At 54.2% G+C, this 70191-nt stretch overlaps 1 protein-coding gene across 8 annotated transcripts; it reads left to right on the forward strand.

The window, feature by feature from the left end:
* The first annotated feature begins 10642 nt into the window (after positions 1-10642).
* TLE3 (TLE family member 3, transcriptional corepressor) lies at positions 10643-30401 on the forward strand. Of its 8 annotated transcripts, none has more exons than XM_085514919.1 (20): positions 10643-11027; positions 11108-11208; positions 11334-11397; positions 12156-12200; positions 17318-17380; positions 17501-17605; positions 21793-21997; positions 22667-22683; positions 24549-24668; positions 24806-24856; positions 24941-25096; positions 25206-25338; positions 25465-25661; positions 26274-26350; positions 26503-26752; positions 27326-27573; positions 27819-27966; positions 28739-28889; positions 29088-29164; positions 29299-30401. In XM_085514919.1, exons 1-20 carry the CDS (start codon positions 11004-11006, stop codon positions 29404-29406), a joined length of 2340 nt encoding a protein of 779 aa, XP_085371045.1. In that variant the 5' UTR covers positions 10643-11003; the 3' UTR covers positions 29407-30401. The 8 variants fall into 8 exon arrangements, with proteins under 8 accessions (XP_085371045.1, XP_085371047.1, XP_085371046.1 ...); XM_085514921.1 differs by having other exon boundaries at positions 25465-25646; XM_085514920.1 differs by having other exon boundaries at positions 21796-21997.
* The last annotated feature ends 39790 nt before the right edge of the window (positions 30402-70191 follow it).

A 70191-nucleotide genomic window follows, 5' to 3' on the forward strand; every position in this document is an offset into this window, starting at 1 on the left:
GGTGGTAATGAGGACATGAGCACTGTTGTGGTACCCACAGGTCACCAGGAATTGAGGATGGCCCTGGGGACATGGAGGTGCTGGAGCTGGGCATGGGGACAGGAGGGCATCCATGTGGGATGTCACCAGGGCTGCACAAGGAGCTGCCACCATCACTGCCCCAGCAGCAAGGAGCCAGCAGCTGCTGTGCCTGCGGGAGCTGCTGAGCACTGAGCTCTGCACAGGGCATGCAGCAGTGGGCACATGGACACAGCACAAAGCAGGGAGAGCAGATGGAGAGCGCTGCTCTGCCACCAAGGTTTGCAAGGAAGCACTTTCATCTCTCAACTAGTGCGTTTTAATTTGCATGAGGGTTAAACTACCCTGTCTGCTTCAAAGTAGTTTAAGGAGCAGACATTGAAGTGGTAACGCAGGCATCCTCGGAGCGGCTCCTAGCCAGTCCTCCTTGTTTGGTAAACGGCATCGGTATCTGAGCTGCTTATTTAAACCTTTAAAAGGTACCCGACTTCCTTGAAGTCATTAAAGCCTAACCTTTAAACTGCAGGAGTCTAATGGTTCAGGCCAAGCATAATGTTGAGGCACATCTGTGATAAATCTGCTTTTAATCTCCACAAAGTGCTTTTCATAGATTCCAGCTCTAACGTATGAGGTGTTAGAAGAACACACTGAGTGCTAGTAAAACACACCCGATTGTAATCTATTACCTTTTACACAAAGCAGCATTTAGTTTTATTAACTATTGAAATATACTGAAAACTGCTTAAAAAGCACCGTGTAAATCTTTAAGATTCATGCTGTTTGATTTTATAGAGGCCTAATTCCTTGCTAAAGGAGCGGGAGAGCTCTTTGGCCAACAGCTTAATAGTTTGTAGCTGATTAACAGAAACCTCCCATCCGGCTTCAGGGGAGTGCTGGGCAATGGGTGGCACTGCCATGGGGATGGGGGAGCAGCATCCCATTGTGGTTCAGGACCCCAAAATGATACATGGTGTGGGATCCCCTCCCTGTTGCAGACGTTTCCCCCCATTTACATGCACACAGCAGTGAGAGCCCTGGGTTTTTCCAGCAGGCACCACTCAGAGTGCCCTGAGTCAGAACAAGAAGCAGCGAGTGGGGCTGGGGAAGTGATGGGGGAACCCTGGGGTTCCACCCCTGTGCTCCTGCTGGGCGGAGGGGAAGCAGACCCACGCAGAGCTGGGTCCTGCCTTGCCTGGGTCCCATACTGGGGATTGGGCTGACCCAGGGTCTGTGCTTTAGTGACCAGGTTCACCTCCGTTGCAGAGCTAATGCAGTTAAAACTAGCTTTGGCTCTCCCAGACATGGTGCAGCTGGGACTCCCTTTTTGGTTAACCCCTGCCTTGTTCTCCTCCTTGCTCCTGCAGCTCCGCGAAGACATGGAGAGGGCACATCTCATGCCAAAGGCTCTTCCCAGCAGGAGATGGGAGGCTTGGATTGGCACATCTCTTGTGGCTCTGGGCACTGGTCCTCAGTGATGGTGTTTTGCAGCACTGCTCCATTGCCCAGTGCTGGGCTTTGCTCCGCAGCCTCCCTGCTGGGATTTCCCATGGCTTGGAGCTGCTGAGCTGGGTGCTGGCCTTGGCAAACTGCCGGAGCTGGGAGTGCAGCCGGCTCACCCTGCCTGCAGAGCAACCCACCGTGACAGTGCCTGCAGGCCTGGCCTGCCTGCAAACAGCTGCAGGGTGCTGTGGGGTCACCGGGGCTCGGTGTGACACGAGGACAGGGTGCTCGCTCCCAGTACAGTCAGCCAGCTGGGAAATCCCTGTCCTGGTGTGGAGCTGCCCATGCTCAGCCCTTGTTGCCATTTGCTTGGGCAGCACCCAGCATGTGGCTGAGGTGCTTTTTCATCCCCATTATCCCATCTTCCATCCCCAGATCCCCTCTCCTGCCCCAGTTTCCTTGTTATGATGCATGCAGCGCCCATCCATGGGAGGCACGTGGGGAAGTGCAGCACTGCAGCCATTCCCTGTAACCTCTCCTCTCACTTTTCACTCGTTTCCTCTTTTTTCCCCCATTCCCAGGTCTCTGCTAATAGCATTCATTACACCCAGCCCATCCAAAGGCACATTCTCCCCTTTCCGAGTCCACGACCATAGAACTCTTGGCCTCATTTTCACAGTACAAGCTGTTCCAGCGATGATTACCTCTAAATAACACTGTTTAACAATTAACAGCTTGTTCCAACAGCATTTGCATTTTCCTGCCGCTAAGCAGGAGACTTTAATCCCCGCACACAGCACCTTGTTGGGATGCTGCAGGATGCGGCTGGCTCCATCCCATAGTGACAAGGGGCCGTGGCTGTGGGTCAGCTCCACGCTCAGCTCCCTTTAGGCTGCTTGGAGCGCTGGCTGCAGTCATCTCTAATGATACACGGGGTATCAAGGCAGAGTGCTTTGAGCCTGGCAGAGGATCTGTGCTGTTTCCAGGTGCAGCTCAGCCACATGAAAGGTGGATGTTGTGGAGCTATTGGAGCAGTGTCTTGTAATGATTTAATGAGACAGACAGCGGAGCAAAAAGGTCCCCTGTGATGTCCAACCCCTGCTCAACCCATCACTCTGTCAGCGCTCCTGCCAGCAGCACGGAGCTCTGTGGGATGCCAGCAGTGGTGGAGATGCAGGACAGAGAATAGCCCCATCCCATGCACTCAGCATCATCCCCAGCCCTCACCACTGATATCGCATGGGATGTTTGGAGACAGCACACACCTGGATGCAGGGGAGCAAGGGGAGCATCCCAATCATCTCGGTGACCTTTCATAGCTTGTGTAGATAAGTGCTGGGTCAACAGCGCTGTTCTCTGCTAACGCAAGAAATAAAAGCATTCATCATCCAACCAGCCATTTATCATGGTTTGGGGGCATTCATTTGATGGTATGTCATTTCCCATTGGGTTTGTGTGTTGTGGAGGCTGCATTCAAAACACCTTCAATTAGATGTAACTAATGATACGGAGCTATTTTCAGGAGCAGATCCCTTCCAGCACAACGCTGCTGTGATGGCAGCCACCAGAGCAGCCACCTCTGCCACACACAGGGGGTAACACAGCCAGGGAGGAAGCCAGAGTGGGGCTGGAATCTCCTCCTGCTTTGGGATTCACCCCAAGCTTGGGAAAACAGGGACCCCATGGAGCCCAGGGGCTGCTGTCCTTCCTTCTGAGCAGGGACACGGAACTCAGGGCTGCATCCCCATGGTCTGGTGAGGGCTGCCTGGGATGGGGAAGGGGGAGAGGAGGCACAGGGAGCTCCAGCTCCAGGCACCTCCTTCCCCATTGGAACACATTTTGGAGGTGTTGTTGTTTGGGGCCAAACAGGTGCTTGGAGTGGGGTGGGAGGGAGTTGGGTCTGGAGCAGGCAGGCAGGGCTGACCCTCTTTGCCCCTGCAGCAGTGATGCTCATCAGAGTGGCTCCCAAAGAGCTGTGAAAGGCAGTTATTGCCCTTGGAGAGAGGGGCTGATTTACTGCACCACTGGCAGCGATTCGTTTGGAGCACTCTGGTCATTTCAATCTGGGCCGTTTTGCAGGCTCAGGGCTCTGCTTCTGCTGCACCATCACGGCTGCCTGGATGTGCCAAGGCTCTGGGTTTCTCCCAATGGATGTGTGTGGTCCTGCATCCCACAGCCAAGCCCTGGGATGGGGCTGAGCACTGCCCTGCCTCAGTGTCCCTGGTCCAGAAGGAGAGTGATCCCCAGCCCGAGTGACATCCCTGTCCCGGGGCATTGCCAGCACTGATCCCTGTGAGAGATGCTGCAGGGGCAGCTGCCGGCTGTGCGGGGTGGAGGAACCCCAGCAGTGCACAGATGGGAGAGCCCTTAGAAACCAAACCAAAGCCACTTGTACACGTGTGGCTTGTGTGCTCGCCTCCAGCTTTAGCACAGGAAATGTGGCCGAGGGGACGTCTTTAAATAGAGGCTTTTGGCCACCAGTGAGGCTGGATCTTCCTCAGAGTTCGTGCCAATGGCATGGGGGGGGGGGGGGGGGGGGGTGTCTCTTTGCTCCCCAGCACTGATCCCTGTGTGCTCCCCAGCACAGTGCTCTGTCAGCTCCCAGTGAGGGCAGTGACGGCAGCAGGGGGGTTGAGCCATGTGCTGCCACAGGGCTGGCACAGAGGGGCTTCTGTTTGTCTCAACCCCACGCTGTGCCTCTGCCCGGCCCCAGGCAGTGCCCGGCTGTCCTCATGCAGTGTGAAGTCCTTCTCAAACTTCCCGGCGAGCTGACAAAGCTCTCCACGATGCTGCAGTCCCGACTATTTGCTTGATCTGCTGTTGCCACACATTCTTCCGAGAACAAACACGCACAGCGACGCGCGCACGTCATTCTCCTCCGGAGAGCTGGCTGCTTTTCTCCGGTTATAAACCGAAGCTGACAAGTGTCAGCCCTCCTGCCAAAGCCGCGCTGACTGGCATTCTCATGAGTGTTGGTCAAACAGTGAAATCCATTCATTTGTCTCAAAGCAAACCAACAGCATTCTCCTTGTCTCGGGCTGGAACAAAGCCTGTGCCTGTCTGCTCCCAGCACCCTTCCCTGCACTGGGGCACCCGCTGCTGCCCTTGTCCCTCCAGTGCTAATGGGTGGGGGCTTAATTGAGACCCCAAAGCAAAGCCTCAAAGCTGAAGGTTGGGCAGATTTTGAGGCAGGAGGGCAGAAGGTGATGAGGCTGAAGGTCAGAGAGGCTCTGTGGGATCTCTGCACCCCCCTCCATCACTCCATACAATGTCCCCATGCCCAGGACCTCCTCTCAGCCCCCAGGGTTCTGTGTCCCTATGGCTGTGGTCGGTGGCAGGCTGCCCCAATCTGCCTTTGCTGGGCTGTGTGTCTGACTGAGTGCTTCTCCAGAGTGAGATGCTTCATTTCCAGACTGGCAACAGCTTGAGCAACAGAAGCACCTCTCTGCTGTGAAGCCATCAGGAAGATGAGGGGTTGTTGTTGTTGTTGTTGCTGGTCAGGCACTGGGATGAAAGCAGGAAACAGGGTGAGTAGAGCAGCACACATTCAGCTGGGAGAGGCGATGGTTTGTAGGGCAAAGGGAGCTGCTGCCCCTTCACCGTATGGATTTGTGTCCCTTCGCTTGCTTTGGGGTGAGCCACCTGTGTGTGCCAGTGCTGTGGTCCCACGGTCTCCATCTCCCCCTTCCCTCCTGTTTGGCCGCCAGTTCTGACAACTGCCTGTGGGCAGCACGGAGCTCTTTGTGCTGAGTGCCCGGCGCTGTGGGTTGCCAGGGCCTGGCGCACCCTTTGTCTCAGCCTCACACTGCAGCTGGTGCTCACATGGGGCACAGACAATGCTGGGGCACTGCCAGTGCGCTGGGGCATCCCAACCCCATCACTGCTCCCCATACACTGCAGGGCTGGGCAGTGCTGAGTGGGATGGGGGTCCTGTGGGCGGCCCTCCCATGGGGCTCTGATCTCTGTACACCACAGACCGGGGTGTGCACTGGTGCCCACTGTCTGCTCTGCTGTTTTGGTGATCAAAAGGTGGTTTTGTGGTTGCTGGGCAGTGCCGGCAGCCCTACCCAGAGTGCAGCCACAGCCACCGTGAGGGACAGCCCTGTTCCTGCTGCTCACCTGGGACATGGGTTGCTCTTCTCTGATAATGGAGGAGAGAAGGAAATGAACCATTCTTAGCATCACAGAGCTGCTCGGGGCAGGGATTGCGTGACAAACACCCCCATTTCCCCACAGCCCACATATCTGTGTCCCCATACCCCATGTCCCTACAGCAGCAGCAGCAGTGCTGGCTTTGGGATTGTTGCCATCATCTTAAATAGCCATTATTGCTCCAAAGAGAGACCACAGAGCAGTTCCCACCCTGCGCATCACCTCCACAGCTGCATCCAGAGCCTCTATCGCTGCAACCCGTCCTGGGCTCGGCCCCAGACAACGCGCGCAGCTCTCATGTATCAGTGGTAAATGTCTTCCTGTTTAAAAGCTCTCCAAATCACAGGGGCAGCTTGTTTTGACATTTGATTAGCCACAGAGAACAACTTGAGAGTGCTCGAGTGAGTGAGTGAGCAAACTCAGCGCCGGTGCTGAGCGCTCGGGGCTCGGCGATAGGGGCGTATTGGGGCCGAGGAGGTGGGCAGCGCTCCAGGGGAAGATAAGTGGGCTGCCAGCAGAGCCGAGCAGCGGGGAGGAAGTGGTGAGTGAAGTCAGCTGAAAACAGTTTCTTTCGCTCGCTCTGACTCATAAATTTCATTAATACCCCAATCGCTCCGAGCTGCGCTGGGCCCCTGCAGAGCTGCAGCGGTGCTGGGATCCTGCAGGCACAGACCCCATTGGCAGCATCACTTTGGTTGCACACGGGTTCTCTGCCCCCAGCAGAGTGACCACAAGTAAAGGTGCTGCAGTGCTGCTGAGACAGCTATGCACAGCAGTTTCTTCCAGTGCAGGGAGGGTGACCCGCTCCCTGTGTATCCCCACAGCTGCCTTCCTGAGATCAACAAGGCTGGAGGTTTGCTGGGAGCATCCCAGGAGGATGAAGGGGCTGGGGACATCCTGGGGTGTGGGGCTGTCCTGGGGTCTGAGGATGGTGTCCCCAAGGATGCACCAATATGAGCAACCCCGGGCCTGGGAGCTGCATCCTGCCCTGCTGCAATGGGGGTTGCGGAGCAGGGCTGCAAAATAGGGGTGCAAAACAGGGATGCAGAGCAAGACTGCAGAGCAAGGCTGTGGAACAGGGATGCAGAGTGAAGCTGTAAAACAGGGATGTGGAACAGGGCTGTGGAGCAAGGTTGCACGACAGGGGTTGCAAAGAAAGGCTGCAGAGTAAGGCATTGGAACAGGGCTTCAGAGAAGGGCTGCAGAACAGGACTCCAGAACAAGACTGTGAAGCAAGGTTGCAAAGAAGGGCTGTACAGTGTGACTTCAAAGCAAAGCTGAGGAGCAAAGCTGTGGAACAGGGATGCAGAGCGAGGCTGCGGAGCACAGCTATGGCACAGGGATGGGGGATGCAGAGCAAGGCTGCAGGACAAGGTTGTAAATCAAGGCTGTAAAGCAAGGATGTGGAACCATGCTCCAGAACAGGGCAGCAAAATAGGGCTGAGGAGCAAGTTTGCACAACTGGGTTGCAAAGCAAGGCTGCAGAGCAGAGCAGAGCACAGAGCTGGGCAGCCCCGGGCCCCCCGCCCCAGGCCACAGCAGCAACCGCGTGTCTGCAGCCCTCTTGGCAGCAGAGATGAAGAGTAATCTCATCCCTGAGCGAAACTGCCGGGTTTCTGCTGAGTCACAGTCATCAGGGAACGGGGAGAGCAATTACAGAAGAAAACTGGGAAGGCATCCCAAACAAATTGGTTATAATTAACAAGTAGAAGAATAACACCAGTAATACCATTAGCAGGCCCAAAAGCCATTTGCGATATAATATCTATAATTAGACAGGATCCAACAAAAGCCGGGGCTGAGCTGCTCACCCCAGGAGGGGAGGGCAGGTGGGGGGCTGGGGGTGCTGAGAGCCCGTGGGCACTGCTCTGGGGGGGCTCAATTGGCCCAGTAGCACCCAGCAGCGCCCAGCAGTAACATCCATCCCCTCCTGGTGCTGGTCCTGACCCATGGGAACCTGTCCAGAACCTCCCCATCAAAGCCAACACTGGCCCTACCAATGGCCAAACCCTTTGCTCCCCACACCACTCCAGTGCTGAGGGTGGGGAAATGGGGAGGAAGGCCCTGTGGGGCAGCACTGGCACTGCCCAAAGGCATCCTGAGGAGCATGCTGAGGTCTATGGAAGTTCTTATGGTGGAAGCAACACCACAGCCCATGCGCTGCTGCTGTGAGGCCGTGGTTCATTGCCATGCACAGGGCTGCACCAGGCCCAAAACTTCCCTTGGCTCTTGGTGCTGGGACTGCACATGGAGACACGGGGATGCGTGGCCTCTGCAGGGCAGAATGCACAGCTCTGCTCACACTCCTGCATGCAAGAACCCCACGTTCTTCCCTTGCTGCTTCTTTTAGTCTTGATTGCTGTGGAGCAGAGAAAAGTCACACCTAAAAGGATTTGCTTCGATTTGCTGTGGTGCTGCTGTGTGGCTCTGCTCAGCACACCCCAATGGGAAGGGCTGAAGTGTTATGGCTTCCACATGGCACTGATTTCCCCACCCCCACGCCATGGATGTGACCCTCTGGCTGCTGGAAGATGCAGGCACAGGATGGAGCCCGTCCTGCAGAACCTCCCTGCCAAGAGCAGATAAAGCCAAGCATCCCCCCAAGCAAAACAAACCTGCTGATAGCCCCCCCCTCCCCCCGGCTCTCCTCCTTGTTAGCATGCATCTCACTGCCTTCCCTGCTCTGAAATCCTTGTTTAGATAAACTTGAAAGCTAAAGGAAATTTGGTAGCAGGGTCCAGCCCGGCACGGAGGGCAGAGTGTGACCCACAGTGCAAACACACTGTGCTGCAGCGACAAAGCAGCTCATTGCCTTCGTGTTGGTGGGCCCATCTGCTCCATAAGAGAGAGAAATGGGAGGGGGATGAAGGCAGTGCTGCTGGGCTGCGCGTGGGCACCTTGCTCCTTTTCCTTGCTGCTGTCCCTGCATCCTAATGGCAAATTGCTGTGGGTGGGTGGATCTGTATTGAAGCCTTTGGCATTGTCCTGCACGATTAATGGGGTGTACAGAAATGGAGAGGGATGCAGAAAGTATGGAAACCCCCGTGCATGTTGTGTTGTGTTGGGACCCATTTCCCCATAGGGCTGTGATGTGTTTCCCTGCAGGGAGGTGGGGGAAGGTGGGATGGCACAGCCTGGTTTTCCACAGTGTTTTCCTTCATGCCCCCATTTCTCATGTCCCCAGCAGTGTGTGCAGTCAAGAGCTTTTGGGTCTTTGGGGGGAGGGTTTCCATCCTGTATTGCCCCATAGGGCACAAAGTTCCACACGTGTCTTAGGGCTGGCTGCTCAGCCCCTATGGTCTCCACTGCTGCACTCCATAGGGAGCTGTGTGGTGTCAGTGCTGTTTATGGGGCAAAAGAGGCTGTGGATGCCCCATCCCTGCAGGCATTCAAGGCCAGGCTGGATGTGGCTCTGGGCACATAATAACGAGTATGCTGATAATAACAATAATAACAAGAAACAAAACAAGATCATCAGAGCCCAAACAAAACGAAAAGGGCTGGAAGACAATTCTAAAACGGAAGGGATAGAGATTAACCCCCCCCTCCAATCTCAGCCCCCCACTCGCCACATTGGGGCCGCCCCATTCACATCGCAGCGCGTCCAGCTCCGCGTTTTCCCACCTCCCACCCCGGCCTGTCCCCACGTGGGGCTCGTACGGTGCAGACCAATAGAAGAGCGGCTCTCTGCTGTATGTCAATGGGGCGGAGCGCGGTCGATGGGGGCGGTTCGGACCCCCCACCCCCCCCCAGCTATTAGCGCCGGTCCGGATTGCTGGGGGGGGGGGGGTCCGAACCGCCCCGTGCTTCATGGAGGGGCGGCACCCCCCGCGTCTATAGACAGGCCATGGGGGGGGTCAGGGGGGGCTGTTTGTGATCAGCGTCGCTCGAAATTCTTCATTTAATCGTTCTTTCGTCCCCGCCGTTATTTCAATCGCTGCGCCTCATTAACGCGGAGAGGAAAAAAAAAATCCCTAAAATTGCCCTTTTTCACCCCAAATCAACCCCCCCCCCCCCCCCCCGTAGACACCGCCCGGCTGATGCACCCACGTGGATTTGATCGACGGCGCGCCACTCGGAACCAATGGGGAGGCGGGAGGGCGCGCTCATTGGTTAGAGGAGGTGGGGTGGGAGGGTCCGGACCCCACGTGGGGCGGAGGGAAGGGGGGGGCGGGAGCCATTTTGTTGCCCCCCCACGGCCCCAACCATTACAGAGCGGGGGGGGGGGGGAGGAAGCGGCGAAAAGGGTCGAACGAGGCGATGGATTAAAGCGAACCGAGCGGGAGAAACGCGCGCCAAACATTTCGCGGCGGCGCGGAACCGGGGCGCGCCAACCACGCGGGGTTTCGCGCCACCTCATTGGGCCGCTCCAATGGTCGCTCCGGCGGCGCGCCGCGCGTCCCGCGCTCCCAGACACAAGCCGCCATTGTGACGTCACTGTGGCGGGCTCCCAATCCCCGCGCGCGCCATCTCTCCCCCACGTGGGTTCCACGCGCGGCCATTGGACGACGGCCGCGTTGCCGCGCGCGGCTCCGCCCGGTTTCGCGGGAAGGCGGGGCGGGAGGGCGGGAGTTGCGGGGGGCGGCGTGGGGGGGGCGCGGGATCGCTGTGGCGGCGGCGCGGGGCCGCGTGCTCCGGGCGCACAGTGCGCGTCAGCCGCGGACACGAGGCGGGGAGCAGCGCCCGGCACCGCACGGCACCGCATCGCAGCGCACGGAGCCCGCAGCGCCCCGCCCCGCCCCGCCATGCCCCGCGTCGCTCCTCCGGGACGCGCCTGAGCCGGGGGCGGCCGCCGGGGCCGCATCGCATGGACGCGGCCGCCCCCCCCGCGCCGCGCTCCGCACTCAGGAGCCCCCCCCGGCGCGGGGCAGCGAGCGGCGCTTTGTTGGGAGCGGCCGCGGCGCCGTAACGGAGCTGCTGGGAGCGGCGCTCGGGCGGCTGCGCTTTGTCGTTCCGTGCTGCTCCCCGACGCGTTTCCCTGCGATTCTCGGGGCCGAGTCGGATTTTTTTCGGAATTAATTTTTTTTTTATCTTTTTTTTTTTTTTTTCCGGACGGATTTTGGGATTTTTTTATTATTATTTTTTTATTTTTTTCCTTTTTTATTTTCCCCCCCTTTCTTTTGTCTCTCCCGTTCCTCCCCTCTCGCACTTCCCGTTGCCGTCCTTTCGTTCCCCCCAGCCGTTCCTTTTCCTTTCCCCTTCCTGCTCTTTCTGCTCTATTTTCTCGGTATTCCTTCCTTTCTTTCTTTCTTTTTACCTCCCCCCGTCTCCGCTCCTCCCGTCCCGAACTCCTTCCGGGTGGGCGGGGGGGGGCGACGCACCGTCCTCTTTCCCCCCCCCCTCCCCGGACCCCCCCCCGCCGCTCTTTGTTCCGCCGCCGGCCCCCCCCGGCCATGTACCCGCAGGGTCGGCACCCGGTGAGTCCCAGCCCCCCCCTCCCCCCATACTCCTCCCCCCCCTTTGTGCCCCCCCCGCTGAGCGCTGTGCCCCCCCCCAGGCCCCCCACCAGCCGGGCCAACCGGGCTTCAAATTCACCGTGGCCGAGTCGTGCGATCGGATCAAGGACGAGTTTCAGTTCCTGCAGGCGCAGTACCACAGGTACGGCGGGGGGGACACGCAAAAAAAACCCGGGGGGGGGACATCGGGGTTTGGACCTTCTTCTACCCCTCCCCCTCAGCTCCCCCCCCCCCCCCCTCAGCCTCTCATCGCTCTGCGTTTCGCAGCCTGAAAGTGGAGTACGACAAGCTGGCCAACGAGAAGACCGAGATGCAGCGCCATTACGTGATGGTGAGCGGGGGGGGGGGGGGGCCGAGGGGGGTGGGAGTGGGGATGGGGCTGGTGGGAGCTCCGGGGGAATACGTGATGTGGGATGGGGGGTTGGCAGCGGGACGCGGTGCTGTGTGCCTCCCCCCCGGCTGTGCTTTCCTTTTGGGGGGGAGGAAGGACGGCTCTGAGGTTGATCCTTCAGCCATAAAAGCGCAAAGCTGTGGCTGTGGTCCCGCTGGGGACACCCCCCGCCCCTCCCTCCCCCCCTCGGATCCGTTTGGGGACCCCCCCCCACTCCATCTCAGAGTGATTTGGGGACTCTTCCACTTCAAACAGTTGGGGCATTCCCTCAGCTCGGGGACTCCTCCCTCTAAGCAATTGCCCCTTCAGCAGCTCGGATACCTCCCCCCATTTAGCAGTGGGACCCCCCCGAAATGGATGGGACCCCCAATAACTCTGGCATCCATCCCCCACTAAGCGATATGGGGACCACCACCCCCCCCCAAGCAATTGGGACCCTCCCGTAATTGTATCCCCCCCCCGCAGCCATTCGGGACCTCACCCCCTGCAGTAATTACCCCCCCCAACACTTGGATCCTCCCCCCATCCCCACTTTGTTTCCTGGGGGCAGAGCCGGGTGGGGGGCAGAAGGAAGCACCCCCCATTAATGGGGCTGAAGCCCCCCCCAGGTGCACACCCCGTGCAACCAGCCGCTGTGTCCGGGCAGCCCCAATTCACAACGCTTTTGTTGCTTTCCCTTTCTTTTCCCCTCCTGCCAGTACTACGAAATGTCCTACGGGCTGAACATCGAGATGCACAAACAGGTGAGCGCCGGGGAGGCGTGGAGGGGGGGGGGGGTTCATTGGGCTGCTTGTAGGAGACAGAACGGGCCCTGATGGCAGCAGTGGGTCGGCTGTGCTGCGAGGTTACATTGGGGCGATGGCAACCGCGTGGGGATCTGCGTGCATTGGGAATCAGGCGTTTTGCAAGGAGCCTTGAGGGGAAGAGGAGATGTGTGCAGTCAGGGCTCTGCGTGCACATCCCGGTGCTGCTGCTGCTCCGTGTTTGCAGCCTTGCTCTGAGCTGCAGGGCGCACCCGGGGCGGTGCATCGCTCAGTGCCCAGCGTTGTTCGGTGCAGTGTCGGTGGTTTTGGGGTTCAACTCTTGTGCCGTTTGCCCCACGGGGAAAGCAGCGCATTGTGCTGCCTTGATAAGATTACAGCTAAAGAGCCTCGGAGCCGTGGGCACATGACGGTAAAACTTAAAGGAATAAAGTTATTATTGCGATGAGAGCCGATTACCGGCGCTGCCGCTGGCGGGCGGACGCGGTTGTGTTGATGCACTGATGGCAGCGGTGCAGCTCCGCACAGCTCTGCTGTCACCGGAGCAGCGTTGGCAAAGGGCGAGCTGTGCACGGCTGCGCTCCCTGCTGCAAAGGGCATCGGCTGCAGCCGCCGCTCCGGTGCAGTTTTTTTGGTTAATTAATCTATTTGTTTGGCGTTTGTGTTTTGCTTTGTGATTAAATATTGCCATCCCCGAGGCCGAGCCCTGCAGGTGTGTGCCCAGCCCCTGCCGTGCTGTGTTGGGTTGCTCGCTCTCCCCTGGCTGCGTTGGCTTCGCCCTGTGCGAGCGCACGGAGGTGTTGAAATAGAGCACGAAATAACGCAGGAAAGCACGGAGCTTTTCTGCCGGTGGAAGCGCTGGAAACGCTTGTTATTTTGTTATTTCCCGGATGTTTTGCATCGGGGGGGTGGTTGGTTGCATGCGAGAGCTGATTGGGGTGGGGGGGGTTGCACGGGCCGGGTTGGGCTGCTCCGCTGCGCTCCGTGCTGCAGCATCGCTGTGTGCTGCCTCCCCCGATGGTGCCGTGGGGAACCCAGTGGTAAAGTGGGGTGGGCTCAGCACCAGAGCACCCCCAGCTCCCTCCCCCCCCCCCCCATTGCGGGGACCCCCAGCAGCCCCCACGGCTGCGCCGCCCCCAGCCCCGGCTGACCCGCTTAGCGGTTGACTTGTGTTTATCTGCACACAATCAAGTAGACTGAAGTGCCTGAATTATTCATGCGGTGTCCTGCCCTCCAGACTTGACTGCGTGTGATTACATCTGCTCGAGACAAACATTGATGGATACTTCATCTTTAAGCAAAAGGGGATTGTCTGGCTGGGGGCTTATATAACAGATTATCTCTTCGGCGCTGAATATTAAGCGCTGCGTTTGCGCCCCGGCTGCGGTGGCGGCTTTTTTTTTTCCCCCCCTTTCTGCTCCGTTTCGTGTCTTTCGAAGGGGGAAAACAATAAAAATAATAATAATGATGGGGCTTCCATCAGCAGCTCCGTGTGTGGGGAATAGTGACGGCGCTGCTGGGGGCTGTGCTCGGTGCTCTCGGAGCTGCAGGGCTCGGTTTGGGTTCCTCGATGCCCCCGAGGGGTCCCCTCGTTCCGGAGCCGTGTAGATCGCTGCGATCAGGGGGTGCGGTGCTTCCTAAAGAGAAGCGTGTGCTGGGAAGGGGACCCGCTTCATGGTGCTGTGTTTTGTGGCTTTGAGCATCCCTGAGCCACGCTCTCCCAAAAGCAGAAGCCTTGCTTTCTCCTATGGAATATTCCAAGAGCCCCGTGCACCCTGCGTTGGGAGCAGTGCGTGGAGCTGGTAGGGTGGGCCGCGGTGCTGGGGGGGGCTGTGCCCTCCGCTCCCCCTCCCCGAATTTAATTCTCATCAGCGCTGCCCTCCACTTTGCTAATAACGATAGCAGCCACAAATAGCTTTCAACATGCCATTGACAGCCCGGTTGGAGAGAGCACTTGAAATAGTGGTAGACAGCTGAAAGTGCCCATAATTGTGTGCCGGAGTGAGAACCACGCTGCTCAAGGGCCTGATTTCCATGTGCTTACGGAGACAATCTCCCGGCTTCAACAGACGCTGCTGGTGCCGTGCGGGGGGTGGGGCTGAGCCCCGTCCTAATGCGCTGTGTGGGGCAGGGCATCTTCCTGGGGGGCTGCGTGGGTTTGGGGTGAGGGTGATGCTGGGCTCCCCCGGGAGCATCGGTGGGTGGTGGTTCTTTGCCTGGGAGCTTGTAGGGGGGGACTTGGGGAGCTGCCTGTCCTGCTGTGCCAGGGTTCGGGGTGGCAGTGAAAAACCCGAATCGTGCTTTTAAAGAGCACATCGGTGCTGCCTTCAAGGGAAGAGGGGCTGAGAGCTGTGCCATACTCTCAGCATCGTGGCTCTGCTGTTGTCCCACCTGTTTCCATCGATACGCTGGGACCGGTGGGGATTTAGTCGGACGTGACCCCAAAATCTGTTCTCAGATGGCACAGGGGGTTGCTCGCTCCTTAATGTGTCCCATTTCCACTCGGGCCTTCGGGCAGCTCCTCTCAGCCCCTCTCCCTGCACCCTGCGGCGTTATTTAACCTCCCTCTGCCCTGCCCCAGGTGTGGGGGGGGCCGGAGGGGCACAGCTATTTAGCACCGTGCCTGCAGCCGGCGCCTGTCCGCTCTCTGCCCTCAGGGCATGGGGTCGGTGCTTGATTTACAGCCGGCAGCCGTGTGTGCTCTGTTGTGCCAGCAGAGCCGACCTCCCTGCAGCGAGGCACAGCCCTGGCAGGGATGGGATGGGGATTAGTCGGGATTTGGGTCCGACACCTCACCCTTGCCTGGGGCTGCGTCCCAGCCCGCTTACATCCCTGAGCTCCTGGCAGCATCCTGCTGAGCGCCCCTGCCCTGCCCCCTCCTTGCATAGGGTCCCGGCTCTCCCCCATGGCTGTGTGTGCTGCCGAGGCAGGGATGCGGGATGCGGTGCCTGCAGTCTCCATAGCAACTCCGTGCTGGGAATGGGGAATTTTCATGGCTGGAGCTGCCTGGCAGTGAATGGGCCCCGGCTCAGGGCAGTGCTGGGGGTGAAGCCCTCCCCAGCTCCGGGTCTGCCCTTAGTGCCACCAATTAAACGTCTCATGGGGATAAGTGCTGCTTCACGTGCACAGAGCGGGTATTTGGAGGCTGTTGGATCTCACGTGAACAGGGAAATCCATGGCTGTAAGCATCATATCATAGGCTTCACTTGCTTCTTGGATCCCATGTGGGAAGTGTCTTTGCTAAAGGTGAAGCTTTGCTCTAAATCTTGGCTGGAAATTGGGGTAAAAGGGGCAGAGAGGGCTCCTGTGTGGCGGTTTGCTGGAGTGGGGGTGCGTTGGTGGTACCCAGAGAGCACCCAGCGTCTCCTCCCTGACCTCTGCATCATGCTGAGCGTGGGGTTCTTCCATTTACACCCAAATGGTGGTGGCTAAAGGTTGGGTTTGTTCTGGAGCTCACCAGCACGAAGCCCTCAGCAGCTGCTCGCTGGGAGTGGTGCTGGAGGAGCTGTGCAGCACTGAGTGCTCACTGCATCCCGACCCACCGGGTTTGGCAGAAGGAGTAAATATTTAATGGAGGCACAGTTTGTATGATCCGATCGATGTATCGAAGCCAAAGCAGCTATTAAGGTGTCCCTATGGCAGAGCAGCAGGCAGTGCAGGCACCGGTGGGTCTCTGGTGCACTGAAGGGCTTAGAGGGGTTTTGCAATGTTACTTTATGGATGGAGCTCTTCTGTGCTGGGAGCATCCTAAGTGCGGTGCACACTGTGTGCATTCAGGTCCATTATGGCCCCGGCTGCAGCTAATGCACCTGGAGCAAATGGAACAGCTCGGAGATGCCTCTGCCTCGAAGCAGAGTGCCAGCAAATTCCCTTGACCTCCTCGAGGGCTAAGAAAAGCAGCAGGAGAAACCCGAGCAGAGATGCTTTCTGCAAAGCTGGTGGCCAGAAATGCTGTGGCTGCTTTGAAACCCAAACAGGCATTGCCCACGTGTTGGCTATAGGGGCCTGGGGCTGTCTGTGCTGCACTGGTCATCCCCTGCTTCTGCCTGGTTCTTCAAAACAACGTTGAGCTGTTGGGTTGGCTGTTTTTCCCTCCTCCCAAAGTGCAATATTAGGGTTTTCCCCTCTGAAATCTAAAGGAGGACACGCTGCAGTGGGAGAGATGTGCCGCTGCTGCTGCTGGTGGGAGGGATTTGCAGCCGTGTGATGGTGCTGCTGCCGTGGGCTGAATCCTTACAGCTGCTCAGGAATTGCTTGGGTTGGGGTAGAGGGTGTTGTAACAGCAGCAACAGGGCTGGGATGGGGGGACTGCCATGGGTCTGGGGGAGCTGCCCCCCATAGGGCTCTGCCTGGAGATGCTCTGTAGGGCATCAGCTGTGATCTGGGCACCCTGACCCTGCAGGAGGAGCATCCCTAGGGCTGAAGCACATGATGCTGCCTCACCCCAAAGCCTGCGCCTGGGTTTTCACCAGAGGAAAATGTTATTCTGGGTTAATGGAGACGTTGCAGAAACCACAGTTTGACAGCACGGGCTGTTATTATTAAACTCCTAAATAGTGTGGTCAGGCTGACAGGTGTAAATGGTTACGGGTTAAATTTCTGGAGGGTGATGTAAGGAGGGCAAAAGCAACTCTCTGGCTTTGGTCTGGGCTGGAGAAGGATCCTGATGAGATCAGAGCAAACCAGAGGCTCCACATGGCTCTGGCTGGGGCTCAGTGCTGGCCAGGCACTCAGTGCATGGTGCTTTGTGTGCACAGGGCCTTCTCATGCAGCAGTTCCCTGCAGAGCAGTGCTGGGGATGATGGAGCTTTGCAAGTGCCCAGCATCTGCACTCTGCCAGTCCATCCTGACCTTCATCATCCTCGTTGCCAAACTCAGGCTGGTGTGAGGCTGCAGGGGGCACTTGGTCCCGTGATAGGAAAGGAACCAAAGAGTGAAAGAGCAGCCCCTGCCCTGTGTACGTGGGTGTGCTTTCACTGCCTCTTTTGGGAGCTGCAGTTTCCCTTGGTGTCGATGGTGTTATGGGGGGTGCTCATGGCTGCTTATTGCAGCAGGCTGCTTTCTGCTAACCGTTGTTTTTTCTTCTTCCCTTTTTTCAGACAGAAATTGCTAAAAGGCTGAATACCATTTTAGCACAGATTATGCCTTTTCTGTCACAAGAGGTAAGATGTCCCTGGGCTCAGTTCCCATCAGCAAAATCCACAAGGGTGTTGGGAGTTGGGGGGGGGTCCTGGCTGGGTGCCCGCATGCCCTGACCCACGTGCCTGCCTCTGTCCCCGCAGCACCAACAGCAAGTTGCACAGGCTGTTGAACGTGCCAAGCAAGTGACAATGACGGAGTTGAATGCTATCATCGGGGTACGTGGACTTCCCAATCTGCCTCTCACCGTGTGTATACCCCTTTTATTCCTATCATTTACCATAACCAGAGGCAACCCTGCGTTCGGGCGGCATCAGGGATGGGCAGCACCCTGAATCCGACCGTCCCCAGATCCCTGATTCGGCGCTGAGCGATGCGCTGGCACTGCTCCCCAATTATCCCCAGCACCAAACAAACACCCACATCCCCAGGCTGGGACTGTGCCGGGTTCCCATTCCCCACAGCCCCCCAGCCCAGGTTTGCCTCTGCTGTACTGTTGATGTGAAATGTGGTGCACGCGTAGCAGAGCTGTTCCATGCATTGACCTTTACCCGCTTGAGCGTTACGTGGATCTCGAGGGGTTTTAAGACTAACGGGTCTGAATATCTCTGTAAGTGATGTAACCTTGTCCTCAGTCCTGCAGGAAGCCCACTCCATGCTGGATCTCCTTACCATGGATAGCAGATCCCTGATGGGCATCCCTGCCTTGGGAGCTCTTTGGCATTGGGTGTCTGCTTTCAAAATCACTTGATATTTTTGTTTTTGCAGCAATGATTTGCGCTTCTTTCTCCCTCTGCAAGGAGCTTTCTTCACCCTGTTTGCATTTACCCCACGCTGTTGTGGAGGCAGAGCCTGGCTCCTTGCTGCTGCAGTGGTGGGAGCTCAGCTCTGCGCATCCCGCAGAACCTGGGGTCTGTGGGCATTATTCCATTTTAATGGGTGCTCTGAGAGGCTTTGGGTGGGAGGCTCTGCTTTGGTTCACCGCTCGAAGCCGTAGCGTGGAGTCAAGGCAGCTAGAGGCAGATATTGGAATTCAATTAAGGTAAATGAGCGGGGCTCGTGACCCCCATTTTCAAGGTAATTGCTTCCTTGGATCAGCGCTAACACGAGTGTCACCCCGTTGTTAAGCAGCCAGCCATGTAATCGTTTTGCCTGACGGAGCTTCACGAGGCAGGAATTGGGGACAGTGAGGAGAGTGTTGCAGCTGAGCCCAGCCCTGCGTGCCCAGAGCATCCCACAGCAAAGGGCACCCCAGCCCATGGGATTGGGCATGGCAGCGGGCATTGCCATGGGCACCCCAATGGGCATCCCCATGCTGTCCTGGTGGGCACGGGCATCCCACCCCACACAGTTGGGTTCTGCTGGTGTAAGGGTGCTCCTGTTGATGTGAATGCCCAGGCAGGGCTATGGGGAGCACAGTGCTGGGGATGCTGCAGGTGCATTGCTGATGTGCACCAGTGCCTTGGAGCAGGTGCCAAAAACCAAATTGACTCATGCAAGAAAAAAAGAACAAGGCACCAAATCATTCAAACCTTTTTTTTTTCTGCCCCTTTTGAGGTCAAGAACTGTTAATTTTATGCATCTAGGCCATTGTCTCACAGTTCCTCCGCTTCAGGCTTCTGTGAAATTGAGCCCTTGATTTGGTTATAGCTCTGGAAATGATTAGACTACTTTACTAAATTTAACGCAAGTGGTGAACTTAAGTGGTGAACCATTAAATCGGTTAACAAAGGCATGAAGCATGATGTACATAATCCAATTAAAAACACTCTACGTAGGAGATACTCCTTGCCAGCCTTTCTCATCAACCGTAACCTCTTCATATCTTACCCATATTTGCCTGGTGCACACCGAGAGACCCTGCGAGGGAAACGCAGCCTTCGTGGCTCCTGGTGTGGGCTGGGATCTGATCCCCAGGTGCTCTGGGAGCAGGATTTTGCTATTTACCTGTGTTGGGGTTGCAGCACTTTGTTGCAGGGTGCTGCCTCAGGATTTAAAGGCGACGTTGAGTGCTGGCTGCAGGTGGAATGTCCCAGCGCAGAGCGCTGCTCTGGATCTGCCCTTTGTGTTGGGGCAGTGCTGGAAGATGCAGCTTTGACCTGGAAGCAACGGGACCACTACTGCATCCCTGTGATTCCTGTGGTGCTTTAAGCAGAGCTGGGGCTTGCAGCCCTTCACCCCTGGCATCGGGCACCGTTGTGCATTGCAGCTCCAGCTCTGGGGCTGCGGCTGTGGGGCTGGTTTTTGGTGCTGGAGCTCTGGTTGTACCTGTGGGGCTATTGGGAAATTCCCATGGATGTGAGGTTTGAAAACCATCTTTTTTGAGGCTGAAACTGGAGAGGGATGGTGTTTCTCAGCTGAGGAGCATCGCCAAGGCCTGCTGCATCCCACTGCTGTGCTGTGCAGGATTTCCACTACTCTGCGTCCTCCAGGAGGGACCTGAGCCACAGCTCCGTGCTGCTCCTGCCTCTGCAGGGGAGGAAAGTGCCCCCTCCTTGTTCTTTGGATCCATCGCGGGACGTCGTGCCTTGGTGCTCATTTCCACACCTCTGCCGATCCCACGCTGCTTAATGAGCCACAGGATGGATGTGTTTGCCACCAGCTTAAATAAAAAGCAAGAACCGCTGCTTTTCTGCTCTGTTGGAGGGAGAGGCTCAGAGGGCTGAGCTGTCCTTGTTGTGCCCCACCTGGGCTTGGCTGTTGCAGGGCTGTGAGCCCTGATGCTGCATGGAATCTGCCTGTTGTCCCATTGGGATTCTGCTGTCGCTCCCTGGATTTGGTTACCCCCTGTGCCTGCTTGTGCCCACCGAGGAGGACGCGTTGGATCTCATTGCTGGAAAGCCACCACCAGGGCTGCACTCCAAGGGAATGCTCAAGCACCATGGCCTCAGCCTCGCTGCAATGAGTGGAAAGGCTGTGAGGCTGGGATTGGAGAGAGCTCATTGATTTCAGCAGGAGGCTCAGCCCTGTTCCTCCTGCCCTGAGATGGGGAGGATCGATCCTGGGATGTTGGCAGCATCTGGCAATGCTGGGAGCACTGGGGATGGATTTGGGCACCGGCTCCTGAGGATACTCCCTGCTCTGCACTATGGATGGAGCAGCATCACACAGCAGAAGCCAAAGAAATAAAAAGCTGCATTGGGGAGGACCAAGTGATTTATGCTTTTTCTCTACCAGCGCTGTGGATGTCTAATTGCATTCTGGATCTGGCTTCTGCCACAGCTGAGACCTTTGCACTGCCCGGAAGGAGCTGTGTTTGCAGATCATGCATCTCCTCCCCTGAAACTGCAACTGCTTGCTTTCCTGTCTGACTCCCTGTCACGTCCTGGGTGGATCTCCCCGGTGCCTCCCACGAGGGTGCAGGAGGTGGGCAGGGATGGGTCACACCCCGCTCCATCCTCATCAGTGCCCCTCCCCGCTGCCTCATGGGGCTGATCCTGAAGCCAGGAGCTGGGTGGGACCTGAGAGAAGTTGGTGTTTGTGTAGGGGACTTTGCAGAGAGCAAGTGCTGCAGCAGGACCTGGGTGTTTGCAGTGTGCAAGGAGCTGAGTGTGCACCACCCTGCAGCTCCCCTGCTCTGTGCACCCTTCAGGAGCCCTTTCTCCCTGCACAATGGTGGCACAGCGGGTGCAGAAGTCTCCTTATGGGCCTTTCCTGGCACCCGTGGGTTGATCCCCGTTCTTTGCATTTCCCCATTGCATTTTATGAGCTGTGGGCTAATGCATCCTCCGGCAGTGCCAGATTGCTGCAAGTCTCCTTGATGTAAACACAGCCTCCTCCTTAAGAGCTGTACGTGTGGGGTTTTTTGGTTTCTTGCTGTGGTTTGTACCAGACTGAGCTGCAATGTGTTGCTGGGATCCCTGTGCTCCCTGTGCATCACAGTGCAGCACAGCCCTGGCAGTGGGATAAGGGCTGTCTCCTGCCTTCAGCTTGTGGCAGCCTGTAACCTATTAGCTGCATTTCAGTTTGTTTTCTTGGCACTTGAAACAGCAGCATGAAGGATGCTCTTCCTTTTCTTCCCTTCCTCGTCCCACACCATGCCCACCTCCAGCTGCAGAGGTTGGGGCTGTACCCATGGCTCCATGATGCCTGGGGGGGGTGGGGGGGTGGGGGGAAAGGGTTGCTTGCAGCATCAGCTGCGTAGATGCTTTGTGCAGAGCCATCTTCTGCATCCTGGGCAGCATTTGCATTTATGCTTATTCCCATTGAAAAGCCAAACAGTGCAAATCTGCAGCAGCGATGCAGGTTGCCTTGAATTGAGGGTGACTCCCATTGAGATACATGCGCCAGGCACATGGGGCTGTTCCTTCCCATCCCTCCTGCTAACGCGGTTCTCCTTGCAGCCAGCCGAGCGGAGCGTGAGCACAGCTCGAGATGCAGCCCTGCTATCTCAGAGGCCGTGCCCTGTCCCCGCTCACCGCTGCTCTCATTGCAGCAGCAGCAGCTCCAGGCGCAGCACCTCTCCCACGCCGCACACGGACCCCCGGTGCAGCTGCCACCGCACCCCTCTGGCCTGCAGCCCCCCGGCATCCCACCCGTCACCGGCAGCAGTTCGGGGCTGCTGGCGCTCGGCGCGTTGGGCAGCCAGGCACACCTGGCCGTCAAGGATGAGAAGAACCACCACGACCTGGACCACAGAGGTGAGAGCTTCCTCTTGCCTGCTCCAGGGTCAGATCATCTGCTCTGCGGATGCCTGGTTGTTGCAGTCCAGCTTGTTTTTTCTCGCTATGAGTGGTAAACAGGCCCTTTTTGGAAGGGGAAAATGCTATGTGGGTTCAGTGTTTCCATGCAGAGCCACATGTGTGTCAGCACAAGGAGATGTGGGCTCTTCCCATTAAGGCCCTGTTTGCCCCCGCTGGTCCCCCTGCAGCACCAGGTGTGTTGGGGCTGCTCTCCCTGCAGAAGGAGGACAAAAATACCAATAGCAATTATCCAGTGGTTTGCGTGTCTCTGCATGGGTCTAAATAACCCAGCAGTCCCCATGGATACCGACTATCAATGGCCAAATGCATCTGGCAGCCACGGGGGGTGGGAACCACTGCTGTGTTGGTGACTGAGTGGAGCCCTCAGTGTTTCAGTGCATCTCCATGTGCAGTTTGTTCTGAAGAGAAGTGGGAGGGAGGAGGCAGCAGGTGAGGAGGGGAGATGGGGTGGAAGCAAAGCAGGAGAGCCTGGATGTGTTCTGGGTTTGGCAGCAGGCTGCGGGGGGGGCTCTGTGTGTGTTTCCCTGCTCCAGCACCCATTGTAACTGCAGTTTTCTCTCTCCCCTTTGCTTTGGCTGTGCCCTCTGACCCCAACGCTGCCAACAGAGCGGGACTCGAGTGCGGTGAGTGCAGCCCCCCCTCCCCATCCCAATACTCTTCTTCTGAGCGCGGTTTTGTTTCAGCTCTTCTTTGAACCAGGCTGCCCCGGGGTGTGAGGCTCAAGGGGGGGTTACCTTGGAGCTGATCCTAGGGAGAAGGGAGAGAAACAAGCCCGATTCCCCCACTGGCTGTGCTGGGATCCCCCCCCCATGCCAGATGTGTGGGGTCAGACCTCCCTCACTGCTGTGCTCTGAGGTCGAGTCGCGACTGAGTGAGCGCCGTGAATGGGGCGCAGCCGAGTCAGCGCGGGTAAAAAGATCCGTCGGCGATTAGGAAAGCTATTTTATTCCTGATCACTCTTCTATTATCTTGGGTCATCTAATCTGCCGGGCTGGTTGGGGCTATTACGCCGCGTTAAGTAGGACTCGGAAGGTCAAGCAGTTAACTAACCAGCTAAATAACAGCGGTGGAGGGCGGCCATCACCTCCAGCGCTGATTGGATTTTTTAATCTATCTTTTCCCTCTGCCCCCAGCACGGCTCCCCCTCCACTGCAGTGGGGCTGGTTACAGCCCGTATCCCCCACCCTACTCAAAGCAAAGGGGGGGGCTTTGAGTGCTGACGGCTTCGGGGGGGGGAGGGAAGAAAAGCTCTATTGAACAAGGAGAGGGGAATTGGGCGTCATTAACCTGCCCACGTGGGGAGGGGGCTGTGAAGGATGGCAGCGTTCTCAATCTATAAAGCAAAGCGCGGGGTATTCCCGGTGGAGGTTTAATGCGCGCGATAATCAGCGTTAGTCATTCATATTTTCCTAGCCTTGCCTGAGCAATAAAAAATATTTAGTTTCTTGGCGGCTCGCCAGCAGAAGGCTGAATGGATCGATGCCTCTAAATGCTTGACATGATTCTCTGGTAGCTGCGAGGTTTTTTCAGCATGACTGCCTGAGAAGAAAGACCCCGGTGTTATCCAAAGCTGCTTATTGGGTAGCGAGGAGAAACATGAACTGCTTTAGTTCTCCCTTTCAGGCAGGGAAGAAAGGCGGGCAGAGGGGTTCAGGAAGGTGGGGGCTGCAGGCTCTGTGATGAGATGCAGTGATGGCGATGGCCCCTGTGGCTGTGAGGAGCTCATTGCAGTACAGGGCCGGGCTTCCCGCAGCCCCAGCACAGCTCTGAGCTGCCATTTTTGCTCCATCCCCATGCTGGGGCTGCTCTGGGGAAGCCAGTGTGTCGGATGTGTCCCAGTGGGTGCACAAAGCCCTGCCTGCAGTGCTTGGCTGCAGGAAAAATGCTATTGAGGTGTGCTTTTCCAAATGGTTTTGAATGCCCTTTGGCTTGGTGGAGTTTGGCTTAACCTGCCAGAGCAGCTCTGCCCTTTGCTCCCCTAATAAAAGCTGGGGATGGAGGCCATGGCTTTGCAGGGACTGCAGGTTCCCTAGGGCTGGGCTCCTGGTGCAGAGCCCCATTGGGCTGCAGGCTGCTGTTGGGTGCATTCACATTGGTTGCATGGATGCTGTGTCTGCGTTGGTTCAATGGGTGGACAGTGCTTCCATGTTGGGTACATGGCACATCCGTATCTACCAGCAGCCTCCATGGGTTGCAGCAGCTGCCAGGGAGCTGCTCTATTTCCTGCTGCTTCCTAGCAGGATTTTCTCTTTTCAACAACAAACAGCTCCTCCCCTTTCTCTGCTTTGATGGCAGACAGGCTCAGGTGCCCATAAGGAGCCCATCTTGAGGTGATGTTCAGTGACGATGTGTGGTTTGGGCCACAGATCTTGCCCTGCTATTTGGGTTTTGCAGCCTGGGGGAGCCTTGTAGACTCAGTGCTGGGCAGAAGGCCCTTGAGCCCCATTGTCCCATGCATGTGACTCAAATGTGTTTGCTGTTATTGCAGAATAACTCTGTTTCACCCTCGGAAAGCCTGAGAGCCAGCGAGAAACACCGGAGCTCCACAGACTACAGCATTGACTCCAAAAAGAGGAAAGCAGAGGAGAAGGACAGCATGAGCCGATATGTGAGCTATGGGGGGTTCCTCACAGCCTGGGGCTGGGAGCTGCCTGGGGATGTACCTGCATATGGAGCCCCATGGGTGGGGGCAGGCTGGGTGGGGGTAACATCTTGCCAGGGCTGTAACTTATTGCTGCCTTTCAGGACAGCGATGGTGACAAAAGTGATGACCTCGTCGTTGACGTCTCCAACGAGGTGAGCCATGGGGTGTTTTGGTCTCACTGCTGTGGGGTCTCACAGGATGCTGTTGGGGTACAAGTGCTTTTTCCTGCCTTGCAGGACCCTGCCACCCCCCGGGTCAGCCCGGCCCACTCCCCACCAGAGAACGGCCTGGACAAAGCCCGTGGGCTGAAGAAGGGGGATGCACCCAACAGCCCAGCCTCAGTTGCCTCCTCCAGCAGCACTCCTTCCTCCAAGACTAAAGACTTGGGCCACGTATGTGCTGTGCTGTGCCCTGCTGCAGGGTTCTCTAAACCCCCCTGGCAACTGGACTTCATCCTTTACATTTTGGTTTTTTTGATGGTTCTTTTTTTCCTGTATCCAGAACGACAAATCATCAACACCTGGACTCAAATCCAACACTCCCACACCGAGGAACGATGCCCCGACCCCAGGGACGAGCAGCACCCCAGGGTTGAGGCCGATGCCTGGCAAGCCAACCGGCATGGACCCACTGGGTGGGTACCACAGCATCCTGGGGGGCACGGGGGACCTCACCCTGCTTAGTGTGTTGGGGATAAGGTGAGCAGGGTGGCACACTCATTGCTTCACATCCCCTGACCGCATCCCTGACCCTCCCACAGCCTCAGCCCTGCGGACACCCATCTCCATTGCGGGTTCCTACGCAGCCCCATTTGCCATGATGGGGCACCATGAGATGAATGGCTCTCTGACCAGCCCCGGTGCCTATGCTGGCCTGCACAACATCCCCCCACAGATGAGTGCTGCAGCCGCCGCCGCCGCTGCCTATGGCCGGTCGCCAATGGTGAGCTTTGGAGCTGTACGTAGCACTTTTAGCTCCCTTTTTACTCCCGGTGGGTGCGGGGAGGGCTTGGGGGGGTGGGCTGCATGGTGTTGGGGTTGAAATGGGCTCCTCACTCCATGGTTTGGGTTGGCTCATGTTGTGGGATGCAGAAGTTGGGGTGCATGCTGTTGGGATGCTGTGTGCCCCACGGTGTTGATGGAGTATCCTATGCTCTGCCCGTGGGAGCAACTCCCTGCATGGCCATCTTCCCCTGAGTACTGATGCTGATAAGTCCTTATTTGTATATTTTAACATAAAGCACGGTCAAAATAGTAATTAAACTACTTGCAATTAATACAGAAATTGGGATTTCAATTACACTGGGGCACAGGCTGCCTGTCCCAGACACATGGGAGTGATGTGGGGAGGGTGAGCAAGTCATGTAGTGACCCTTCCAGGCCCATAATGCTGTTTAATTTCCAAATCCATCCCCTTTCTGGTGTGTGTGGAGGGTGAGGGTGGGGGGGGAATAGCTGTAAGCTACCAAGCAGCAATATTGAGGGCAAATGAGGGGTTGTGGGTTTGCGGGGCTCGTGGATGGGATACTGATGGTTGCCATGCCCATCTCATCCACACATCTTTTGACAGGTTGGCTTTGACCCACACCCACCCATGCGGGCCCCTGGGCTGCCCACCAGCCTGGCATCCATCCCTGGAGGGAAGCCGTAAGCACCTCTTGGTTTTCTGTGGGGGGGGACTGCCCACATTGCTTGGGGGTGGCCAAGCAGCATCGGCCCCAGTGCCACCTGCATGCTGCATTTGCAGCAGGGCTGTTCCAGGGCCTCACCTCTGTGTTTTCCCCTCTCCACTTCGACAGAGCTTACTCGTTTCATGTCAGTGCTGATGGGCAGATGCAGCCGGTCCCCTTTCCCCACGACGCCCTGGCTGGTCCCGGTATCCCCCGGCACGCGCGGCAGATCAACACGCTGAGCCATGGTGAGGTGGTGTGTGCCGTCACCATCAGCAACCCCACCCGGCACGTGTACACGGGTGGCAAGGGCTGTGTGAAGATCTGGGACATCAGCCAGCCTGGCAGCAAGAGCCCCATCTCCCAGCTGGACTGCCTGGTAAGGCATGGGGATGGTGGGAGACCTGCAGCGTGTGTGAGCTGTAGTGTGTCACTGCTGGTCCCCAGGAGTGATTGAGAGCTGTTGTGGGGCTGTTGTAGCAGCCTTCTTAGAGGCCTTATAGGGCTGTCTAGAAAAGCTCTGATTATTGTTATGCCCAATGGCTGTCCCACCTCAACCAGGTCTACCACTAAACCGTGCCCTTATGTGCAACATCCGTGTGCCTCCAGGAATGGGGACTCGGCTGCCTCTTTGTACAGGCAGTTCTAAGCCTTTGTGACCATTGTCATGAAGAAATTCTCCCTAATATCCAAACTAAACCTCCTCTGGTGCAACTTGGGGGCATGTCCTTTTGTCTTCTGGCTCGGCAGAAGAGAGAAGAGACCAACCCACCTCGCTGCAGCCTCTTCTGAGGTTGTTATAGAGAGCAGTAAGCTCTCCCTTGAATCTTCTCTAGGCTGACTAACCCCAGGTTCCTCCCCGGTTCTGCTGGCCACCCTGTTTTTGATACAAGCCATCCCCCTGCTTTCCCCTCCTATCCCTCTTACACTAACACCTCTCTTCCTCTTGCAGAACAGGGATAACTACATCCGCTCCTGCAAGCTGCTCCCCGACGGCCGCACGCTGATCGTTGGGGGGGAGGCCAGCACACTCACCATCTGGGACCTGGCCTCCCCCACACCCCGTATCAAGGCTGAGCTCACCTCCTCGGCGCCCGCCTGCTACGCGTTGGCCATCAGCCCCGACGCCAAAGTCTGCTTCTCCTGCTGCAGCGACGGCAACATCGCCGTGTGGGACCTGCACAACCAGACCCTGGTCAGGTGAGTGGGGGGTTCCCGGTGTGTGTGTGGTGGGGGATGCCACAGAGGTGCCACCTGAGTGTTGGTGCACGTGGGGATGCTCTCCTGGTGGGGATGCTGCAGCAGAGCAGAGCCATGAGCAGACAGACCCCAAGCACAGTGTGTTTGTAGCATCATCCGCCCTCGGTGCTACCTGCATGGGCTATGCTGTGCATTTTGCCATTCTAGTGATGAATTATTATTCTGTTTTATTTTATTCTTCCAAGGCAATTCCAAGGTCACACAGACGGTGCCAGCTGCATAGACATCTCACACGATGGTACGAAGCTGTGGACGGGGGGACTGGACAACACAGTGCGCTCCTGGGACCTGCGGGAAGGGCGGCAGCTGCAGCAGCACGACTTCACCTCCCAGGTGGGTGCAGGACCCTCGGGAAGGTCCTGGCCTCACGCAGCCCTTGTGGAGGGGTTGTGCATTGGTGGGCTGGGTTATGGGAGCTCTGTGTGGTGATGGAGCTCTTCTTGCCGGGCAGGTGCCCTGCACACCCCTCCCTGGCTGTGTGTGTGCATGTTCCAGGTGCCCTGGGTGCAGTGCAGGAGTGTTTGAGGCAGTAGGGCTCTCTGGTTCTGGTTTTAGCCCCACTGTTCTTGCTTTTTCGTGTGGTGCAAGATTGGGCTTCTGTTAAGAAAGCAATGCTTGCATAGGGTACCACGTGACATTGCAAAGCTGGATGTCCTTGTTTCCAGCCCATAGCAGCCACGACTTGGAGCTCTGTCAGCCTTGCTGTCTTCCCCGAGGTTTCCTATTCTGGATGTGCCAGCTGTGTGGCTTTCCTCCGGCTCCCCATGTTTCAGCATCAGAAATGGCAGGGGAGGACAGGGCCACGTCCCTTCCAGCCTGCCAGGCTGCTGCTTCTCAGACTTGCTGACCTTGCTGTCAGCTCTGTGGGCACAGCTGCCCCATTAAAACCAAGCAGAAGGATGAAGGCTTTGGGTTTGTGTTTGACTCCATGCACATGTACAGCTTTGCATTTAATTGCACCAAGGCAGAGGAAGAGCTAGCAGTGAATGCTCACCTCCTCTCCCCTGCCCAGCTGGGCTCTCCCACTGTTAAATCCTGGTGTCAGGGCTTGGGATGCTGTGAGGCCACATGTGCTTAAAGGTGCCAACCTGTTCTGTGCCCTCAGATCTTCTCTCTGGGGTACTGCCCCACGGGCGAGTGGCTGGCAGTGGGCATGGAGAGCAGCAATGTGGAAGTGCTGCACCACACCAAGCCCGACAAGTACCAGCTGCACCTGCACGAGAGCTGCGTCCTCTCCCTCAAGTTCGCCTACTGCGGTGAGTGTTGGCAGGGCCACGGTGTTAATAGGAACCCCACAGGGGGAAGGGTGTGCACAGGGGTGGGCAGTGCCAGAAAACCTCCTGCTTTTTTAATGGCTTCAGTTCTCTAAAATGCCCAACTTGTGCAATGGGAGCTGTGTGCCCACCTGGCTCTGCTCATGGCGTTGGGTGCTGATGCTGTTCCCATGTCTGCAGGTAAATGGTTTGTGAGCACGGGGAAGGACAACCTGCTCAACGCATGGAGGACACCCTATGGGGCAAGCATCTTCCAGGTAGGGGCTGCTTTGCTGGGGGCACGGGGGCCGCCTGGTTCTTTACAGCACCATCAAGAAACCACACTGATCCATTTCCTATCTGTTTTTCCCCTCCCTATTTCCATCTATTCTCCCCATTCCTCTGCCCTCAGTCCAAGGAATCCTCGTCGGTCTTAAGCTGCGACATCTCAGCGGACGACAAATACATCGTCACGGGCTCTGGGGACAAGAAGGCCACGGTGTACGAGGTCATCTACTGAGGGGACGCAGCGGTGGTGCCGCAGGCTCGGCGCTGGAGCAGCGCTCGGGGCAGCACCGGGATGGGATCGCTCAATGGAGCTGCACCTCTGTGCCCACCCGGCACCCAACACGGATTGATTTGGAGGTCTGCAAACATGGCACACGCGTCGAAGCCCCCGAACGAATTTGTGGTTTGGTTTTAGGCTTTGGGGCTGATTTTTTTGGGGTTGTTTTTATTTTTTTTTTCCCTATTTTTTTTGCTCTTTTTTTTGGGTTGTTTTTTTTTGGTTCCCTGGTTCTTTCCATCTTTGCTTTGGTGGCACTATCAAAGGACTGACCTTTTTTTTTTTTATCGTGACTTTTTCTTTTGGTGCATCCCGCATTAAGACTTGTGAAAAGTGTAAATACCGGACTAGTACATAGCGTGGGAAGGGGGGGGACCCTCCCGGTACACTAGGTGTGTATTTTCGTCTGCTGTAATTGTATCCCACTGATGGGTTTGGTGGTGGCAATTTTTATTCTATTCCCCCCCTTCCCCTTTTCCCCTTTTTCCCCCCCCCCCAATGCATCCATTTGGGATGCGACCCGGATGTGCAGCGCGTAACCGGACTGAGCAAAGTGTCCTCTGGTGAAGTCGTTCCTCCTGTGATCCCCGTGCATTGTTCAGTGTTGTGTGTGCGGACGCTGTCGGGGCTGTGCTGAGCTCGGTCGGATCCCCGGCTGCTGCCGGACGTTGGCGACACAATCACGTTTTTATATGGACTTTTATTTTTTTTTTGTGCTCGTATGTTTGAAGCAAAAAGGGGGAGGCCCGCGATCCGGGAATCATCCGCTCGAGCCCTTCTTGGTCTTGGGACGTAAAGCGACGAGGAGTGATTTCAAAGAAAGCATAGTAAAAAAAATTCAGCTCAGGGAGCCATGAAAGATAATAGCAACTTAATGTGTTTTTTTGTATTCAAATGAAAGTAAAGAATTAGAATTGATAACCTTTAAAATACAGTTTTTTTAAAGCAAAGTTGACTAACAAGTAGGGTTTGTGTGTGGTGGGTGGGGGCGGGGGGGAAGGGGCTTGGGTAGGGTCCTGTGGCTGTATGGGCTCGTGTCTGCTGGGCTGTAGGGCCGGATGAAGCAACAGCCATCCCCGCACAGGCCTGAATTGCAGCATTTTGTACTGAAAAGGGTTTAAAAAAAAGCAAAAAGAACAAGAAAACGGGAAATAAAAGTATTTGTGTAGCAGAAGCGCTCCCCCTGTATTGTAGCACATGGGAGAGGATTTTGATACTTTGTTTTGTATGGATTCTTTTTGTAATTGTTTCCCCCTCCCCCCTTGTCGTGTTCACCCAGTGGAGGACTGAGGAGGTGATGGTGAGGATGTGGGATGTGCTGGAGCAGAGAGGAGCTATGGTGGGAAGTGGCCTTTCCCCCTCAGAACGGAGCTTCTGAGCTGTTCTGCCTTTTTTCTTTGCAAAACCCAAGGGAAGAACCCAGGCTGATGGCGGCTGCCCTGTGTGGCTCCTTGGTGCCAGCCCAGATGGAGGAGCTGGGATTGATCTGTGTGTTCCTTACCCCGAGAGGAAAGGGGAGAAATGCATTTTACAGCTGCATCAGAGGAACGGTTTGAAGGGGGGTTGGGCTGAGCTGAAGGACTGTGCAGCCTCATCCTGCAGCTGTGTGTGCTGTGTGGCCACACTGCTGGGCTGTACCCACAGCCCTATGGAGCATCCCCTGCTCTGTGGCACTGGAAGGGCTCAGAGCACCCAGGGCTGTGCCCCCAGGCCTGGCTTTGCTTGTATTGGTGCTTTATTTTCCTCCATGCCCCCCCAAGGAGCAGAGCTGGCAGCGGGGCGCTGAGTCGGACCTCTCCACTTGACACCAAAGTATGTAGCAGAACCTGTACAGCTGTTAATAACTACAACTGGCTTTTGTATAAAAGGAGAGAAAGAGAGAAAAAAAAAAAAAGAATAAAAAGTCAATGTAATGAAGCTCAAATGGAGGCACGGTGTCTATAAACCTTTACATCTTTATTGTTAGCAAAAGCAATGAGCATAGCAAGAAGCTGTCCTGCATGGGGGGCCTGGGGTGTGAGGCCCCTCTGGGTGCTGCAAGGTGCCACCGCCCCATGGATTTCAGCTGGAGAATGAGCTGTGCAGAGGAATGCAGACCCCAACTCCTCCATGTCCACACGCCAGATGCTTCTGTCCCCTGGAGATGCAGCGTGGCACTGTCTGCTTTGCTGGGAGCTGAGCGAAGCCACAACCCCAGCTTGGTTGTTTCCTTCTCACAACGAGCCTGGAGCCATCACGGTGCCCCTGTTCACCACGATGGGGATTGTCTTCTGCTGGGTGACACATCAGCATGGTGCCGCTGCCGGGAGATGCTTGGGGACGATGCAGTCATCGCACTCTGAACCCACCCAGTGCCCACATCGCACATTCCTCCGCCTCCCAACACGGTGCCCGACAGCCCCAGCACATCCTGTGAACCAGGACATATGCAGCGTCCTGCGGGGCTCTCCCCGTGATGGATTGAACATGACAGAGCCTGCTGCGAGGGAGAAATAAAAAGCCGGAGCTGCACTCTAACTGCTCGGCTTCCCGATAATGTACGGCAGTAAATGGTTATGAGTGCATTTAAATCTGATTTGAAGCTGGGCGGAATGAGGGGCTGGCACGGGGGACCATTAAAAGATGAAAATTGCAAGGAATCTTTTGTTAGAAGGTTTGGGAGCACACAGAGCTGGAGGGCTTTGCCCGGCCCGGGGGCACCCAGCGCTGCTCTCAGCCATCCCAGCCCACTGCTGCCCTTGGCAATTAATTGGGTTTGACTACAGCCTTCCCAAAGTGCTGACAGAGGAGGTGTTGGAGCCACGCACAGCCTCGCTGATTTCCATTTGCGTTATCAGCAAGGCACTGGATATGCATGTGTTATAATTAAAACATCTCCAGCCTCGCACCCTGATTTCTTTTTAGTATTATAAATTCATAAGGACTCTTCATATATAGATAGATTATATATAGAGAGAGATCTTGATGCTTGATTGCTGACGCTGCTCTGACTTTGGCCTAAAGGCAGATCCAGTGCAGTGGGCACCATGGGATGCTTGAGGCTGCAGCACACAGCACCTTTTGGGCTGCATTCCCTGCTGTCCACACTTCTGTCCTTTTTTGAGCATGCACGAGGAGCAGCTCCATGCAGAGCACCACACTGAGCTGCTCCCCTGCCCTGTGCCCCTTGGGTCCCTCCAGCTGTGGTGCATTTGCTGGGATCAGCTGCTCCCGCAGGCTGTGTGTCTGGATGCTCCTCCTCCTCCCCAGCCTGGTTTTCTGGGGCAGCCGTCAGGAGAAATTACCCTTTGAGTAACCAATAATTAGCAAATTACAGTGTTTAGGGCCTGGCGCTGGGGCAGAGGTTGTTAGCTTGCCTTCAAAAATACAAAGAAGGAAATAAGTGGGGTGGCTCTCAGCTGCCGCCCAGCCGCACCCCTGGCTGGCACCCGCTGCGTCACAGCCCCGTGCAGCCAGGGTGCCCATGTGTGCCCTGTCCTGGTGGGGCTGGGAGGTGGCTGGGAACGGCCACCCCATGGGAACGTGGCATTTCCTATGCTGTGGCTTTTCCCATGCTGTGTCTTGTCCCTGAAGGGCAGCAGTGGGTGTTGCTGCAGGTGTAGCAAAGCTGTTCCTTGGCAATCTGTGCCATGCTGTCCCATCCCACAATGTTCCATCCCATTCCAAGCTGTGCCACACTGTGCCATCCCCTGCCATAAGGAGTTGTGTTGTTGTGCCTTCCTGTGTAATAAGAGGCTGTGCTATGCTGTTTTCCTCCACTGTGCCATACCATGCCATGCCATGCCATTCCATCCCATCCTTTTTGATACCATACAGTGCCATAAAAATGCTATGATGAACTGTGCTGTGCCATGCCGCACCATCCCATGCTTTCCCATCCCATCTCATCCCATGTTGTTCCATTCCACCCCATGTGGTGCCATATTACAAACCATGCCATATCATAGTGTGCTATCCCATGCCGTGAGGAGTTGTGGCATTCTGTGCCATATTGGGCCTTCCAGGGCTGTTCCATGCCTTGCTGTGCTGTGCTGTGCCATCCATGCTGCGATTAACCATGCCATGCTGTGCTGTTTTCCTGTGCTGTGCTATGCTGTGCTGTGCACTGATGAAGCACACTGTGCCATGCCATGCCATGCTGTAACAAACCACGCTGTGCCATGTCAAGCTGTGCTCCGTGCTACCATGACATTCAGTGCCGTGCCATGCCCCCCCAGGCACAAACAGCCCACTGCAGGCTGTGCTCCCTAGGGTGCTGCCCTCTTTATGGGGTGCCCTCCTTCTCTGTCCCTGGGGGACAAGCTGGGGTGCCCCTGGCGAGCACACATTGCTGCCTGCAGCCAGCAGGACCCCCCGGTGCCCCCATACACTGCATTGCTGTGGCACTCACGCCATCCCCCACTGCCGACTCTGGGAACAGATGGCAGGAGGAGGCTCTGGGACACCATCAGCTGTTGTTATCGCTAGCTGATGACACGGAGTGTAAATTCTGTTGGCACTACTCCCTTCGTCTGTTCTGCCTCTACATCCCACCAGTTTTAATTACTGTAATTGAGTTATAATGAATGATTGTGCATTACCATTGTCTGTAATGTGGCAGGGAGTATTCTGTTCGTTACACACTCCATCTAACAACATGCCCCTCCTCGTTGCTTTGTTTATCTGGTTGAAGGGTGTCATCACTTCAAATGGCACAGATAAAGCAGTGCTCCGAGTGGCTGCGTCGCGATGTTTATCAGTTTTCTGTTCTCAGGCGCCAGCGCTTCGCTGAATCCCGGTGGAAAACGGCAGAAAGAGATAAAAACTCATTTGGCTTAATCCCTCATGGAAGGAAAAGCAATGAAAAAAGGCAACAACAGCAACACAAACCACCACCACAACACAAAGCCCTGCCAAGCTTCGGACCAGTTGGAAGCCAGTGGCACTGGTTGGCACTGGTAGGTATTGTTTGGCAGCAGCTGGCACTGGTTGGCACTAATTGGCACTGGATGGCACTGGGTTGGCACCGCGTTGACACTGGTTGGCACTGATTGGTACTGGTTGGCAGTGGCTGGCACTGTTTGGCAATGGTTGGCATTGGGTGGTGCTGGTTGGCACTAGTTGACACTAATTGGCACTGGTTGGCATTAATTGGCACCGGTTGGCAATGGTAGGGAGGGCAGTTTGGGGGGTTGGAGCCACACTAGGTGGGCACGGGAGCAGCGAGCACAGGAACTACACAGCGCTCCAGTGGGGACCTTTTCATTTCTGAGGTAGAGGCCAAGAGCACATTAATTTTTCAATGCATTCCGAGAGCGCCCATCGTGTTCCTGGCTCTAAGAGGATAATAACTTGCTCGCGAGCACCTCGTATTTCTTGTAGGCTGCGGCTGGCTTCGGAGAAAAGTGTTGTGTGAGCACTTTTGTAAAAGACTTGGCCCCATCTGCGCAGTCAGTAAATGGCTGAGCTAAATAACACATTGTTAGCAATAGGAGCATTTGATAGTTTTAAACCTTTTCTTTCTTCTTTCTTCTTTTTTTTCCTTCTTTTTTTCTTTCCAAGGTAAATTCCAGCGGGATCAACACTACACAGGAATTGCCCCGGAGGAAGCTGGCTGTTCACCAATTCATCTTGTAAAAGAGACTCATTATTACTGTTGAGCTGAGATGAAACAATCCTCTGGAATTAACCAGCCTCGTTTTTGACCAGCCGATGTTTTGCCACAACGAACGTTTTTATTGTCACACATAAAAGGCAGGGCCTAACAGCCGGGGGGAGGAGATGGGAGGATGATAAAGCCGGGGTGTGCCGGGCTGCACGTGCACACACACACACACACACACCTGAGGATGCTGTGGCCATTGCCAAATTCCGCACTGAATGACGTGATGTGGCCACACAGCGCCATTATCCCACTGGCTTAGAATCATGGAAGGTTGGCAAAACCTCCACGATCACCAAGTCCTCCCCGCCGTGCCCCACTGCATCCCTACCACGGGCAGCCCCACTGCATGGACACCTTATGAACATCCCTCAGTGGTGCACCCAGAGCCCATTCCCATTGCAGGCCACATCAGGGCAGATCTATGAGCAGTTCCCCTCCACGTGAGCCCCCACCACACCCAGGAGCTCTCAGTGAGGCACCCAAGCAAACAGCCCTGCAGTTTCACAGTGCTTTATGGCAGCACAAAGCAGCTGCGCCGTTCTCAAGGCACGCCAAAGCAGTTTAATTACATTTTGACACTAAGAGCTGTTTTATTATCCCAGTTTTTGTTGTATAACCAGAACATGCGATGGATTGCAGAGGCATAATCCATTAATACTCACTTGTGAGGATTTGTAGCTTTGGACTTGTGGCCTTATACCTTCCTTGCTGATAAATATATTATGCCCCGGCACAGCCTATCTGGGGGAGTTCACAGCACTGATGGATGCAGTGCTTATGGGCCCCAGATACAGCATAGCACAGTGGGGACACGTCCTTGGAACACTCTGGTGCCCAGTGATGATGCAAGCAATAGGGCTGACCTCTGCAGCTTGTCCTTGTGCGTTGTCCCTTTCACCCTGCCTACCACCCACTGCCACCAGGAGAGATGTCCATCATTCCCACAGGTCCCTGATGGCTGCACCCAAGCACCTGGCTGGGACCCCAGCGTCCCTATGGGAGCAGCCCTTCACCATCCCCTGCACCTCTGTGCAGCATCTGGCATTGCACCGTGCTGGTTCCTCGTGCACAAGCATTTGGTGGCACCAAACTGGTGATCTCACCAAAGCACAGGAGCTGAGCAAGGGCTGCTCCCCGTAAATCCACTCTGATTGGCATCAATTGCACTGTCCTCCTCCAACTCTCTATTAATTGAGTCCTGTATCAGCCGCTCCATTATTTCTCCCGGGATCGATGTCAGGCTGACAGCCCTGTAATTACCTGGGTCATCCTGGTTGCCCTTTGGAAATACCAGCACAACATTAGCTTTCTCTCAGCCCTTTGGAACCACCTCAGTGCTCAAAGACTTATTGAAAATCAACATTAACGGCCCAACCGTTCCCCTTCACCGACTGCTTTAGGACTTCCTGAGCTAGACCTGCTCATTTGCAAACACCTGACTTTAGCAAGAGCTCAGCATCAGTATAAGCCAAGGCCATTGTGGGGATACAAGATACAGCCATCCTGCTGCGAAACTCCTTCTTTCAGCCTCACTATTGCTGGACTGCAATGGGTGCTGAGCTGCGATGGGTGCTGAGCTGCAGCAATGCTGAGCTCCATCCCACCCGGCCTCCCCCCAGCAGCTGTTTGCTCACACCACCGAGCCATGGTGACACTGTAGGTCCCGGCCAACCCCACAAACACAATGAACAATTGTGGAACTCCATCCGATGCTTCTGAACCATCATCTGACCTTCCCTGGCGACAGACTGGGCCAGAGCCCCATCCTGCCCCCCACCCCACCCCCCTGGGGATGGCACCAAGCAGGGCCAGCCCTCACCCAGCACCACAGGGCAACAGCAGCACCCAGCAAACTGATGAAGGGATGAGAATGAGGGATAAAATCAGTGTCTGCAGCCACGGTGAGACAAAGGGCAACTGCTGGGCTCATGGGCTGACAGGGCAGTGCTGCATTCCCCCCTCTCATGTTTTCTCTCTGCACATCACCTCTTCCAGCTGCCAGAAAAAGAACAGAAGTGAGTGCAGCGGAGGGAAGAAAATATGCATGCAGCAAAGTGCAGCCACTGCCACTGCGAGGAAGGAGGGGAATGCAAAGAGAGAGCTCAGCACTGTGCAGCCCCCGAGATACCACCCAGAAGGAGCAGGGACAGCTAAACGTGCACCTATGGACCAAGAGGAAAGGAATTGTGGCAGCAGAGCAGCGTGATTGCAGCAGGGATTTGGGGAACTCCCCCTTGTGCCATTTTTTCCTTTAACTTTTCCTTTATTTAACTTGTAAAAAGGCCATTTTGTAACCTCCCCCCCCCGCACCCCCTCCCCACTTGGGTGCTTTATTCTCCAAAGCGAGCCTGAATGGAGCAATGTCAGACGAGGGGAAGGAGCTGCCCTTGCAGCGCCCACAGACAAAAGCTGCACTTTCTGGCATAAATTGCTGAGAGACAGTCAAGGGCTCTTCAGAGCGGCTGCACATTGTGTGGCTGTGCAGCACAACACAAGCCACAAGATATTCTTGGCCCGCACACACCCATCATCAGATAAAACCATAATGGAGCACAGACACCAACCTCTCATTTGTGACATGCTGCAATGATTGCAGAGGGCTTTGTTCGGGCCGGCATGCAGTGCAGCCCCGTGTGTCAACCATCTTTGTAATGGGACAGCAGAGAGCTGCTGGTGGGCTGCATGCAATTAATGACCTGCTGTGCATGCAACGACCTGCACGCCTGCAATGGTCTTGTCTGTATGCATGCAATGGCTTGCACACGTGCTGTAGTTTGATCTGCATGGAACAACCTGTATACATGCAATGGTGCTGCACACCATGAAACAGCCTGGTCTTCATGAAATGACCTGCATGCTCACGTCAACCTGAAACAGATGGAATGGTTTGGTCTGCATGCAACAACCTGCACAAAAGCAAGTCCTGGCACACATGCAACGCTCTGGATTGCATGCAGCTACTGGCACGCATGCAATGGCGTGCACACATGCAACAGCCAGCTCTGCATGCAACAACTTGCTCCATGCAACAAGCTGCTGTGCATGCAAGGACCCGCCCTGCTGCAATCACTGCACGGCCGCCCTCAATGGCTGCATCCCTGCACCCGCCGCCGCCGCTGCCGCAATGTTTCGGAATCAGGCATTTAATGAGAACAAAAGAAATTAATTGGTGGTTTAGGCCTAATGAGACTGCTGTGCAAATTAACAGTCCTCATCAGCAGAAACAAACAGAGCCCTTCAATGAATTGCTGCGGAGCATGACGCGGAGGGAGCTTTTGCCGGGCTGATAAATAGCGGTCGGGAGGGACCATCTGTGCTCCCCCCGCACGCGGAGCGGGGCTGAGCGAGCAAAATAGATCTCAATAAAGCATAAATTCTCCGCTTTATTCAGCCGGGCCCAGCTTGACACCGCCATCCAGCCGCGAGATAAAGGAGACAACCACTCCATTTGCATGTGAAAGGAGCGCAGCCGCGGCCCCCACCCCGCAGCCGATCCCGCCCCCCCCCACACCCCGCGTAGTGCCGAGCTCTGATTTCAGGGCGCAGTTCCCTCCCGGAGAGGCACAAAGGGCCGCCCCCCATCCCCCATAACCCCCCCTATAGGGCCGTCACACTGCCCCGTTTGTTCCCGCTGTTTACTTAAGGCGTTCCGCAGTTCCCAGCGCGGATTTGTGCCGCTGTGTCGATTTACTTACGCCGGGAAAGAGGGGAGGGGGGGGGGGGGGGGAAAAAATCTGTCTGATCTTTAATAATCAAAGTAATTAGAATAATCCTTTCAGGGCCGAGCGGAGGATTATTCCTGCGTGTCATTTGAGTTCCATCCTCATTTGGGGCTCGTAACAACCCTTCAAAGTGCTTTATTTTCCCACTGTAGCCTCAGTCCTCGACCACTCCTCCCGGGGACCCCGAGGTCCTTTCGGGTCCTTTGGCCGCTGCGGGTACCGCTCGTTGTCATATAAGGACCCCCCGACGGACGGACGGGGCGTCCCGGACCCTCAGCGTTGGCCGCAGCACTGCACCGTCTGCGGGGAGCGCTCATTACATCGGGGGGGGATTAAGGAGGGTCCTCCGGCTCACCTACACCGCGCTGCTGTACATTGGCGAGGAACAAAGGGCTCTGGGCTTGCCAAGTGGAAAGAATAATGGACACAGTTCGCAGACGCGGGATTATTATAATGTAAATAAACGAATGGGAGAGGACAAAACTCAGTTAGGCCTTCAACTTTTTTCATCTGGCGGCGAACAAGAGGGATAAACACAGCCTTTAAAAGCCGTGCCACGAGAAGCACGGCCCCCTCCCTGCATTGCTACCACCACCACCGTGCGGCTGCGAGGGGCTGGGAAGCAAAGCGGGCACGTCGCGCTGTGCTACTTGATGGTGATTTAATATCGTGGGGAACTGCTCTTCTGCAGCAGCTGTAACTGCTGTAACCCTCACTGCATGTGTGCAGCCCCCTTAAGATGCACGAAGCGGGGAGCAATCCCATAGCGCACGATGCAAGGAGCAGCCCCAAAACGCACGATGCAAGGAGTAACCCCATGGTGCACAAATGCAAGGTGCAGCCCCATGGTGCACAAATGCAAGGTGCAGCCCCATGGCACACAGAAGCAGCTCCCAGCCGGTGGAGCTGCTCTTATTTTTCCTGCCTCGTGACCTTGGCTGCTCACCTCCTCGTGCACACGTCTGGAGGCGCTGCGTGGGAACAGCGAGTGCACGCTGACCTTGTTTGTGCTCAGCTGGCAGCGCTGTGCAGCAATGGGAAGCCAGGAGCCGGGCTTTAGCAAATTGCAGCTCTCTCACCAAAGCAATAGCCTCCCTCTGTTTCCCAGTGGCCACACGAGGTGCAATGAATCGGTGTTTATAAGTTGCCAAGTGGCACGGAAGCGCAAACAGAATGGCAAATAGCATCATTTCTGCTCCAAGACAGCAGATAACCCAAGCGTTGCATGCACCAGGATTACATGAGCGTGCACACTGCTCCGTATGGGCACCTCTGCTTCTGTGTTGCTATGGGCAGGGGAAGCATTCCAGGCTGAGAGCTTTAAATTATGAACAATTATCAGCAGGAAAATGACAAGAATGGGAAAATTAACAAAGAGCTCGATACATGCAGCTAAACGACCAACATAAATGCATTCCTATTAGGCAGTCAATATTGGGCTGGCAGCTCCTGTCTGCGCCTGTTTCTCATCAGACAAAGCCTTGACCTTGACCTCATTGTCCTGTTTGCTGGGAGACCGAATCCCATAACAACTCGTTGGGTGAATGTATTGGACTGGTAATCCATAAATATTGATTCATTGTTTGCAGTGTAATTTAAATGTCAGCTATAAGCCTGGGGCAGATAAAGATCTGTATCAACAATAAAACTGGATGGAGGCTGTAAATCCCCCAGGGCAGCCCGGGTTACACAGCGGGTACGTGGAGCAGCGTGTATCCTTGGAAAGGAAAAGTGGAAATGGAAAGGAGAAATGAAACGGAGCCCCTTTTCCTGTGCGTCAGGAGGAAGGATGGCATTGATCCTGCCGTTGTATAAGGCAGCGGTGCTGGGGAAGGGCACTCAGGTGAATGAGGTAATTCCTTCTTCACAGCTCGGCCGGATGGAAGCGAGAGAATTTAGCATTGAATGATAGAAATGAATGAAGATATGGAGCCATTGAGGGCTTTCTGGAAGGTGATGGGCACACGCAGTTGGAGCTGTTGTCTCCATCTGTGCTGCTGATGCCATCAGTGGTAAAGCCAACCTAAGCATCAGTGCAGGAGGTGCTGCACACAGCAAACCTCACCCAAAGCTCAGCCCTGTGCTGCAATGCATTTCACCCCAAAGGGACTTTCTGCCTCTGATGGGCCCCCCCTGCATCAGGCCTTGCTGCTATGAGCCAAACACCATGAGAGCCCCACACCAAGGCAGGAGCAGGACCCTGCTCTGAGCTGCACCTCACACTCCTCCTCTGCAGCCCATCTGAGCCCTGGGAGCTCTCTGGAAGGCAGCATTGGGTGCTCCCATAGGGATGGCAGCCACCACAACCCTCCTATCACAGCACTGAGCTGTGCGCTCTGCTCTCATTAGGCTTAAGGGCACTGAGTTCAGAGGTTTAATTCAAACCCCCATTATTGTGACCCACCTTTTGTGCTCCCCTTGTGATGATTAGTCCATGATAATAAAATAAAAAATCTTCCCAACCCTTCCCCTTCAGTCCACAAGATGTACAAGAAGCCATAATCTGTCCCTGGGAATAATTTGGAGAGGGGCTGAGAGATGCTGTGCTCCAGCAGGAGCATGGGGGAACCACGGCTTGCTGCAGCCTCTGCATTATGGGAGTTCTGCTTTAATCCCCTCTGCTGAATGAGGTGACCAAAAAGGATGGAAGACCTTAATGCAGACGGGCAGTGGATTTTTGGAGAAGGGGAAAGGCAGTGCTCACTGCTGTCAGCAGTGTGGTATTGGGTGCAGATCTATGCTGGGGGACATGGGTAATATTCTCAGCCCCTTCCCCTGCTTCAGACACTGCTGCTCAGCTCCAGACCCTGGAAATCCCATTAGCAGTGCATTAATTACTGCATAGAGCATCAGCAGGCTGCAGCCTGGCAGTGGGGGGGCACAGAGCGCTGAATGTAACCCCAAGCCCAGTGCTGCTGCTCGTTCCAAGCATTGGAAATGGTGCAGGGACTCTTGAGACAAGGATTAACACCAGTCTGGGCTCCTCTGCCCCAGCGATGCTTTCCCCTTCCCAGTCTAGGACATTGGGCAGCGAAATCTGGGCCTCCAGCACTCCATCTGGGGAGGGAAATAAAAGAGATTTTCTCCTCCTAAGCACTAATAGCCCATGGCTGAGGGACAATTGGATTGCAGACATCATAGAAAATCTGGGAGGAGTGCCAGGTGCTGCTGAGCACCACGCTTCAGTACCTGAGCACAGCGCTTCCCTGCATCTAAATCCTGTATTATTTATTGAGCCTCAGCTCCATACACACGCTCCAGAGGATGCTGGAGGTGATTGGCCCTCCTGACAACTTCCATCTCCTGTGCCACGTCCTGAGGATGCTGCAGCCATGATAATGGGGAGAGACACTCTGAGTAAATGCAGCTCAGTGCTCTGGTTCCTCTCAGCCCAGGTCCCTGCAGCTGTGGAAGGCCACCCCAACAGCCTCCAACCTCCATGGATTGAGCTGAGGAAGGATCCAGGCTGTGACCTGTCCAATGAGGCTGCTGGGGCCAAGGATTTGCTTTCCAGAGTTCAAAGCAGCTCCCTACCCCAATTCCTGCACTGTTTTACCACAAGCCCAGCCAGCTCCTGTGGCACCACTGGACATGGGGGATCCTGTTCTCATAGAGGGCTCATTTGGGGGTCCCCAGACCCCACTCCCCACTTCACACAATCCCCCTGTACTTCCAGAGCTAGCGGGATGGGCACCCACCAACCTAGCAGCAGAATTTGACCCTGTATGTTTTCCCTCTGCATTATTTTACATTCCAGGAATGGATAAAAAAGCCAAATAAACCATGGAGGCGATGCCAGCTCCTACATCTGCCTTCAGAGGCCTTCAGCCATGGCCACAAATGTTGCCTAATCCCACTGCTGAGCCGCTCAGATCCAGTCTCCTCACCCCTTCAAACCTCCTTGCTCCATCCAGCATTGAAGACCATGGCAAACAGGGCTGAAAAGCACAGAAGGGGAAAGCTCAGAGTGCGTGCATGCCTCAGCAGAGATTTAATTGGTTGTGATGACAACGGCTCCGGGTCTCAGCAAGGGGCAGCACCTCCCATTGCCCAGCCCCAAATAGCCCCTACTTGGGTCATTTTTCCATTGGGTTTACAAGGAAGTTGTGCCTCCCCCCCCTCCCCTTCAGTTTTTGGAAGCATTTCAGTGTCAGCCAACACGTTTTGCTTTGATCAACAAACTGTGCAGGCACCGGAGCTGATGGTAATAGAAAGCAAATTGAAGCAGGCTGGAAAAGTTGAAAAGGAAACACCAAGTGCTGAGCCAAGGGGCTGAGCCTGGAGCAGCCCATGCTGCATGCAATGCCTTGTGACATTGGCTGCGGTGGGGATGTCCTGCTGTCCCACTCTGCCCTGTTGTGTCCTGCCACATCCTGCTGTGTCCTCTTCCTTTAAGGAAACCCATCAGATAGGGCTGATGTGGGGAGATGATGGTGCAGAGCTTCGGTGCTGGGGAGCAGGCAAGATTTTGGGGTATACACCAAAAAGCAACAACCCAATGCTATAATGTGATGGAAAACACAGCAATAACAATGGGGTGACAAAGTCCCAAATGAGGACAAGCCCAAATGAAGCAGCCACAGATACAGAAACAAAGGAAGAAAATTGGCTTACCTTTAGAAGACTTCAGGTAGGCAGGAATCTCCAGCAAAGCTCCCTTGCCTCCACTGCCAACCCTTAAATGAGGTCTGGGAAGGCATGGAACCTGGCTCCACCCCTTCCTGTCATCAGGTGCATTGGATGCACCTGAGCTCCCCTGGTTTGGTCCAGCCTTCCCACCAGGTGCTCCATCACCTCATCAGGCTGTGACTCAGCATTTCTATTACAGCCATCCAGGATGCCCATGGCACTATCCAGTGCAGCTGGTGGCACACAGATCATTTCCTGTTGCACAAACGCATGGTCCCCAGGGTTGAGCTACTCAATGGGACCCTGCAAAGCAATGGGAAGGGTCCCCCCCCATCCTGTACTGACCTACCCAAAGCTCCCCAAAATCCAACAAGACAAACAGTTCAGCTGCCTTGCAATGTGGGCCATTCTCAGAAGACCTGGATCACAGAATCATAAAACTGTAGGGATACCAGCAACCCCAATGGCATCCCGACAAACCCCACAGAAAACCCTGCATGCCTCAGTCTGGTGTGAGTCTTGCTGAGCAGCTTGGAGCTCTAATGGGAACAGCCTTGAATTGCAGCTGAAGTGGCTGCTCCAAAGTGGGAGCCATTCTCTGCATGGTGAGCACCCACAGGGCTGCCCCTTACCCTGTCCATTCCCCATGGGGGTTGGACTAGATGACCTCAAGGGGCCCCTTCTGACCTCAGCCACTCTGTGATACTGCCAGGCTCCATAACAAAGCCACATTCCTTTCCTTTTCCTTTGCTGCACCCATTTCCAGGTGCAGTGCTTTGGAGACTGAACAGATTTCCATCCTGGTCCCAAGTGTGAGAAGTAGGAAGCTGCCAAGAGCCCGAGCAGAATGGGAGCAACAAGCTAGAAATTACCCAGGAAATTTAGGGAAAATCAGCCAGAAATGGCAAGGGTGCAGAAACCACAATGTCCAGCTGAAGCAGCAGAGGCGTGTGTTCTGTGTGGTCAAACACCAGCCCTGAAAGTACCAAGGAGATCCAACATCCCCCTCGTCATCTGGGAAGTGCACCCTTTGGACCAGGCAAGGAAAAAGTTTATGGCTTCCAATATTTTAACCCTAATCCCCAACAGACAATCTGATTTGGGATGTAATTTGCATAGCGTGTCTCATGATTTCATTTAATCTGCCCAATCCTCTTAGGGAGCAGAACAGCATAAGTTATCACGGATATCGCGGCCGCTTCGGAACCGTGGTCTCTCACTCATCCCAATGGCAAACCTGGGACCCGTGGGCTGACCCTGAAATGGGGAGGACACGGCAGCCCGAGGCAGTGTGGTGGTTTGAGGGCTTTGGGTCCCTTCTTCTCTTCCATCCCCATTCCCACTGAATCACAGCTGGGAGCGATGCATAGAAGGTGCCCCTGCCACCACATCCACCTTCCTGCATTCACACAGTCCCAAATCTCCCCCATGGGGGGGGAACACCATTCAACTTCTTCCATTAACAGAGCATCTGCGGAGCCCTCAGGCTTCACCTTTAACTTGTCCACGTAATTGGAGGGTGGACGTGTGCTTTGTGGCGATCGGATTGTGGATCAATACTGATATCCGCACCACCCCCTATTTTCCAATCAACCCCCCATCCTCAATCCCACTCCCTTGCCTGGGAAACCAATCAGTGGCATTTTTTTACCCAACAAAATACTTTTTAAATGATTTGTTGTGATCGAATCACTCCACCCCACCCCTCATCACCCCTCTGAAATACCACAAAGCATTAAAATCCCCTACTTCAATATCCTTTATCCTTTAAGGTTCTTTATAATTCAATAAACAGGATTTCAAATCCTCCCAACCCGGGATGGACTTGTTCTGCACCGCCGTTCCGGGCCACTCTTCTAATGCACACTCTTATTAAGCCGTGCAAGCTTACAGCTCTTTAATCTTTTTGAACACATGTTGAGAAGAATAAAAGCAATTTTGTTTGGGAAACCGAAGGCCATGTTCAGCTGGAAATAAGCTTTTTCTCTAATCTCACCTCTTGCTTTGCAGGGTTACCCAGTAACCCCGGCAGGCACCGCCTCGCTCCATTCATTTCCTCTCTCTCTTTTAATTGTGGGAGGGGAGAATTAAGCCAAAAAAAATCCCAATTTTGGCTCTTTTCCTCCCACGTCGGTACAATTCTGTCCTCCAAATAATCTCAGATCTGGGCTTCTTTTGGCTCGGAGCTAATCTGGATGTAATTCCCCTACCTCTGCCTCTGCCCTTGGCAATGCACAAATACAGATTAGAGGGTTATATAAATGTAATTTTCTAATTAATCATTTCGGAGCCAGCCCGCTGCACTGGTTGCTTCGTATGGCGACAAATGTGCATCCATGGCAGCTCTCAGCAAGGGGAGGTTTATGCACCAACCCCATTTCTCTTGGGGTCCCAACCCACCCCTTGTACTTGCAGCATCCCCACGACACAACCACCCATCTTCACCCCAAACCCTCCCAGCGCTGGCGGTTCCACAGCCCCAAAATGCTGCGGTTTGAGCCCAAGCAGTGCTGCGGAGCCCCAGCCTCACACCTCATCCCCAAACATTTCCCTCAGAGCTGGGCGAGGGCTTTGCCTTCTGCTCACACATCCCCTAGAAAAGCACTGCTGCGGCCCCTTTAAACATGGACTGAAGCGTTCATTAGCTGCCCTATTTTTTCAGGTGTATTCTAATAGCGCTAATTAACTCTAAGGTAGATTTTAGCACTTCAGCCTCCCTTTCTGCCTTCAAATGCCAAAACAAATCTTGCCATAATTACCAGCAATCCTTTTCATTACCGTCTGCCTAATTATCCTATTAATAGCACATCCTCAGAGACTATATTTGCTTGGCAGGCAAATATTTGTTTTTAAATTAGCAAACACAAACTGCTCTGTTTGCTGAAGGATTTTGAAATGCAAAATGGTTTATATTCGTAGGGAAAAAAGAAAGGGGGGAAAAAAAAGCAATTAATCCGAGTAAAACTGAGTGCTTCATCCACGTGAAGCAGTGGAACCTTTCCATGTGCTCAGTGAGGAGAGCTGTGTTCACTTGGACACTCCAGGATGGATGCAGAGTGTGGGGCAGGGAACCCTCATGGCTGGCTGTGTGACTGCAGGCTGCGGCCCTTTGGAAAGCAAGGAGGAATCCCTTTGCCCCACGCAGCACTGAGGGACACAAAGAGCTCCCCAGCTCCATCATGGCTGTCCCATTGGATGGGAGCTCTGTGCATAGCAGGGCTGGGTAGGGGAACTTGGGATCTGCAGTGATTTTGGGTGCTTGGGCTGACCCAGGGGAGCTCACATCCCAAGGCAGTGCAGATCCCAGCAGGGAGCAGCAGGAGGGGTGATGGGTCCCATCACTGCAGTCCCCAAAGCCCCCAGGGACCAAGGAGATAACAACCCAACTTTTCCTTTTGGAGTTTAAGCTCTGGAGTAGAAATGCTCCACACAGGAAGCTCCAGGGTGATTAGTCTGGAAGGTTAATTATTGACTGTAGAGTTAAGAGGAGACCATAGCACGTAAGGGGACAAGCAGCCTGGCCTCCACTTCCTGGTGTCAGCTGGAGATGTGTGACATTAAGCACCAGTGGGTGACAGTGGGTGCAGGGAGGTGACGTGTGGCACTGGGTGCAGTTGCCTAATGCCAGCCATGGGAACGCAGTGACCGTGGGGGTTCCTCTCCTGCACAGGGGATGCCACAGGAGCTGTCTCCAGGGTTGAGAACAAACATGGATCAATAGATTTATCTGCAGCAGAGGAACTCCTCCGAAGTGCCCGCAGTCTATTTCAGAGCAGCTGAATTATTTATGGACCTGGAGGGGCCTTTTCCCTGTGGGCTTGCAGAGCATCTACCTTCACAGCTACAATTACAGGCAGCTCTCTGCAGAAAACCAACACCTCTTGTTCTCTTTTCTCTCCCTCTCTCTCTTTTTTTAACATAACTACTTCTTCCCTTGGTTATAAAAAGAGAAATACAGCCTCATCATGCAAACCACTGAGAGCAGGGAGATGAATGGGCCACACTTTGCAGCTGCATGGGTTGGAGCAGGCTGAGGGGCTGAGGGTGCACAGAACGGGGGCCTCAGGGTATGGGGTGAACTTGCAGCATGGAGTAGGACCCAAGGATGGGAGGTGGCTCATTATGCTGCTAATGAACCCTGCTGGGAGCTGCTACCTTCCTCCTGCTCCCACTGAGCCTGGCGTTGGGTGTTCATTGGGATGGAGGGCACAGCAGCAGGGCAGTGTGGGATGAGAGCACACAGCAATGGGGCTCAGCATTAAATACATCCTAATCCTGAGGGTAGATGTACCCCTGCAGCAGCACTGTGTGTATGGATGGGCAGATCTGGAGCCACGCTGTGAAGGAAATGAGCCAGCTCCTGGGGACCAAGAGGTTAACCGCCCTGCATGCTGCACTGCCCAGGCTTCCCTTGAATGACTCAAGTCTAAAATCCAGCAGCGGCCACACCGAGCATACAAAGGCAGCTTTGCAATCCATTATTCTCCATCGGAGACCTGGCTGGGACCACACATGTGAGAGGTGGTAAATAATGCATGGCTGCCCGGCCAGCCCTGCTCCTCTCTCCTCTCCCTTTCATTTGACTCTGTCAGCTCCTTCCAAGCCCGTGCCAGGCTGCCAGGCTGACAAATATCCCCCACCTACAGGAAAGGAAAGTGCTGCTAACACATGGCCCTGCTCTGCTCCTTGTAGGGAAACAGGGAATAGGATGAAGCTCTGCCCCATAGAGCAGCCAAGCATGGGCTCTGGGTTGCTCAGGGCTTGGCTTAGGGTGCCGAGCTCTTCCCTGCAGCCAAGGACAGAAATGTGCCTTTACTTTGTGAGTAGACCTGTGGCAATGCCAGAGGTCAGCTGGCTCCAGCACAGACCTCAAGCCCTCTGTGGTTACGTACTGATAAGGTGCAGGGTGATGCTGCAAAGTGCCTCTATTTCTGCCTCCAAAACCCACTCAGATGAGCAGCAGCAGGAGCTGCATGATGGCTATGGAGACAAAACCCCTGCCCCAACAATTTGCATGGGTTTGCTTCTCTTGCAGATGTTTACTCCTCTTGTAAGGGGTTCGCTTCTCCCTCAGGGGTTTGCTCTGTGCCTGTTTGCTATGTCTGTTCCTAGTAGCAAAGGGATCTCCTCAGGTCCATTGCTGCTGGCACCCAGAAACCCAACTGGGTTTCTCATTGCAAGGACCCAGCACTCATCTGAGAAGCTCACCAAGGGCACAACTCCCCAGGCAAAAACCCAGTTTAGATACACAAAAACCCTTTGTGTGACTCTGAGCCATGCCATGGGCCACCAGCAGCAGAACCATCCCAAATCCCACAGGACCCCTACTATCTCCATTGGAGCCAAGGACAGGAGGCAATAGCTGGGTATGAATCAATAAAATGGCCAATGCATGAAGCCCATAAATCAACTAGCAAAAAAAGCAGCAATAAATCAGTGAAGCAGCCCAACAGTGGAATTACTGCATGACAACATGCTTGGTCCTGCATCCTCTGGTGCCTGGGGGACAGATGGAGCCTTGGAAAGGACCGTGCTGGTTTGTATGGTGCAGATCGGACAGATCACACACAGGACCAGGGGAAGGTGCAGGGGGTACCCAGCAGTGCAAACCCTCCCCTGCAGAGCTGACAGCTCCTGATTGATGCTTACGGTGGAACAGCAGCGTGCACGGAGCTGCAGGAGCAAAAGCAACCAGCAAAGCCAGCTGACAGCTCCGACCTCCTGAAATCCAGTGAAAACTGGGTCAAGTGCACAGAGCAATGCAGCAACACCAAGTTCACCCAGAGAACATGCTGAGGAAAACTCCTTTGTAGGGCAGACAGGGTTGGCTGCTGAGCTCCCCATAAACCCCGTTGCAATGTGACACAGTGCAAGCTTCAAGCTCCTTTATCTGGAGCCCAACCTCACCATGATCCCAACAGAACCGAAGCCCTTTGCAGTAGGGATCGTCTCCCTGCTGCGCTCTCTCCCATTTCTCCTGAGCGGATTAGGAGACCCCGAGCGTGGGGATTTAATCCCTCTGCTCAGAGCCTGGGGGACACGAGAGGGACAAACCCCCTCTGCTTCCTCCGCTGCTTTGGGGCCATTCTCAGGGCTGCCAGCAGCCTCAGTGATGGGAGCGTGCCCAGAGCCAACCCGTGCGATGGGCTGCGAGCACAGCGTGTTCTCTCTTGATTGCTCAATTACGATTCCCCTTCTCCTTCTAGGTCAAAACCACGCGTTTAATTGTTTCGGCGATAAGAGAGCCGTTCTCACAGCTCCTTCAGAGCCTTCATTAACGGGCAGCGAGCTCCTTGCTCTGCGCATCCTGCAAGTGCTGCACTCTGAACAGCTGAACCGGGGGTGGGGGGAGCAATTAGAGCTGCCCATCCCCCAAACACCGCGTTTCTGGGCTGGGAAAGCAGCTTTCCCCATTGGAGAGCGAGTGATGCACCCGCAGGGTGAGCACCCGTCGCATTCCGAGGGTGCACAGCGGCGTGTGCTCGGTCAGAAGCAAAAAGCAAAGCAACCGGCAGCAGGACGGCAAACAGCTCCCTGTTCCCGCAGCCACCTGGGGCCAAGGAGCAGATGGAGCGCCAGGGGCTGCAGCCCGGTGCCGGAGCGGTGCACGGTGCGCACATCTGCAGCACCATTTGGTGCGTGCAGCGGGGCCAGGCAGCACCGTGCAGCCACCAGCACAACACCATCCATTATGCATGAGCGTATTTACGAGGGTCCGTCAGCGACTTTGATTAAAAACCCAAGGAGTAATGAATATGCAAAAGCCAGCGACTGCTCGGAGGAACAGATTTGTCAAATTGTCCGTACTTCATCCAGATAAAGGAAACTCTCCCGAGGTCCCACACTTGCAAAACTCGCCGTCGAAGCGCAGCATTAACCGGGATTAAAGCCCCTCCGCAGCACGGAACCTGAATAGGAAAATATTTGTATCTTCGATTCGAAGTGGGGGCAGCGGGAAGAGCGGAGCACACGAGAGGAAATGTGATTTCAATTCACATTGTGACTCCGCAGCCATTTAATTATTTTAATTAGGCTTAATTAGTGGTAAATTTACAATGATATGCTTGATACCTGGCATTAAATCTTTCATGCATAAATGTTTTGTTAAAATGAGAAAATAGGCACGTGGCGTTTTGCCAGCAATTAGTGCTGAACGCTCTAATGAAAGATTACTGCTCTGCCGTGATTGGTGCTGACAGGCGGAGCTGTGCTTTGTGCTGTGCCGTGCACACAGCTGCCCCGCAGCATTACCTGCAGCCCTGCTGCCCACTGCAGCGCTGTGCAACTGTCCTGTCCCACCTGGTGCTGCTCCTATAGGATGGAGGTGGAGGTAGAGCCATAGGGTTAGGATTAAGGTTAGGATTAAGGTTAGGGTTAGGGTTAAGGTTGGAGGAGATCTCCAGGATCACCAGCTCAATGTGACCCACCCCACTGTGCCCACTGCCCATGTCCCTCAGTGCCACATCCCTGTGGTTCTCAAGCACCCCCAGGGATGGTGAACCTGCTGCCTCTTTGGGCAGCCTGTGCTGGTGTCTCTCTGCTCTTTGAGAGAGGAAGTTCTCCCTAATATCCCACCTGAGCTTCCCCCGGCACAGCTTAGCATGAAGACCCCCAATTGTAGAAGAGAAATATCCTGCCTTGCCCAAATCAATAGCAAACCCCAAAGATGGGAAGGACAGGATTGCTCCAAAGTAGATGTAGGGATGGAATGAGCACAGAACTTTGCACTTCTGAAAGGCACAGGAGTCAACACAGCACCTGCCAGATGAGGAATCAGAATGGGGTGGCACAGGGAAGCAGAAATGGTGGAAGGATGGCTAAGAATTCCTTGTCTGTGGGGGGCTGAGTGCTCACCATGCTGGTGCCCATGGTGCCTGCAGTGTTTGCAGTGCATACAATGCATGCAGTGCCTGTTGTGTCTGCAGTGCGTGCAGTGCCCATGTACCCACTCCCTGCAGCAAATGCAGGAAGCACCCAGTGGGGTCGGTTTGCTGCTCCTTATTTCCATGAGCAAGCCATACATTTACATTGCAAATGTGTCCTTTGGGGTGTGCAACTGTTGGGATGCAAATTGAGCAGCTGATGCCTGAGCAGGAGGAAGGAAGTCAAGGACCACGGGGACGGTGGTAGAAATGGGTGTGTTGAGGACAGTGGTTTTGGTGCAGTGTGCCCCTCCTCCCACAGTCACATCTCACCTCTTTCTGTTTGCTTTCAGGCAGTTGTAATCCCAAATCTATGGTCTGGGGGGAGTTCAGGCCCTCACCTGAAAGCAGCACACAGAGAAGGTCAGGCAGCAGCACCTGAAGATTCACTTACAGACCTGCTAAAAGTCGCAGGGAGATTAATTCCACTGTTTTCTAACTACAGTTAAGCACACAGCAAGGATATTAACTACCTCCCCGGCCCTATTGATCTTCCTGTCTCCTGCTACTACTGGAAACAATTAGAGGTCAATAAGCAACATGAGATGAAATTTACGGCTGTCAGATAAACCATTTGGAAATATTTCCTTGCCCTTTTACATCAGTAGCTCTGTCAATACTGCAATCAAATATTTTTATGGAAAAGAAAGTATCTTGGAAATATATCTGTTCCATCCCACGGACTGGGAGCACAGCGTGTAAATACACAGCCAACGGCCAGCAGCTCTGAGAGCAAAATCCAGTGTACAAATAGCAGGAAGACTTTGTTCTAACAGCACCATCCATCCAGGAGCAGCATTAATGCATTTACCCTCTCGGTGACCCTGGGAGTAGAAATAAGAAATCTTTCTTCTGGACTAGCAAAGGAAGAAATCAGGGCATGAGGGAGGTTGTTTCTAAACAGTGCACGTGCATTGACCCGTGGGCTGTGGGGATGGATGTGCAGTGCCAACACAATGGGTGCACGTATTGGGTGCGTGTGTTGGATGTATGCACTGGGTGTACGTGTTGGGAGCACGTGTTGGCTTCATGTGTTGGATGTGAGCATTGGGTGCGTGTGTTGGATGTGCTCTTCATGTGTGTGTGCTGAGTGCGTGTGTTGGCTGCTTGTGTTGGACATAGACTTTGGGTGCACATGTTGGATATATCCATTGGGTGCACATGGCAAGTGTGTGCGCTGGACTCTCTTGGGTGCACGTGTTGGGTGCATATGTTGGCCAGACACTGAATATGCACTGGATGCATGTGCTGGATGCAGCCATTGGGCAGGTTGCATGCATACACTGGGTGCAGATGTTAGACACATCTGTTGTGTGCATGCCTTGGGTGCATGTGTTGGATACACACGTTAATCACGTGTTGGACGCATGCAGTAGACACCTGCAGCCACACCAGGATCCCACAGCAGCTCTGCATGAACTGTGACTGCCCCACAGAGAGCTCTGGATGTCCACAGGACCAGATGTAGCATGGCCATGTTGCCATGGCTTGCTCCTGGGGTCCCACAGCCATCACATCCCTGCAGCCCATGGCCAGGGTGAGAGAATGGGACCAGGACAGGGACAGGATGGAGCATCGTGTTGGCTGCTGCTATTCAGGCTGCCCTGGCCCTTTCCATACCCGTTGAGTTTGGGGCAAAATCACAGCATCTGAGGCAAACACAGAGACATCCCAGGAACAGAGCACTCCCACCATCACCCCCAGCATGAATAGCAGGGATTCAGGATGGAGCACTGGAATCTAATTTTGCTCGAGGCAAGAGATATTCAACCTGAAGACATTCACAGTTCTTGCATTAAGGAAAGCCATAATGTCTATGCATACATGACAGATTTACTAAAGAAGCAATTCACTGCAGTGCCATCAAGCAAGTGTACATACAGCTCAATTTTGCAAAGAATCATTCATGGTACATTTAGTAAGGCTCCGGGATGAATGGGCTGAAGCATTCTTTTGCTATTTATCTCCTATTTTCCTTGCTTGTTAACTCCTCCTCCCCAAACTCGGCTGTCATCACCTTCCCATCCCTCTGAACCAGCTTTCCAACAAGGAAGATCTGGATTTAGACTTATTTTAGGCCCTGTTGGTGGGGGTGAATGCAGGAGCTGAGCTGCTTCCCCCTAAAGCCTTCCTCTCCAAAGGCTGGACTGGGCTCTTCCCTGGTCCTGTCGTGCCCTCTGTACCCATAGAGCTGGTGGGGCAGCACGGCCACATCCCTGCCTTCATCCTCCTGAGGCACTGAGCATCAGCTGGAAGGGAGACACACATCTGTGCCTGCACACCGCTGGGAACAATTTTGTCGACAGCACTTTAACATCCAAGTGATGCTCAGAGCAGCTGGTAGCAGCAGTGCTGGGAGCTGCAATAAAAACACTTTTATAAAATAAATCACCTCACATTTGCATACACCGTGCATGAAAGCACGCGCTCTGATGCTGACACCAAACACTTCATGGATCTGAGTCTGTTCTGGAAACAACAGGGGGAATAATAGAGTGGGGGGAGAAAAACAACAATACACCTCTGGGCTATACTGGGTGGCAAACAAAGGCTGGAGTGGAAAACTTTGCACTTCTTCATGAAATCCCTGCTCAGGTCAAAGCCCTGCTCCTATGTCAGGCAGCAAAACATCACCGTGAGGGCACAGCAGGCAGACAGAGCGGGGTGAGCACAGATCCCAGCACAGATCCCATCATCAGCCCTGCAGGGAGCACCCATAGACTCAGACACACATCCCACACTTCTGTGAGCATGATATAGCAGCCAGAAGCTGCCAAACCATTGCCAGATATGGAAACCTGCCCTGAAGGCCATAATCCTCCAGCGCTTGTTAGCTGCTCCGGGTGATTTCCATTCCATTCATGAGCTGTGAGTATGGCAACGTGTGGCCCCAGAGCCACGCTGGTGGCTGTGTGGTGGCTGGGTTGCTTGGGTCCATGCACATCTAGCTCTGCACAACAAGAGGAAGGCTCCAAGCAGTGTCTTCCATCCCACAGACATTCCCCAAGGGCCTTTCCATAAGGAAACAGAGCAAGGTCACAACTACTTCCCAGCTCCTGCTGGCTCTCACTGCCAAACAGCACCAGGCAGGGAGCAAACCCCCCAGCTCTGTGAGCAGGGTACTGTGGGGCTTTGGCCATGCACAGCATCACCCCAGGGCTGCCCCAGGTGCAGCAAGCACTGGAGATCATCACCCAAACCTTAGGGCTGCAGCAGCCTCCCCCTCTGCGGAGCCCAGAGGGAGCTTCCCCTCGCACAAGCCTCTAATGCAATTTTCCTTCCCAAACTCTCGAGCAGTGATACATGGGAGCACTAACAGCCTGCGAGCGTCTCATGCATCATCTGCTTTGCTCATTATTAAGGGCTGTGTGTGTGCTCAGGAGGGATGGCTGCTGGGAAGCACACACACACACGGTCAGTGCATGAGGCCATGGGATGTTTGGGGCTGCACAGGCAGACAAGGTGAAGGCCAGCAGACCAGCATCACATCTGGGTGTTTTGGATTAGCTCTGGCACAGTGTGCTTCAGTTGCCCTATTCCTGCTCCTTTTAAAGAGTCTGCTGGCAGAGAAAGGTGTGCCTTGAGATTGTTCAGCAGGCAGGCAATCCTCTGGCTGCTCTCAGAGCAAACATCATCGCTTCAGTGGGGAAATCCTTATTCAAGCAACTGCAGAACCTTTATTTTACCAAATCTTTTCAGTTTTGAAAGCAATCCCACAGCACTCACTTGCTCTGTGATGAGCAGAAAGCCCTGATGAAGAAATAGAGGGATGCACAGAGCAACCTGTTGCAGCTGCACACATTCAGAGCAGGCAGGGCCGAGGCTGAGCACAGCTCCCATGCACCAGCACTGTCTGGGTTTGCTGAGCACCGTGCAAATGCTGCAGCCACACTCAGCCAAACCGACCAGAGGAGCACCCAAACCCCCTTAATGCAATCCTTGTGCTGCTGAGCTGTGCTGGCTGTTGGTGAGGTGGGAGCATCGCCACCTCTGCTGATGTGCTGTTGGCTCAGCTGGGAACGGAGGGCAATTCAGAGGATGCATTTGATTCAGGGAGTGAAAATGCAGGTAACAAAGCATGTCCAGCCTTGGGGCTCTTGGGAACACCTGAAGAAGCTCCCAGCCCTGAGCATCCCCCGGCTCCACGCATCTTCCAGCAGCACCTCGCAGGAGCAGCACCCTGCAAAGCCCTGGGTTAAAAGCATCCCATGGAGAAGGCCTTTTCTAAGAATAAAAAAGGAACAACAACAACAAAAAACCAACACAAAAAAATACCCCAAACCCATTCCTTACAGCTCCCACCTCTTTACGGGTGAATTAGCAGCCAGGTCGTTAAGCACAGACAAAAGCCTTTAGGAAGGATGGGGCGGGGATATTTACAGCCCCTCTGGGGTGGGGAGATCCCCGTCCCCATGAATGCAGCCCTGCGGCCGCGTATCCAGGAGCAGCTCCGTCCCCGGGAGACACGCGAGGCCGCGCTGACCCCGGCACCGCCGTGACACGGAAACCTATTAGCGGTCTCGCTGGGAGACTCCCATTAGCTGAAAGGGAGGAGGCCATAAAAGCAAACTGCTCTCCCCGCCCTCCCTCCAGCATCCTTCGTGCTGCCGTTTGCCCTGAATGGGTGTAAATCACAGAGCATCCTTCCGCGGCTGCTTGCAGTGGGCGCCCATGGAAATGGGATCTTAAGGGCAGAGGAAGCATTAGATAAGTATGGTATGTGCATCAAAAGTTTATTTGGGATTGGGGTCCCTGGGAAATGGAGCTCCATAGGGTTCAGGGCACTGCCAAGGGGAAACAGGACAGCCCCCTCCCTGCGTCCCCTTCGCAGCACCCCTCTAAAGGGCGATTCAGAGCCAGCAGGGATGCACTGAGTGTGCTTCCCAACCCCATTTAATTCCTGTGTTCAACCTTCACAGCATCACCACGTTCATGCGATTCGGGGCTGAGCAAACCCCATCTCCCTCCACATAATTCAATAAGGGTTTGGAGAGCGAGCTCCTCGGGTGCTCGTGTTGTCATGGAGCCCATGAAATAAGATTAATCGGGGCAGAGGAAAAGAAAGTGAGAAATCAGAGAGCAGGAGGGGGAATGAGAGGAGCTGAGGAGGATTGCCATCGAATACCAATACAGCTCTCATCTGGAGCTCTCCAAACCTCTCACAGAGCTGAGAGCCCAGCTACTCCTTTGCAGGAGCAGCAGCGTGCTGCTGTGCTCGTGGGCTCATGCAACAATTGAGGCGCTTTGCAGGAGGGAGCAAAGGCACTGGAAAATGCTGCGGGCTGTTTCTGTCCCACCCCATGGAACCGAGCCCTCCAGCTCAGGCAGAGCCCTCCCAGCTCCCCACCCCAGGGTGTGCACTGCACTACCTTGCTTAATTGCATTAATTAGGGCAACATGGGAAACACGAGGAACACTGTAAGTCTCCTCCTGTGGAGAAGAAAATAGTTCTTGAGCTGATCTTGAGCAGGCAGAAAGCAAGGGGCAGAGTGCTGGCAGAGCAAAGGGGACCCTGAGCTGGCTCTTCCCATTAGGTCAACTAAACCCCATAGGATCATTTGGGCCCCATGTTCAGCACTGGATCCCTGTTCCCAGCAGGTGCTCATAAAGCTTTCTCAGCTCAACAGCCAGGGAACCCCATGTGGCACCAAAACCCTTCCACCTCCATCCACACCACATCCCCAGCACGCAGCTCTCCATCCCTCTTCCTCTGCATTTTGTCCATTCCCCCAAATAAACAGCACAATCCCACCCAGGCTGTGTGCACAGCAGCAGGAGGGATTCCCCCAGGTGCAACCAGGCTGCAGCTGGAAGCCAAAGCACTGCTCCTCCTCCAAGGATGCTCTGCCTTGTATCACAGCCACGGGGAGGGATGCTCAGTGCTATGTGCCACTGCTACACCACCTGACTGCATGTTTTAATGAGTACTTATGCTGGTCAGCTCTAATTGCTGTTATTCTACAGGGGCTAGAAGTAGTCCCATTAACCTTTTACCTTCAGACAGCACCTTCTTTCCCATGAGTTATCAGAGGCTGAACTTGATTCCAACCTTGAAAACAGCAGTAATTAAAGTGCTTTCCCTGTGTTACCTTGGACTAAACCAGAGTTCTTCAGAGCTCTTGTAAAAAAACACCACATGGATAAAAAAGCACCTGAGATACAGAGCTGCTGGGCCCTACGTGCCACATCTGCTGGCAGCTGCCTGTGCAGAGGACACAGCCCTGCCCCCAGCCTGGCACATACACACTGCTTGTAGGGCACCCATCAGGCACCACTAATTGCTATCAGGAATAATGATGGCAGCACCTCATCTAACCCATTGCCATGGGTTCAGAGGTTGGATGTGGGTTCCTACCTCCCCCCATTTAGGGGTGCTGGGGTTTATTCCATCCATATCCCACCCAACACACACACTCAGTGGATGGGATTCTGGGAGGTGGAAAATAAAAGAGAGCATTTTAAATAAAGCCTTTCAGAAGGAAGGAGAGCGACCTTCTCAGACCTCCTTAGCGCTGCTCTCAATATCTTCCATCAGGAATCACTCCAGAGATCATTTAGAAATGCTTAGCTGATAATTTAAGCTGATAATTAGAAAATGATTTATTGACAGAAGCTTTAGTGGAAAGAGATGTTAGAGTTTCACATGTTAAATCTGTAGAAGTCCTCATGCAGCTCCTTTAGACTCAAGTGTGATTCATCTCCAACCCTAATACCTGGAGGGGTGGGTGGGAATAAAACCTCAGTAGCTGCTGTGCTTTCCTAGGGGGATCAACCCTTCTCTGTTGTTACATAACAGGCACAGAGCCCAAACAGCCCCTATTTAATGCTCCATCATATGCGACCACAGAGCACACCCTGAGCAGCCCTGCCCCATGGCCGTGCCCAGCTGGAGGGAAGCAGGGACAACTTCTCGGTCACAGGAAGAGGCAATTAGAGCTAAAGCCTCTCGCAGAAGAAGGAAGACTTTGCTTCCTGCAGACTTCAGAGCAGATTCTGCTCTTGGCGAGGCCAGAAAAAAATCCAGGGAAATGCCATTGATTGCAGCAGAATTGCTTCTGCTTCCTTCTTCGCAGCTGCTCTAGGTCAAAATCTTCCCTTGCGTGCTCTAAATAAGCTCTGCCAGCAGCGGTGATGAAGGCAGAAGAGATCACATGCGATGGCGCCCTGCTAGGCAGCCCCGTGTTAATTCAGTTTGCATTTACCCTACACAGTGCCCACACTTCCACCCGATGGGAGAAAACAAACATTTTGGAGCTGCTGCTCTCCCAGAGGAGCAGTTGCACATCAGGAAGCAGCACTGTGTGTGGATCATCCTTTGGGTGTTTGCTTCATCTCACAACTGCTGCCTCCTCTGCCCCATCGCGCTGGTTCTATCAGCTGGACCTGGAGCTGTGAGGAGGTTGCAAGGAGGAGGAAGGCTGCAGCATCACCCCCATAGGAGCACCCAGAAGGGCAAACCCACCCACAGCAGGGACAGCACCGTCCTCAGCCCGGCTACTGTGCTCCACACAGCCCCAAATTATAGGGCTTTAGTTACTATTCACTTTAAATGGAGATGATACCTCTCGCGTGTTTACTAAATATCAATTAAGGTAGATATGTTAAAGCACAGAGCAATGCTAGAGATGCATAGTGGGGGGCCTCCATCAGACCTCAAAACACACCCTCATTACCCAAAGAGCTGCTTGCTGTGCAGAGCAGCCATTCCACGGCACCAAGTTCAGAGATAAACCCAAACAGGTGCGCGATTCCCAGGCAGCGGATGGGGGCAGAGCTGTGCATCCTCCTCCTGCCGCCCCACGGCAAAGGACCCTCCCTGCACCCCACGGCACCTGAACCCATGCACAGCCAACACCGTGTGCTATCAGCGCGGCATCGTCACAAACAATGACTCGCTTTCTCTCCCCCGTGCTGCGTTCCCATGGCATGAAGGTCAGGAGGAAAGCAGATTTATGAAAGCACAAACAAACCGCATAAATGCTTATGGTAATTCCACTTCCGTTCAAAATAGCGGTTATTTTTAAAGCTACTTTAAATTATCTCCTTTCTAATGAAAACTCGCATGTAATCTGTTAGTGAGGGATGTCTGTTGAGCCATGAATTATTCAAAGAAGTCTCTGTTCTGTTATCTGAGTCTCTGGAGATTATTCCCACCATTGTCCGTTGTGATGGGTCATTATGCACTCTGTGAATTTAATCTTTTAGGCTATCCAGCAGCACAGGGGGAAAAAAAAAATGTATGAATAACAATTTTCCTGTAATAACCTTCAACTAACCTTTCAACCAGAGTGAGTAATTCCAATCCTATTTTCACATCAATAGAAGAGTCAAAGCCAGGCAATTATCTCTTATCTGTTCCATAACCCTCCCCCTTTAATTTTTAAAAAGGATGTTGAAGTACTTACTGGAGGCAAGAAGAAGAAAGGAGGCTGGAATGAAGCACGGGCAAATTTTGATGAACAGTGATAGGGGTGTGCTTAGATAATTATTAATTTCTGCTCCCCTCTATCTCTCCCCCCCTCCCCCAGCTGCATTCCTCCATGCCTGCTGGCACACCAGTTGCCTTCATCCCTTATGAAGCAGCCGTGATCCCCACCATCCTCACAGCCCCACTTTGTCCCCAGATGGGAGCAGTGGGGATAGTACACGGGCTGCCTTTAGAGCATCCCTGTAGCTCTCAGGGCATAATGGGACTCATTCTAGGAGGAAGAACGAGCAAAGCCCATCACCTGCATCTGAGGATGGAAGCAGAAAGTGCTGCCTTGATCCTCAAAACCCAATCCCCGTTTCATCAAAATCACAATGCAGAGAACAGAGGGAGATGGGCACCTCTCCATCCCTGCGCTCCCCAGAATCCATCATTTCACTCCATTGGGCCACCCTACAGTGTGATACGTGGCTGTGCCATCACAGACCCTGGGGCTGGGGACCTGCAGAAGCCATGCTCAGCCCCTCTGTGGTTACCCCATGAAACAGGGACCCTTACTGCACATCCTCACTGCCCCATGGGATGGGACCCACATCACACATCCTCGAGGTGCAGAAGCTCTATGAACTGCCACCTGGATTTTAGTTTGCTCTGTGAGGCACCGCACCAGCACTGTTTGAAGGTCAGAGGTTTGTGATGATAAGCAAAGAATGAGAGAGCTGATTGCCAGCCTCAGCTGCTCCGGTGGGAATTTCTATCAGCTGAACTCCGGAAAGAAACTCTGTGCACTTCAGGAAGAGACACATATTAAGGGGGGGGAGGCTCAGGCCTGGGCAGGATGGCCTTGGTTGCATCCCAGCTCCCTCTGTGCTCAATGCAGCTTTCTCATGTGCTCAGAAATGGGGAGGAATAAACAATTCCTCTGCCACCACCAGATCCAACAACATCAGTGCTTGGCTGTATCTTTGCCTGTCCCACCAACCTGCTGCTCACAGGGCCTTCCAGGACCTTCCATAGGGAGCAGGATCCTGGGCTCACTCTGTGCCCCTACCCAGGTCAAGGAGCATCCCCAGCAGCCGTGAGTGGGACTACACAGCTCTTCACCTCCAGCACCTCCCCTTTGCAAATACAGCCACCAGCATGTAGCGGGAACCCTGATAATTCACTGGGGTCCCATTGTGCTTCTAATCTTCCTGCTGGGAAAAAACCCCATCCCAATGCTCCCAGGAGGACTCAGACATTCCAGGAGATCTTGTGCATCCCACACCATAACTGGGTGCTATATCCACTCTGGACACCCCACACTGTGCTCACACCCCATGCCACTACCATGCAAATACTCTGTCTTAGGGAGTCTCACCTCTGAGCTTTGCTGCTTCTCTTTCTCAACAAGAACTTCTGCCTTGACATCACCTGCTCTGAATTTAAAGGCCTTGAGATTTAGAGGCTGTGCACCTGTGGGGCTTTAAGGGGGAGAGGGTGTTGCCTTCAGGAGCACACCTGTAGCAAAGCAACCCCAGCAACTCAGCCCAGACTGCACATGAGGAGAGGGAAGGTCCCAGCTAAAATACAGACTGTGGCATACATGTATATATCTACAGAGGAGAGTCACAGATGTGGGTCTGGTGTGTCCTGGTGGATCCCCGCACTCCCCGGCTGCTGTTGTTGCATCCATCCATACAAAGCCCCTTCCTTCCCCAGTAGGTGTATAACAGCCCCTTATCTGTTCGTGTTCTTTCCTTTAGGAACAGAAATACCGCCGGGGTAACCAGGGCCGCATTGCCAACACTGCGCTGCGAAAGGATCGCATTTGAAAGTCTAATGGCAGACATATTCCTCCTAATCAGAGCAGTAATTTCATGGGCAAAACACCCCATTGTTTTGCAGAGAATGGCAACCGGGAAACAAGAATGCCGCATTAAACATTAATTGTATCGGTGCCCAGACATTTAAGAGGGCAGGGACTTCTCAGAGCAGCACACAGCCGAGTTTCTGGGACGGTCGTCTTTAAGAGCTCTGGAAGGGGATGAGAAGGCTGGGGCCGCCAGCTGGCAGGCTGTCCGCTCCGGATAAATGCAGGCCATTGTTCAGGAGCTTTTACAGCAGCACCATCGAGCAAAGGGGGAAAAAGAATAGGGGGAAAAAATCAGCTGGCAGCATGAAGGTGAGGGCAGGAGAAGGATGCTGTGTGTGGGGCTGGGGGTGGGGTTAGGGGTTAGGAGTTAGTGCTGGGGGAGCAGTGCCACTGAGACCCATCTTGGGCACCTCTGGTGCATGGTGTAGGTGCGAGCTGGGTGCTGGGCAGTGCTGCACTGCACGCTCTGTACATCAGTGCAGGAAATCTGTGTGGTCGCACGGAGCTCACCACGCTGCTCGATGGGGAAGGCGAACAGTCAGGCCTTGTTTTGGGGGAAATTCTTTCACCATGAGCTTCTCCAGCCACTCATCTGTACAAACCATCTGGGCTGTGCCCATACATGGCCTGACCCAGCCTGCAGCATCGCTGCGTGTCCTCAGCCTGATGCTGAGGGCAGGTTGCGTTGGCCGACCTGCTTCCTCCCCACGTCGCTGTGTTTGTGCTGCTGTAAGCTGATTAGGGAGCTGTAGGTGTTGCTCAAATGCATTTGCTGCACGTGTCCCGACATGACTGTGAGCAGCAGTGCCTGTCTGGCTGGCAGAGTGTTGGAGCAGGGCTGGCCAAGGCTCTATAAATGACTTGTTAGTCACCCAGACGGGATCTCCGTGCCACATCTCCAAAATAGCTGTAGGCTGAGAACAGACTTCTAAAAAGCAATTAGGAAACAACAACAACAAAAAAAAGGCAGAAAGTAAACAGAACAGGGTGAAAATGGGGAAGTTCCTGAAGTCAGAGCTCCTCTGGGCTCATTGATGGATGAAGCCCAATGTTCTGTTGATGGGGTTGGAAATGAACAGCTGGATTGGTGAAGGTAGTCGAGGAGCATTTGTCATTTCCCGTTCTGTTTGGTCTCGGGCTGTCCCCAGGAGCTCAGCCCCACTGCACCCTGCTGCTTTGCTTTTCTCATTTGTTTAGTCTGGGACTACAAGTACAGGATTGCAGACTGCAGTGCCAGCAGTGATGAGCACCAGCCTGGACCTGCTCCTTGGGATGCCCCATCTGCAGCCCTACACATTGCCCTCAGATGAGGCCCAATCAGCATTTCATAGAATCATTAGGGTTGGAAAAGACCTCTGAGATCCCCAAGCCCAACCCCATGCCCACTGTGCCCACTGACCAGTCCCTCAGTGCCAAATCTCCACTGTTCTGGGATGCCCCCAGGAATGGTGACCCCACCATGTGAGCTGTTCCCAATCCAGGGGCTGAAGTGATCCTGGCCTGGTGGTGATACAGGACATCCATTGTCCCTCCTAGAGATGCAAAGCTGGAACAGCTGTGGCTGGATGGATTTAGCTGTGCTGGAAGAGGTTTGGAGAAGCAGCACATCACTCCTCCTCCTGCAGTGTCCCCGCTGAGCTCTCCCCATGTCCCCCAGCCGCTTCCCAATGCAACTCATCCCAGGATACGCCAAAGGACTCACAGCTTGGACCTCTCCACTTGATATTTCTGGACTCCTCAGACAAGAACTTGTACAAATACTAATGTTGGATCAGGACCCAACACTTGTGCTGTAAAATTATGCCCTATCAACAACTATGTTTCCTCCAGGGGAATGCAGTATGTGTTTTAATGACTCCAGTTGGCTTTAGAGCCTGAAACACAATTGTACTGCCCGTGGCCAAATTTCCACTCAGACAGTTTTTAAGAGCGCAGCCGCACGTCTAGGATTAAGGTTGTCTGGGTCCCAATCCTCACAGCCCCTGCGGGAACCCAATGAACATTCAGCTCAGCTGCTGCAGCCCAGGGACATGGCAAAGCGTCAGGACTCCTGTGTGGGTCAGCTCCACTCCTTAAGCACTGGACATCAGGCTAAGGGGTCACTGGAGGTTGTGCACTGGGGGCTCAGCATGTGCCATGTGGTGCACTGCAGATGGGCTTGACCTGCTGTAGCCGCCTGGTGAGAGCAGGAGTGTCTCAAGTGGAGCTTGGACCTCAGTGGTCCTCCCCAGTGAGGTCTGCTCGTGCTCCTGGGCTGGGAAATATTGTGCCAACTGGATTCCACTTGGCAGAGGAGAAGAAACGATGCCAAGCCAGAGAGCAGGGATGGAAGCGTGGGGTCATTTGAGTTGGAAGGGGCATTTACAGACATCTATTACCTGAGAGCAGGAGAGCCTGCATGAAGACCAGATCTGCAGACAAAGCCCACAGCAGCTCTGATGGGCAGCAATGACAGAAGCTCCTCTTTGGGCTCCTCATCACCTTGCAATGGGGGAGCAGAGCTCTGGTCATTCCATCCCATGACATGTGGGGATGTGGGGTACACCCAGCTCACCTGGGATCCACAGTGCCCTGCCTTGTCCCATGGTGTTCTGCAGCCACAGAGGCAGTGTCTGCTGGAGCATAAGCACCCCTTCCCCACTGGCCCACAGAGGAAAGCACTCAGGGTGCCTGATTCCCAGGTCCCATCCCCATCCATCCCTTTCTGCTCTGGCGCTGAGCGCACAGCTCAACACACACACGCTAACGAGGCAGCAAAGGCAAACATTTTGTCAGCGCTGACAAAGGAGAGCTTTTATTAAAACAAACCAAAAGAAAGAAAGAAAGAAAACCCACCAAAAATTAATTGGGACAGCTTCCAAATGAGCCCTTGCGATGAAGGCGGGGCACGGCGGGAGGCAGGTGAGCGTGCACAGCTCTGAGGGCCATGCGCAGGTAATTGCAGAGACAATGATTTAGAGTGAAGCACAGAGAGGGTTTTGGAAACCATGGCACCGGGTCCCCACGGTGCTCATTAAGGTTGTACAGATTGCATTTCCCATCTCCCCGCCAGCCCTCCAAAGTGCCCGTTATTAATTCATAAAAACATTGCGAGAGTGATTGAATCCAATGATTACTGGAGCAGGCAAACACGAGAGAGGGTAAAATATTCCGTGTCTCTCTATCAAAGCTCTCCGAGCACAAGAAACAAGGGAAGAAAAAAAAAGAAAAAGGAGTGTTGTGAAATATTAATCAGAGCTGTTTGCCCCTGGGCAGAAAACGGGGAACAGCGCAATCAATGTAGCAAGAGCTTTCCCGGTGACATCTATTTGAGAAGCTGATTACTGTGGGTAAACACAGCTAAATATTCTGGATCTTTGGGTTTCACCTCTCGTGTCGCCGCTGAGATCCGATTCCCTTATCAGCACTCCGCAGGCATGGCCCGGGGGATCCGGCAGCCGCTCTCGCTGTCTTTGGCGGAGCGTGGAGCAGAGGGACGGGGCCTGATAGGGACTGCTGCGATTGCATTATGAACGTTATGGAGGGGAGGAGTGCATGGGAGGCATTGCAGGAGCCCTGGCGGACCTCAGGATTTATTGCCTACTTCGATCCCGGAAAGTGTAACTAATGGATGGAAGACACACAGGGAGTGCAAACAATTAATAGAAAATTACCAGAAAGAGGCACATTAGCATCATTACAGCCAGACCTGGGAGTGCCGTCCCTCGGGTCCAGCAGCAGTGCAGAGAGCACTCCCACAGCTGCACAAACAGCGCAGGGCACGGAAAGGACACCTCTGCCTCCTGTAGCAGTCGTACGTGCTCCTAATGGGGCTCTCACCATCAAGGTTGCCGTTAATTAGCTGCGTGCTCTAATCTAATTGTCTCCAGTGTAACTGAGTAGAATAGAACCATGTGTGCAGTTGCATCTCCATCACGATGTCGTCCCCAGCTGCACATAGGCACTAGTGGCTCTCCTCCCAGCCAGAGCTTTACGTCCTTTCTTATTTTCTGTGCTGGGCTTGTCCATCATTTCCAACCCCTCTGAAAACCCAATGGTGTGAAAAGGTTTTTCTTCCTGAGACCAAAAATACCACAATATCAGTTCCTAAAGAAAACCTCTCCAGTTCCCTACAGGAATGAAAGAGAAACAATTTGCCCAAAAAGCCATTTTTTTTTTTTTCTAAAGGAGGGGGGAAAAAAAAACAACCACCAAAAAAAACCCCAAAAAACCAAAAGCAACATTAAAAAAAAACCCTTCAGTGCAATTTTTCAACTGGTTCTCGTTTTCAGGAAGCTGTTAATTACTTGTCATGCACTTTTAAAATAATTCTCTCCTCGCACTTCCAACTTGAGCAGAGCTGCAGCCCACACAGGCGCTGCCGCCCCGCGCAGCCCTTCCAGCACAGCCAAAGCAAACGGCTCTGGGAGAGGAGCGTGTATCTCTCCCAGATGTTCGGGTATTCAAATAAGCGTTAGGAAATGTGTGCGAGAGTGATGATGGAATCCTTTCATTGTCAAACTTTCCTGGCTTGGCAGCAGCGTCGGGGCTGGCGCTGATCGGAGGAGAAGCCGTAACGATGTCGACGGAGCGGTGTGTGAGCGCAAGCCATTTCCAGGAATGTTTTTGCTAAACATGTTTTGCTTTCAACAGGGTTGGCTCTGTGAGGAGGGCTTTCCCTGAGCAGAAAGGCTTCAAAAAGCAGCAAGTGGATGGAAGGTGGTTGGCAGTGATGACTGGGACTCAGGGGGTGCCCCTGCTGCCCCCAGCACCCCAGAGGATGCGCCTGGGGGGATGCAGAGCTCATATAGAGCAAAGAGAGAACGGATCCCTCTGAGACAGTGGGGAGAAGGAAGCGCTCGTCCCTCCCAGAAGCTGAAATAGCAAAGAGAAACGTGTGACCAAGACGTTTGCTTCCAAAAGTGAATGATGAGTTCTTGCTCAGTGCTCCCGTCCTCCTGGGGAGTGGCAGATAACTGGAAGCAGCTGTGTGTGTGCGAGTCTGAGAGAGCCTGTTTTCCTCTCGCTCTCATCTGCAGCTCTCAACCTTCTCCCAGCAGAGCTCTGAGCCCCAGAAATGTTCATGCAAAGCCTCAGGCTCCCCCTCCCCTCCCCTGAGATGCTCACAGTTCCCTGAAGCACAAGCGAGCATCGTTGTTTCCCTTGTGGTTAGCAAAAGAGCCATGGACTCATGCCATGGAACCTGAGCTCTTCTTAGCCAAAGCACATGCAGAACCCATTTATGACCTCACAGCTCATCTGCTGCTGCTGCCCAGCAGTTACAAACAGCTTTCCCCCCATGCTCACAAAACCCTGGCTTTCTTTTTCTAACCACCTGTACATCCATGCCTTTCCAATTTGGTCCTATTCAGAGTCATCTGGGACTGCAGCGACCACAGCACTGAGCACAGCAAGTGTTTGCTGTGTGGGAGGGAGCTTCTTCTTCCTTGGTTTCCTTAGGTTTGACTCAGGCTGAATGCTGTCACACAGGTTGGGACACCTCTCCATCCCCAGCACACAGGACCCATCCCACCCATCAGCCTGGGCATCCCCGTCAGGTGCCTCACTGCATGTTGCCTTCTGCAGAGTGGTTCAGGTGCTGCCATACCCAGATTGGTGGCAGAAGCGCTTTGTGTCTAAATGCAGAGGAGTGCACATCTTCTATGTATACATTTGTACTGTTTAAGTGCAAACAGGAGGATGAGACCGCAGGCCGAAGAGCAGCATTGTCCTTATGTAACAATGAGATGTAAGATGTAAAGCAGCAAATAGAAATGGGTGGATCTGAAGAGGTCTGGGTGATGGAAACCACCCATGTGTACAAAGCTGGGGAGGAACCTCAGGGCAACCCACACTGCTCTGCTGTCCAACGGGAGCAGCCCCTCCCGCAGCGTGTTCCCTCCAGATCCCCACGGAAAACAGGAAATGTGCCATTGGACGGGAAGAAATCAGCCACATTTTTGATCTAATAAAAAGGTCCTAAAAATAAAAAGGACAGACATGGGACTTGGCCATCACTGAGTGCAGGGAAACAAGCCTGAGTGAGTGCAGGAACACACGGACATGCTCAGCACTCCAGAACCAACAGCAGCACCAGGCCTCGTGCTGTGGGGTTTTGTGGATGCAGTGGATAACCTCAGTGAGTGCACAGGGATCCATATGGGAAACCTCTGCTGCGTGGGAAAGGACAGCCTAGGGTTAGGGTTACAGTTAGGATTAGGGTTACCCTAACGCGGCACCCAGCATTGGCGCAGCACACTGTTTTGGAGAGGGATTGCATTTCAAGGAGGGACCGTGTCTGGGACAGCATGCCCCATGGGAGCCCTGTGAATGCAAAGGGGCACTGCCAGCATCAGATACAACCTGCACACCCTGCAGCCCCAGCAGCCCTCCCACCCCCATTCGCCCTGATGTTGGGAAGCCTCTCTCAGCCAGCACTGCTGCTCAAAGAACAACTTGTCTCAATATTTTCCTAAACAAACAAGGCCAACTGCGAGGTATTCCCCAAAGAAACTTTGAAAAGCAGGATCGTGTTTGTACTCGGGAACACGGTATGCAAATGCAGCAGCTGTCTGGAGCTGCACACAGGGATAGAGATACGTTTAATATCAGTGCCTGCTGATCATCACCACTGAGACATTACTGCTTCAATCAGCGCATGGCTGTAAGAGCTGAACTCACTATTATTGCTGCTAATGGGAGAACAGCCCCATCACCACCCATCTGAGAGTGCCATGCATGCTGCTCAGTTGGAGATCTGCAGAGAGAGCACAGCTGAAAATGCAGCCAAAAATACCCCAAATTCTCATCCTCCATGAAGCAGATAAGAGGCATTCCCAGTGCAATGGCACTTTTTAATGCTTTGTCACGCATTCCTCTTGGAGGGGTTCTTGTCTTTGGCAGCAGGTTTGCAGCTGTAGGTGCTTTCCCTTCTGGTTGGTCACCAAGCACATCCTTGGTGGTGTGCTATTATTATTATTGCTATTATTTCTTTGAAGATTACAAATTAATTTCTACTTGGAGCTGGCCGGAGTGCATAAGCCATGATCTGTGGCGATTTCTGCTCATCATTCCCAGTGTGTTTCCCCCACAGCCCATCCATTGCATTGGCTCTTCCCAAGGAGCGGGGTTCCTCTCAGGGCAATGGCTTTGCCCAGTTGGTTGAGAGGTGGGCAGGCTCCTGCCTGCTTTCAGTGGGGACATCCCAATGCAGCCAGCTCCATCCCAGCAGCATCCCCAACATCTGGGTCTTGCTCGAGTAAATGGTTCCGCTTTTGGGTTGCCTTAAATAAATAAATATGTTCTGAAGCTGATAAAGGGCTTTAAAAATTCATCAAAGAGAAAGAAGCTGACGAGAGACAGCCGAGAGCATGGCAGGACAGGCGGAGATTTCAGCCTGAAAGCCTTCTGCAAATGTTGGGCACCGCTTTGATTTGTGCTGAGTGTAATGGCAAGCTCCGCCAGCAGCACCGATCCCAGCCATATGGGCTGGAGAACATTTCAAGGGACATCGTTAATAAGAACTAATTAACCTCCTGAAATGCATGTGTTGCTGGTGGCCTGATGTGTTTATTGACCAGATCCTCTCTGTGGTGGTTGGATGCTGTCTCCCTCTTTCTGCTGCCCCCACGCAGTGCTTAGGGCCGATAAGGGAGCGGAGGCAGCTCCAGCACTTTGCGGAAACGCGGGGACACGGAGGGGATAAGGCAGACAAAGCACTTCACATGGTCCACTACACCTTTAATGTACAGAAAGTAATTAAAATGGGAGACAAATTCATCATCAGTCAGTTCAGTTCAAAGTGCAGCCAGGCTGTATCTTCCTTATGCATGGGTGGCATGATGTGCATATCCGTCATAAAACCTGCATTAAAAATTAGTCAAAGCTGTTAGTACATCACAGCAGACCAGATGGTTTATGCTCTGAAGTGTTTCAGGAACCTCATTTTATTATACATGAATGCCTCATGTCGTAGGCCTGGGCTGATATTTTCATTAAACACACTCCACAAAGCATTACAGCTCTGTTGTCATTTTATTCAGCACGGATGATTTCCTGCACACAGGGTTTATGGTTGCAGGCTTGTCACGGCTGCTTTCTTCGCTTGGCACAGCTCAGCACGGCTCGGCACAGCTGGCAATGGCTCAGCTTGGCATAGCCCAGCATGGCTTGGCTCACCTTGGCTCAGTGTGGCACAGCACAGCACAGCTCAGCTCAGAGTAGACTGGCACAGCTCAGCTTGACATGGCTTGGCATGGCACAACACAGCTCAGTTTGGCACACCTCAGCATGAATCGGCATGGCACAGCTCAGCACAGCTTGGTTTGGCTCAGTATGGGACAACACAACACAGCATGGCTTGGCATGGCTCAGTTTGGCACAGCACAGCTCAGTGTGGATTGGAATGGCTCAGCTCGGCATAGCTCAGCATGGCACAATGCATCTTGGCACAGCTCAGCATGGCCTAGCTTGGCTCAGTATAGCCCAGCACTTCACAGCACGGCTCCCTGTGGCTCAGCACAGCACAGTTTGGCATGACGTGCCTTGGCACAGCTCAGTTT

This window comes from Coturnix japonica, chromosome 14 (genome assembly GCF_054131305.1).
Source record: "Coturnix japonica strain WE chromosome 14, WE-NBRP24, whole genome shotgun sequence".
Lineage (NCBI taxonomy): Eukaryota > Metazoa > Chordata > Aves > Galliformes > Phasianidae > Coturnix > Coturnix japonica.

Excerpts from the sequence above, each read along its gene's own strand:
- TLE3 (XM_085514919.1), top strand. The coding sequence starts at position 11,004 with ATGTACCCGCAGGGTCGGCACCCG. Across the intron at positions 24,669-24,805 it reads AGGACAGCATGAGCCGATAT|GACAGCGATGGTGACAAAAG; the intron begins GTGAGCTATGGG and ends GCTGCCTTTCAG. Across the intron at positions 29,165-29,298 it reads ATGGGGCAAGCATCTTCCAG|TCCAAGGAATCCTCGTCGGT; the intron begins GTAGGGGCTGCT and ends CTCTGCCCTCAG.